The sequence below is a fragment of the Nelumbo lutea genome, chromosome 1 (assembly GCF_056320005.1).
Source record: "Nelumbo lutea isolate HS-2025 chromosome 1, American lotus-T2T, whole genome shotgun sequence".
In the NCBI taxonomy this organism is placed as follows: Eukaryota; Viridiplantae; Streptophyta; class Magnoliopsida; order Proteales; family Nelumbonaceae; genus Nelumbo; species Nelumbo lutea.
The window spans coordinates 175,913,210-175,985,096 of NC_142684.1; the positions used below are offsets into that span (position 1 = coordinate 175,913,210).

General features: G+C 38.8%; 3 protein-coding genes and 2 long non-coding RNA genes across 9 annotated transcripts; 2 read left to right on the forward strand and 3 right to left on the reverse strand.

Annotated features, from left to right (window-relative positions):
* Nucleotides 1-8,493: 8,493 nt before the first annotated feature.
* On the reverse strand, nucleotides 8,494-19,507 carry LOC148879378 (mediator of RNA polymerase II transcription subunit 33A-like). Its single transcript, XM_088960902.1, has 12 exons — nucleotides 18,790-19,507; nucleotides 18,117-18,227; nucleotides 16,527-16,874; nucleotides 15,969-16,285; nucleotides 15,757-15,848; nucleotides 14,844-15,204; nucleotides 14,176-14,386; nucleotides 13,244-13,358; nucleotides 12,934-13,095; nucleotides 11,432-12,095; nucleotides 10,591-10,797; nucleotides 8,494-9,780 (listed from the first exon to the last, which is right to left on the reverse strand). The coding sequence occupies exons 1-12, from the start codon at nucleotides 19,062-19,064 to the stop codon at nucleotides 8,663-8,665; spliced, it is 3,981 nt and encodes a 1,326-aa protein (XP_088817028.1). The 5' UTR covers nucleotides 19,065-19,507; the 3' UTR covers nucleotides 8,494-8,662.
* Nucleotides 19,508-20,460: 953 nt separating this feature from the next.
* On the reverse strand, nucleotides 20,461-21,956 carry LOC148879379 (uncharacterized). Of its 2 annotated transcripts, none has more exons than XR_016104207.1 (2): nucleotides 21,672-21,956; nucleotides 20,461-21,583 (listed from the first exon to the last, which is right to left on the reverse strand). It is a non-coding gene; the product is annotated as an uncharacterized LOC148879379 (long non-coding RNA). The 2 variants fall into 2 exon arrangements; XR_016104206.1 differs by having other exon boundaries at nucleotides 20,461-21,591; nucleotides 21,672-21,928.
* On the forward strand, nucleotides 20,549-21,358 carry LOC148879380 (uncharacterized). Its single transcript, XR_016104208.1, has 2 exons — nucleotides 20,549-20,779; nucleotides 20,859-21,358. It is a non-coding gene; the product is annotated as an uncharacterized LOC148879380 (long non-coding RNA).
* Nucleotides 21,957-29,707: 7,751 nt separating the features above from the next.
* LOC148879381 (BTB/POZ and MATH domain-containing protein 1-like) lies at nucleotides 29,708-35,999 on the forward strand. Its single transcript, XM_088960910.1, has 4 exons — nucleotides 29,708-30,481; nucleotides 31,341-31,689; nucleotides 34,397-34,673; nucleotides 35,535-35,999. Exons 1-4 carry the CDS (start codon nucleotides 30,069-30,071, stop codon nucleotides 35,711-35,713), a joined length of 1,218 nt encoding a protein of 405 aa, XP_088817036.1. The 5' UTR covers nucleotides 29,708-30,068; the 3' UTR covers nucleotides 35,714-35,999.
* A 203-nt stretch (nucleotides 36,000-36,202) lies between these two features.
* On the reverse strand, nucleotides 36,203-54,336 carry LOC148879382 (mitogen-activated protein kinase 16-like). Of its 4 annotated transcripts, none has more exons than XM_088960906.1 (11): nucleotides 53,482-54,304; nucleotides 51,832-52,240; nucleotides 51,544-51,671; nucleotides 51,352-51,411; nucleotides 51,083-51,145; nucleotides 41,066-41,215; nucleotides 40,786-40,941; nucleotides 40,489-40,700; nucleotides 38,940-39,041; nucleotides 38,692-38,852; nucleotides 36,203-37,429 (listed from the first exon to the last, which is right to left on the reverse strand). In XM_088960906.1, the coding sequence occupies exons 1-11, from the start codon at nucleotides 53,503-53,505 to the stop codon at nucleotides 37,146-37,148; spliced, it is 1,749 nt and encodes a 582-aa protein (XP_088817032.1). In that variant the 5' UTR covers nucleotides 53,506-54,304; the 3' UTR covers nucleotides 36,203-37,145. The 4 variants fall into 4 exon arrangements, with proteins under 4 accessions (XP_088817032.1, XP_088817033.1, XP_088817034.1 ...); XM_088960908.1 differs by having other exon boundaries at nucleotides 36,504-37,634; XM_088960907.1 differs by lacking the exon at nucleotides 51,083-51,145 and having other exon boundaries at nucleotides 53,482-54,336.
* Nucleotides 54,337-71,887: the final 17,551 nt, after the last annotated feature.

A 71,887-nucleotide genomic window follows, 5' to 3' on the forward strand; every position in this document is an offset into this window, starting at 1 on the left:
GAGAGATTGCTTTCTGAATTAAAGGACCTTCACTAATTACTAAACTCAACATATTTGCTTCACTTACAGTTTTAAGACTAAACTGGCAGAACAATTTGCTTCATCTACAATTATAAGACTAAACTGGCAGAACAATTGCTGTTAGTTGGATGGAGGGACTCATCCTGCAGAAAGTTGGTCTCATATAATTGTTTTTTTTTTTAATAATTACTTTTTATTTACAGGTAAGTAGAAGAAATGGAGTAAAACAATATGTACAAGAAAGTAATGCAAATTGCAAGAATGTTTATGCTGTCTGTTTCTGATTATTCCTCATGGAATCCCTGAAAGAAACAAGGTAAAAATACCATGGACAACCTGTTGATCTTATTAGAATGGATGGTCTGAATAAGTCACCTCTGGACACTGACCAATAATGTAAAGAATATTGAGATATGAATGGAGGATAGTTAGAGAAACACAGGACTTAAGGTCAGTAGTTGTTTGGTTTAAACATCTCAATACACCTCTAATTTCTGTATGTCTTAAATTTCTAGAAATGATCTCCGTTCTGAATACATTCAGAACAAAATTAAGAGGTTTAGACAACATTAACCTTCAACAATATTGCCATTCACCATAGAACTCCCACATAATCTCTTCATGCGATATAATATATTGTATATTATATTATCATAGAATTTTTTTTTTTAATATGAAAACATAATAAGTTATATTTACTATGATATAATTCTGCAAGTGTGTTTTTAATTGTATAAAATATGATTATAAATTTATAATATAGTTTACATTATATAATCGAGGGGCTCAACTGTAAAATAGACATTTTTTCATGGGTTCCAACATTTGAAATCAAATAACTTCACTACTTTCAGAAATGAGTCATTTCAGTTAAGCAAAGATGTTCCTGGAAGAATCCTGTGGACTATTTGATAATTCTTTTCCTCCTTCCTTGTTGAGAAATTTTTACTTTATTTTATTTCCCTTGCAATGGAGATTCTTAGGGATTATTTAGGCCAAAATCTGATCTGAAATCATTTAGACCATGGAAGAAAAATCACTCCAACTGCAAAACTACACTTGGGCACAGATGGGCAAAATGGTCCAATCAAATGCTGATTCTCTGCATAATGCAATTCCCTACACATTAATGGTGGGTCCCGATTCTCTTATTAGATTGCCATTGTTAACTGAGGTCTGTCTGTGACTCTGTGGTGTGACATAGAACGTCATTCATTGCTTAAATAGCACTACCAAAAAGATTGGCCAATTCAATTTCTTTCACAGCAGACATTGAATCGAAGTAACAAAAACCTTCACAGTTCCTACGTGGTGGCAAATTGGCAATTGGATGGGTTGGGTTGAACTTTAAAATCCATTCATCTATTCTTTAATAAATGCCAATCCAATGGTATTCATGGGCCAATTTACACCATACAAATTAAGCAAGTCCAGTTCCCCATGAAAGCTTAGGCTGTGGTTGGTTTGAAAGAAAAGGTTGGAAACCTGTACCTTTCTTTGGATGATTGCCATGTTGAACATGAAACATTCTACTCTACGTGAGACCACCTAAATTGACCGTTGCAACTTTTTCCACCATCCGATGTTGGGACGTTAATACTTAGGTTCCATCAATTCATTCATGGGTCTCTAAATCAATGTTTTCAATCTGTTGTTGATTTGGTGGCTGTTGGAACCATCACCTCCGGTTAGGATTTTGGGTCTAATTCAGTTAAGACCCGCCAAATATTCAAAAACCATTGATTTGGTCAATAATTGTTGGACCAGTCTAGTTTGACCATTGACCTGTTTGACCCGATGACCAGGTCGTGGGTTGTACACTTAATGCATGTAAACTTTTGGAGGTCATAATTTTACACTCCAATGTCCGATTTGACTGATTTTTTTTTTGGTAATTTTTCGAGATCTATACATCCCAAGGGGATGTAGGTGTGCCTTGCCCCATTATTTTCATGAAAAAAACCCTTTTTTGGCCTCAAGTTGTAATTTTTAATATTTTTATAAATAAAAAATTTAAAACTGAATTAAAAAACATAAATTAAATATAAAATAATACATAATATATATATATATACTGCATACATACACATATGTGGCACGGTCTGAATCGTTTAACCTAACCAGTCAAACCAATGACCTGCAACCCGAAAGCAAAAACGGTTCAAGTGCCCACTGGGGCATGGGGCTGGGGGAGAGAGCATTAGGATTTAGATCTGTCAGACCCAATGGGTGCCCATGAGCCAACCCAATCCAACCACCTTAACTTCATCTAGGGGTGCATTCAATTGGCCCGAGTTAACATTTTATACTGTTTCAAGTTCGAGTTTTGGATAAGGTCTATTCAATTTTTGACAAAAGCTGAATGCAAGCCCGCCCAAATTGTACCCCTAGCCCCAACTTCATTCAAATTCCAAATGGGTTGTTAATTATCTATATACGATGGGTGAATTTGGGTTTTTTTTTTTGGGCTTCTTGAAATGCTGTAAGTCCATACCATCCTCATCTGAGTTGAAACATCAAATATTAGAATTTTACTCTCCCGACATACTTGATTCGCTATCTATGCTATATTATATAGTGTTAAAGGCCACTTCAGCAGCCCTCCCTTGCATTCTCTTGGAATGGTTTCTCCTTCCGTTTTTCCCCACCTTTGCTCTCATTCATTCTTTCTCATTCCTCCTTTTTCCTTTATTCAGCCACGTGGCAAGTTTTCAAAAAGGGAAATTCCCCTTCCCCACGTCTCTTCATTATCGCACAATCAAAAACACCCATCATTTATCTCAACATCCCTTGTTAGACCTAGCAAAAAGTTGATCCAATTCAATCCGAAAAAACAGGGTTAGGGTTTTTAGTTATCCGAGAAAGTGACCCGACCCGACCCGAAAACTGAGTTGGGTTGAGTCATGAATCAACCTGCTGACCTGATTGTCAAGTCTGGTTGAAATTATTTTATGCATTATTAGAAGTTTCCACTCTTTAATTTTTTCTATTTAGTCTTTACTTTTTTACTTTTTATTGTTTACTCTTTAAATTGTTACATGTTAAAGTTTCTGGATGTTTCGACCCAGATCCAACCCAAATTCTCTATCTATTGTTTAATTCAATAAAACATTAAAACAATCAATAATATTCTACCCAAATCCGTTATCCTTTATCAATTATTTATGCGTTATACCTCATTTATTTAATAATTAAAAACATTCAATCAAACTAACAACAAAACAAGATTTAATAAATTTTTTGAAATTTACTTAAATAATAATCTAGTATTATGATTTAAATAAATGATTATTAAATAATCCATTATTTAGAAAAATTACTAAATAATTTTGGAAAATAATCTACCAAGAATTATTCAATAATTATTTTGAAAAATAATCTACCAAAAATTATTTAATAATTATTATCGAAATTATTTAATTACAAGGAAATTATTCCAGAAAAGCATTTAATAAATTATTGAAAATTTATTATTCGGTAAATTATTCAAATTATTGAAAATTGGTTGAAAATAATTGTTATTCAATAACAATAAAAATACTAAAATGGTCAATTATTGCAATTATTGTTCATCAATTTATTGGTTGTAAATTTTAACTTATTGTCACAAAATAAATTTTGTTTTATTGAAAATTGTGAATTTATTGGCTGAAAACTATTACATTTTCCAAAATTTTTATATTACATTTTCGAATAATTCTTGATTAATTTTTATTGGAAAATAGAAGATAAATTAGTGTAAATTTGGGGAATTTATTACATTTCTGTAATTTTGGAAAATTATTTTTGGCAAAAAATTAATTTTGAAAACTATAATTACACTAATTATGTAACTATGAGGAAATCATTTCCAGAAACTTTCCAAAAAATTATTCAATTAATTATTGAAAATATAATTTCAGTTGCTTTACAATTTCATATAATTAATAATTCTTGAAAATTCAACCATTAAATGAAAACGAATAATTATAAATAAAGATATACTGTGTTTAAGTTTCAACCACATGGTGAATTTAATAAATGTAATTTTAGTTACTTAAAATTTCAGATAATTAATAATTCTTGAAAATTTTTAACCATTAAATGAAAACAAATAATTAAAAATAATGTTATATTGTGTTAAAGTGTGAGCATGGGTCACCATCCACAACCATCTTATTGTGTTTAAAATGACCAAAAAGCTAAAAAAGTTTAAAAAAACTAATTCTTTTTAAAGCATATATGTACAATAAATATAAAAGATTGAATTTATCAATTATAAGATTTGTACTATATATAAATATAAAATAAATATAATGTATACATAATTTATACTATATATATACACATACGATAATAGTTTTTTTATTAAACTTAGGTTTTAATTGGATCAAATGGGATTAAATTTACATTATCTGATTATTAATTAAGTTCTAACATCCAGACCTTAATCGGGTTTAGAATCTAATTAGGTATCTAACTTTCAGAATCCATTGACAACCCTAACAAGCGGGGCCCAAGTTAAGCAACCCCTAAGCTTAACTTAGAAGTTAGATATAATATTTAGATAACAAATTTTATAGTAATATATAAGTATAAATTTTTATAATAAATTAAAATTAAATATTTTTAATTTATAAAAATCATAATTTTATAATTAACATGGGCAAACATATCCCTGTCCCAAGCTCAAACAAATATTGTTATGCTTGGGCTGTGGGCCAAGCTAGGCTAAGCAGCCCTGTTAATACTCTATTAAAATATGGCCCAAGATCTTTTGTTTTTTCTTTTTTTTTTTTTTTTTGGTTCGTTGGGCTATGTAAAAGAGGCAGTTCATCCTCTAAAAATAGTTAAAAACCCAAAAATAATGCAGAGTTGTACCTGATTTGGTCCAATTCAATTCCAAATGTCACATTGCTCTTAGCAATGCAGCTTAGGTGGGTTAGGTTGGGCTGAGGATCAATCCAAGCCCAATCTGAAGTCTTAAGCCTTGAGCTGGAGTTTAGATTATTTTAATTATGATTAAAAAATAGTCTATAGGTTAATTTAATTATGACTGCACTTAAGTACATATATTTACTAATATTTAAGTAATAATTACAAAAAACTGTAACAAATTATCATTAATAAAATAAAATAGATAAAATTGAACACTAAGGCTGTGTTTGCAAACGATGCAAATAAGTGTGGAAGCAAATTTGTAGAGTGTAAAATGGTTCATATAAATTGCAAAGTTGGGTTAGTTTTGCATTGACAAATTTACTTTCTTATCAAACAGACTTTTAGCTGTAACAGATGCAAACACAAATTCCAATAAAATATATGCTTTTTTTTTTTTATCAAAAGCCCAATTGAATGCAAATTTATTTCTTTTTTATTGATATATTTTTACATCTTATTATCAATGTAAATATGCATTGGTCTCTCATTTGTCAATTCATAAATGTAATGTTGCCAAACATAAGCAAAAGTGAAATAGAATACAAATTTACCCTAAACCAGGATTTACACTCCATTTGCATCACTTTCAAACGCAGCCTAATGGATAATATAAAAAAATAATTATTTTATTAAGTAATTAGTAATAACTTACTAAATTACTTTTATTATTAATATTACAAGTAGCAAAAAAAAAAAAATGATAGCTCAATGGCTTCTTGTACATGCGGGCGTTACTTGTGGAGTATTGAAGAGCGACACTTGTAGTAGTAATAGGCACGAGAGAAGACATTCTCCTCCAACAAGTAGCATTCCACCTGTCTGTTGTGCCCTCAATCTTCTCTACTATAAAGCCTGGAGTTCATGAGTGCCTCTCCTGATCAGGCCTCATCACAGTTGGTTCTACCCACTCGCATGTTTGAATTAACTCAGCCTCAACATGGATTCTACATATAAAGTTTCTCACTTTTCTTTTTAATTCATACCAATAACATTATAGTTGGTAGAACCATAGCGGACATGGCTCGATCCACTCGCTTTGCCGCGTTCATATTTGTTGTGGTGTTGCTTTGCTCCAACAGCTGGCAGCATCATCGTAGGCGGCGAGGAGGGTGAGCACCACGGACGAGTACAAGGACCAAGTCAGAAATGATAAGCACAAGACCATACTGGGCCAAAGACAAGATCTTTTTGTCTTTCAGGGTCTCGGTTTCAAGCACAAGGACTCCATGGCCAAATCTAAAGGTTGGTTGCTACGATTCAGCTAAAATTAAGGCTGGCGAATAATCACATTGGGGTAGTGTCAAGTTATTACTGAAACTTTCATACATGCCATTACAGTATCCAAACGTTCAAAAAGTATCAAGTTAGTCATTGTTGTTAACCGACCTCAGTTATCTGATTATGTTATGACATGTGCAAATTAAAATTTTTGAAAATATCAAAAATTATCCTTCAAAAGAAGACAGTGTTCATTGTCTTCTACCTTTAGATGGTAGGCCCAATTCTAACCAGAATGAGGAGGGAGGGAGAAATGATGACACCTCTTACCAGAATTACTTTATTGAGCAGAAATGTCAAAATTCTAATAATCATAAATAAATAACCGTCCGTAGGATGCCATATCGGCATTTCTGCTCAATAGAGTTGCAGGTACATGTTGATCATCGCAACTGCAATAACATAGAATGTGCTAAACCAATGCTACACACCTGTGACGAGTTCACAACTCGACACAAAACTGTAATAAACTCAAAGCATGCACAGACTTGCGATGAATACAAAGCCATCACGAGCCTGAGATGAGTTTACTGCCCTCGCAAATCAGTGACAAATGAAGAAACACAATGACTAGCTGATATCACTTGTGACAGAATGCCTAGTAGGATTAAGAGACACATAAGACTATAACATCATCCATGCCACGTTAGTTTAAGAAATTCGCAAAAGGAAATAGTACATATGTATTATGAGAATCATCAGACGAAAGGAAACCTTGTCCTAGAGAGATCTCATAAAACACATGGCAAAACATTAGCAGTGTCTCCCTGACAACTGACAACGAATCAAAAATCCCCTTTTCCAAGTGGGAATCACTCTTTTGACTCCCTCCTTTCGGACCTCAGGATCTCATCCTATAAAGGGAAACATAAATCACAACGAACAGAACATTTCTATCAATCGGAGAAAGCCTACATTTTGCCCTCTGCCTGCCTTCGTCTTTCAAGGAGACTGCGGCACATAGCCTTACCACACCACTGACAAGAGTTATTCGTCAAATAAATTAAAGCATCACAACCAACTTTTCTGGCGAACCACCATCACTCCTCCATCACCACTACTCCCACCTATGAGCATGAAGATGGCCTCTCTCTCTTTCAGTAACTGCCTCTGGCTCACGGTGATTTCGCTCTTTGGAATGATATATTGTTTGATCCGGCTTGATGCATCCCTTCTGCTGCCTTTCTACCGTCTCCAAGCAAAGCCAAGCAGTGACTTCCTCTCAGTTAAAGGATATGCTTGACATATCTCGACATCCACCTCTCGCAACTACGAGATCCAACTTGGCTGCTGGCAGCCGTGATGCGTATCCTCGGACATCCTCCGTCGACCTCAATGACAATAACAACTACAACTATGGCAATGGTGTTCGCGGCAACGATATGAACCACAACTGCGGGACTAACGATTTCGATCATTGTCGGATGATGCAGCGAGTTGTGCCTTCGATGAATGACCCGTCGTCGAGGTTGCCATGATGAATGAGGCCCAACTGTTGTTGGAGGATCACCAAGGAAGTTAAGATAAATGACATCATCGGAAATGGAATCTCCGGTATTCTGTACAAATGGGTGAATTACGGCAAAGGTTGGCGCCCCCGCTGGTTCGTGCTCCAGGATGGCGTTCTGTCATACTACAAGATCCATTGCCCCGATAAAATCAATGTCAATCATAAATGACAAAATTTTTACAGCATCTAACAGATATAAATCAATCTTTACATGCAATAAGAGTGGTTAGTGTACTCTGTAATGGAAAAAGAGAACGTCAACACCCTCAAAAACAGGCTCAAGGGAAGACAACCAGCACGGTTGACTAGATCCACGAACCGGAGGCGCTAATGCCCTTCTCAGAATCTCTCTGTCAGCACGTCGGCAACACCTTCTCATCTTCTCCCCAGCTACTGCCACCTGAACATGTGCACATGGGTCGCGGTTTTGGATTCGTCGGGCAATTATCTTGACGACCTGAACTTTTCTCGATCATATATCCAGAAACAGAGACCTCCATTTTTATCCTTTTACATAATACTTAACACCGGTTAACACGGTTTTGGACCAACTTGACACTATTTTGAAAGTTTGGGTATGCAGTGACAAACTATGGACACATTTGAATGTTTGGGTACTAACACTAACGTACACTATCCCCAAAGTTAAAGATAGTAAAGTGGAATTTTATATTGATTAACCTAAAACGTTACAAATAAAAACAACAATGGTACCAAACACAACCTTAGTCTTTGATCTCTCTCCAAACAACATCAAACAAGCGTTTGCAAACCGCATCAACTTTTTTTTGTTTTACTTTTTCTCATTGATCATTATGTAAACTTTACATAAATTTGATGAAAAATAAACTAGATAAAAAGATCGAACATTATTGTTATTATGAGATGCAAAACAACTCTCTCGTCTCCAAAAGTGTTAGTTGAGAAACAGACTCATATCTCGCTCTCGACGATTAGTTGGGCAGCTGCACCCATCGCCCCAGCTCCACCTCTACCCAGCAAAGCAAGAGCAAGTTCCTCCTCATTCCACTGCCTTAATCCTTTGCTCAATCTTTTCAAGACATCCACCTCCACCTCCAACACCCATGTTGGTGTACACCCAACCATAAGGCTCACAAATCCTGACACATAAGCCCGCCATGTGGCCCAATCACAACCTAGTGAAACCTTGCCATCAAGTACGCTTGCTAGGAATTCCATGTGAGCTCTAAGGATCTTTGCCCGCCGCTTTGAAGCTGAAGTCGTTGAGTCCACGCCCCAAGCAAATGTACCACAAATAACAGCGAAGTAAGCAAGTGCATAGCCTCTCAGCATCGCCACAATCCCCTCACACCCTCCTTCCTGTTCTGATCCATTCCCAGATATAAACCAAGAAGGAATAGTCTCCTTGATCAACGACTGAACGAGACCCAACCCTCCAGACAACCATACAAATGATGCCCCAAGCAAAGCTGCAAGCTTCACCCGTGTCATTGCTGCAGCAAGTGAAACTTGCCCATATCTCATCCCATTTTTTGTCTTCTTCACCTTCTCCATCCTTTCCCTCAACAACCCATCGCCCACTATTTCTCTCACAGAAAACATTAGAAGAGAGAGAATCTCTTCTGTCATGAACATGATGTCTCTGATTGATCGGTATACTCGCAAGTAAAGAATCCCAGGGGCGACGGGGGAGAATCCTCCATAGAAATGGGAGCCAAAACCATGTCCAAGAAGGGCTCCAACACCCCCATTACTAGAGAGGGGTGTGGCATTGAGGCCAAGTGTTGCTGTGAAGCAGCTCTTGAGGAGCTGAACTACAGCATCACTGTTATGGTGGAAGATGGTCCGAGATGCAGAAAAGATGAGGAAATCACTCCATCTCTTCACCTTCTGGGCCCATAGAGATGCTACAATAGGCATGCAAGGCCATGGACAACCTGCTGAAAGGGACTCCAAGGCTGGGCCAGCCAGGTTGAGGGAACGTTCTGAGGCTCTATCAAGTTTGAAGGTTATGGTGAAGCTTACAAAGGCAGCCAAGGGCAGTGGAAGTGTGGCTGGAGCGGCTCCTCCTGTCATAAGAGAAAATATAAAAAATAAGAATCACAACCACGATATGAAGACACTCGTGTTTCCAAATACAAAGGCACATTTTTGGCTGCTTATCAATTTATTTACATTTAGCAGTTTCTCCAACAGGAGAATGCTTTTTCCTCCTTTTTTTTTCCTTCTTTTACTCTCTCTCTCTCTGGGGGGGGGGATAAATAACAGAAGTACTGCTTGCAGGATGAGAGACCACTGCTTCCACACCCATAAAAGATCCTTGGAGATATCCCCCATGGATCCTTTACATACCCATTTCATACGCTCAAATGACCTTGGCACTTGCTCTATTTTTAATGCAGAGGCAGGAAGTGTACTCATTATGACCCCAAGAGCAGTCTGTTGGCATTGTCTCACGGCTGTCCTTCCAATGGTGCTTCATTGTCCTTAGTGGTTTCCAATCCTTCAACCAAGTTTCTTATAACAGGTAGAGGGTTTCTTTTAACTTCTTAACATTAAATCACCAACCCCCAATGTTGGTGAAGTGAAACTCAGAAGGGTACGGTGATATTCATAAGAGGATAGTAAAAACATTAACTTGGTTAAAACAAAACCACTATTTGAATCTTCTAAACAGCAAAAGATAGTCTTATAAAACGAGATATGGGTGGCTCTCTCTCTCTACCCTACCAATAATAGAAGGCATATTTGACGGTTTAAGATGTATGCTGCACATACAATCCATGGGTGACATGTGAGCATCGACACATTTTAGCAATACCTAATGATGCTAGCATGTGAATGCCACGTAACACAACAGGGCACAAACTACTACTCACCTGCAGCAAGGCTTGGGACGTCTACCCCTGTTGCAGCCAGAATCCTCTTGATCTGCTCCTCAACGTTGGACAAATTTGCAGCAGGGCTTGGCCAATCAGTTCCATTCATGAAGGCAGGTTTCCAAACACCACGTGTCACTTCAGCTGAGAAGTAGCTAACAATTGTTGCCAATGATGCAGGTAGAAAATCAGCTAGATCCTTTAGCCCTGAAATGCAAGTTCAAGATGTCCTAAAGTGACCCCATCCAAATTCCAAATAAAAGGTATGAACAGAGGCATATATTGGTACCCTAGTTACAACTTACTTACAATGAGCATACACAAAGACACGTATTACATCATCAGCATGTAGTTTACTCCATATTAGGGCCATTAACTAATGTGGTCATGGCTATCTGGTGTCCTCCTGTCTTGTGAGGGGTGGGCTTGATATGGACCTAATCTTGGCCGTTTCTGAACGTGCATATGCAAAATGCATTGATGAAATCTACATTGCTAATATTATGTATCATGATACATCTAGTTGCCAAAGGTGAAAACTAATAAGACTGAAATCATGGTAATGGATCACAATCACCTGGATTGCAAATAGAGTTCCTAATAAAATTTATTTCTAGAAGCTAACTCTACCTAAAATAACAGCCCTCATCCTCAAGGAAGAAAAAAAAAAAAGTCAAATAGTTAAAATCATCTCAGAAAATAAATCACTTTTTAGGTGCAAAGATTCTCTACTATCCTCATATGAACCAAATGCATAAGACCAAGCTCAATTGCCTACTAGACTAAGTTGTGTAATGCCTACAAGAACCATGTAAGCATGCTTATGCCAATCAATACTAACCTGTAGCCAGTTCTCGCGGAGACAGTCTTCCATGGGAACAAGCTGTAAGAGCAGCATCGATAACAAAGGGAACTGCCTCCAGGATATCCCATGCAGGTAATTTAGGTCTAAGAGTGGCATCATCATTTGCAGGACCTGAAGAAGTACTACTTCCAGAAGTTCCAGTGGTTAAAGATTGGCTTCCTTTATTCATCTTCCTGAACACCATGTTTAGCAGTCCATCAACAATTTGATGAACTGGTGTCCCATGTACAGGACCAGAGAGCCTTGAAGCTATACAAGCTTGATGTTGCCGGTACCAGAGTTTTAACTTTGGGAATGAGTCTACAAATATAGGTTGTACAGATGACAAATTTGTGGCTGTTGACTGTCTCCGGATTTTGTTTCGATCTTTGGAATTGATTCCAGAGGATGCCAGTTGGGAGTTATGCACCAGTAAGAGGTACTCAGGAGTTAGCTGATACCCAACTGGGGGTACATCTCCAACCACATGTTCAAGTGGTGGATGATTGAACCTCCACAGCCTCAACAGAAGAATAAATGCATTTGAGAAAACTGCATGTGCAGAAATTTCCTCCCCTGTTGTGAGAGTCCATGAGACATTGGGAACACATGACCCAAAAACCTCACAGATTGGCATCAATGCACCCGCAAGTTGTGGTACCTGACAGTAAAATCAGAAAACTGGAGAGTATTAGAGCATAGTCAACAACAAGGGATTGTGGAGTAACCACCCGTGGATACTCCCCTTTTTCTGAGGCTGCAATTTGGGTTAGGTTGGGTTGAGAACTTTTAAATTTTGAGTGGAGTCAAGCCTGATATAGTTGAAATTCTTCAAATTGGGCAACCCAATTTGCACCCCTAGCCTTTTCCTTTCAACTTTCTTTCTTCTTTCCCACTATATTTATTTCAATTGGCCAGTTGCATTTTGATTTGGGTACAGCAACCTGTCATAGCAATTGCATACACGCATCATAATCCTTCTTTTATTGGACTCAACCAACCTTCCTGTCCTTATTGTTTACCTAATTCCTTTAAGGCATCCAAGATGCAGTATGCACTGAATCAAAGATAGGGTAATTCTTTGCTGTACACAAAATATGTGGATGCATGCATTGGACCATTTCAGGTTAGTCAAATCTTAGGTTTCTTCCTCTTCATCTCTCCAAGACTCCAACTACATATGAACAAGTAGTGGTCTACTAATGTAGCAAAGTGATCCGTTCCTCAATTAGGTGAAGGAACACTTTTGAGCACAATTGATTGGTAAGCATGTGTTGCCAAAGGGGATGGAGAACAAATTAGTAGTAGAGTTGTCATTCTTTCAATCTATGTACCCAAATATAGCTGGCAAGGGATCTGACACAGAAACACTTAGACACTTTGAAGTGTCTGACAAATATAGAACTCGTGCATGTGTTTGGGTATTGCAGCTCTCAATAACTGAGAGGATTATTTCCCACATTTGTGTCTAAGGAAGGTATTATAGAAGCAGAACCTACCAAACCATGTAATGAGAAAATCTGGACACAGTCAACAGATGCTATTCCAACAAGAAGAGTGTTGAGCATCGGTGCATGGCCTATTAAATGACTGTCACTCCCAGAATAATCTGCTGGAACTGAAGGGGACAGCAATCTTATTACAAAATGAATGGTGTGTTCCTGCAAGTAACAGAAAATTTACATGAACCAACACAGAAGGATCAAGACAAAAATAAACTAATATAACATACACCATAGTATAAAGAAGCTATATATTCATGCAAATATCACTTCGCCAAACTCAAAGGAATGATTTATGGCTCATTACCTGTATGTTCCAACCTCTAATTAAAGATGCCCCGCAGAGAATGTTAGCAGCAGATATCTTCTCACCATCCGATCCATTGACTGCAATGTCAAATATTTTCTCGAGCTCTGCTAAGCTTCCATCAAATCCATGAGCTTAAATTCAGTGGCTTTATCCTTGAGTAAATTTAAAAGCAGCATCTGATATACCTGGCTTCAGGAAATAAATAGCGTATAACTGAAGACCAGGAAATCATTTGAGTCCGACAGTAAGTAAAAACAACTCAAAGCTGACCCCGAAGATCACCTTTATTTATTTATTTTATGTATTTATTTTTTTCATTTTTCTTTTTCCATAGCGATCCTTTGTGAAAAGCATAACAAGTGATAACTAACAGCTGAAAAACCAATGTGCATGGTTGGGAACATCTAAATAATGGATCCCAGAAACTTCTCTTAAAAAATTTGAACCTTTCAACCTAATTTCCAGACTAGGGGCCATTACTTGGTGTTATGGTAAAATACTTAAGGTCAGGACCATAGCCAGTTTACCCATCCCAGGACTCCAGATGGTTGGGGCCAACATTTTTCCAAAGTACAGAAAGGACTTTATAAATTAATAGTAGAAATAACTATATAAGATCAGCTTTTGGGCTAAGACATGTACTGATGGCTTCCATAGAATATTGGATGCTGGCCCTCTGCTCGTGGTTCCAAGTATAATATTAATACAGAATTTAACTACAAAAAGAGAAAACATACAAAGCACAATATAAATAGAGGAGAGGTAAATTTTATGGTCATTATAGTTATAATCACTCAGCTTCTGCTAGGTTAAAACAACAACGCCTAAAGGAACACTGGTTTAATATGGTAGCTAAAAGGATTCAACTATGAAAAAGAACAATAGATTAATGATTATCTGAACACCTAGAAGGAAAAGCACCAGCATACCTTGAAGCAGGAGAAGAAACCAAAGCATTTATCATTGATGAAGTTAGTGGGGCTCCCTTCATCAATGATGACCAGCCAGGCACTTGGGCAGGCATACTACGAGGAATTTGGTTGATGTGCCTATTTACATAGCCTGGCCAGAAATATGCTGATGTGTCCAGTAGATTTCTAGCAATGCAAGCTTCAACTATTAGATGCCGCAAATTTCCAGCTGCAAAAAAAGGAAAGTACAGCTATTAGAAGAAAAGAGAACAAAATATATAACAAAACAGAAGCAACAACGCATTGAAACCGTCAGGATAACCACTAGGAAGTACCCAAAAATGCTACCACAATATATATATATATATATATATATATATATATATATATATATATATATATATATATATCTCAGGTGATCCACGTTGCATCCTTATCACAGATATGGGAGTAAACCCATATGAAATGAAATGAAACCAACCAATGGATGGTGTCAATACTCAATCAGATCAACTTTTTTTTATGACTTTCCTCCTCATGTGCAACATGAAATGGTGGATCTCACTCTCATGCATGTAAGCAACATGCATAAAAAATACAATGCTGCAGCTAGCCCTCACTTTCCCACACTGAAGACCCCTATCCACAGAAATCAATTCTCTGATGTCAAAAAACAAGGAACTTACAACAATTCATCGGCATGTCATTCATGCTAATGCACTCAAAATACCCACTTCCAACTGGGACACCAGAAACAAACATCATGGCTTTCACAGCAGCTTGATTTGCTACAGATACAACAGATTGTGGTGGGGTCAGTAGTCCTTCATAATCACCCAATATCTGTAAGCTGGACACCAAATCCTTGCGATGCTTTCCTGCAACCTGTTTTTCTTTCCTTTGGTTGTTGGGGCTGCATTCAGTTTCATCAATAAGTGCAGCTTCCTCTTCCTCAATGATATCAGCAATTGCAAGAGTCGTGACGGAAAACAACATGCATAAGCGGGTATCAAGGCGAGGTACAGGACCCTCAATAGGATCCCTTTCCTGTGAAAGTAATAGTTAAAACACATAAGTGTATAACACTATAACTCATGACAGAGAATTATAGAATGCTCCACAAGAACCTAAATGATGCTTCCTTGACTTCATACAGTGTATCAAGCACTCTGATTAATCCAACAAATTAATTATGGGCTCCTTGGATGGGAATTTCCTTTTCTATCTTCTGTTAGTTTAGGAAGAAATTAGGATATGAAATGGCCAAAATCCAGAACACAAAGACATATTCAGCCAGAAAATGCACGGTCCCTTTCCATGAATACTGCCTTCTAAAATCTTGACTACCAAGCTTGATGCATAGCACCATCATATCAATTCCCAGTTTGTTCACATTCAAACATGCCTACGACATTGGGGAAAAATGAAAAAGGAACTTAAAGACTGGTAAGCAATAAGGACAATATGTGCATCGGCTTGGACATTCCTAGGGAGCATCATGCATTACCTTCTTGACTAACAAAGAAAATTCCAAGCTTTATTGTGGTATAAAAAGAAATGAAGGAAAAAATATTAAATTCTGTTCACACAAAAATCTACCCTTTGGACATGGCGAAGAGCTGCAATCCAAAGACCCAGGAACGCATCATGCCAGGTGGTACCATTAACTGCTTGAAGAGATTTCACCAAACCTGTATAAACTAAAAAAACGTTTACCTCTGATCCATAGAAAGCTGGCAGGGAAAGGAAAAAAAATAACAGTATCTGAGAAATTAATATTTAAAGTACTCAAGTAAAAAGACACCTCATACCAGTAAGAGTTTCAATCGCACTAGTTACTGCAACTTGGGAACCATCCATAGAATCTTCTAGAAACAAATCGAGAGGAAGCCAAAGTGAAGATTGACTAGCCCCAAAACACTTCCCTGCAGAAGAGGTCATAGACCTAGAAGCCATAACTGCATGGAACTCCTGCTGTGTACTCGTTTTGCATTCTCGAGACAATATCTTACGTGTATCTGATGAAAACTGCACCAGAGCCTCTGGAGATATTTTTGAACTCTTCAGTGCCATTGAATTTGTCCCAAGCAATTGCAACCGCTGAATGAAACTTCCCCAATGCAGAGGCCTAAGATAGTGGTAAACAGTAGCAAAATCAGATACTGTACAAAACCATCCAAACCCTAATGTAGCTGACACTAAGATTAATTAACCAAAGTTCTGTGTAAATGTGGGTGATTAGTTAAAGAACATGCGTAAACCATAGAAATACCAATGGCCTACACCAACTCGAGCAACAGAACTAACAATTGTTGCATGTGACGTGCAAAATGAACACAAACATAAATTAAAGACTAAGATGTTATTACATGTTTTGACGTGCCAAGTAAAGAAGCTTGGAAGTTATTTTATTTTGCAAGAATTGCCCAATTAACTCAACAGCCATAACAGTGTTTGCTTTCCGTAGTCTATCTTGATGTTCAGTTCTTTTTTCATCAAAACTATCATGACCATCTATTTCCATATCTTGTTGCCTAGTTGACCATTTGGACTCCTTTTCTGGGGTCATTTCCAGCAACCCTTCATCATCTAATGTTGCATCAAGCAACTGCCACACAATTGAGAAGACAAATTCAACCACAAGAACCCCTGGTTCACATGCTTGAAGACCAAATATTTGGGAAAGATGAAGAACATCATCTATAGACTTCATGGTCCTGCATAAGAAAAACAAGTTACATCTACCTATAGTTTTAATTGTAAAAGTAGTGCAAATTGGAAGAAAAGTCAATACATAAAAATAGAAATGAGATTTAATTAATGAGATTATGAGACTAGAAGTAGATAAAAGTGTAGATGTAGCTCTTATTGTTTCTAATATCCAACTGTCATAATATAACATTGACGCCCATAAGGACAACAGTGAAGGTGTAGCAGGACGAGATGCATGAAAAGCAATGCCTGAACTCTGATGCATTTTGGGCTTTTTATTGTTCTAAATTTAAGCACCTGTGGTTCAACAATTGATATGGCACTGAACAGAATGGAATGGCGAAACAGGATTCATGTAGCCAACCCCATATAGTGGGACGAGGCTTAGATAATGATGATGATTGTTCTAGATTTTAGTAATTCTCAGGCCCATGCCATTGATGTCAACCAAAAGAAGCAGATTTGCGATTTTTAGTTCAAAATCTTCCAAAAGCAGGATAGCTGCTGCTTTTGAGTTTATTTTCACATCACATTTGAATAGTTCCTAGGTTGATGGCCTAGCATGATTCCAATTTGTGAATGGTAATCAACAGTCTCGCAAGTCTTAATTCAACATTTAACATGTCAAGAGAAGATGAATGAACCAATTCCCATATCACATGGAAGGGAATAAAGACAGTGCCTACAGGAAAACCAATAGAAAATCTATAATTTCATGTGCTGCAGCTAACTTTTTTCTCTAATGGGTTGAAAGGAAAAAAATGCATAGCTGCACTTCCAATTTGTATAAATCCTATAATCCTTTACACCCACTTCTTGCTGACTGACAGCAATGCTCCTAATGTTAGGATGCAGAAGACCAATAGTGATTGTATTGCTGCCCCAGTATGTCAAGTATCTACAAGTTACAGGATGTAGTTTCTACAATAAATTGTAACATGAATAAAAACTGGTTACACCTTCTGGCCTTTGAACAAATTTGGGATTCTCTGCTGAGTGCAGAGCATCTTTATCCAAAGAAGAAATTGAAATTGTTTTTTGTTTCTTGTCCTGAGACTGGAACAATAGAGAACTATACAACTTTAAAACAATTATTCAAGAATGGCAAAATGACAGCTCTGTAGATTGCAAATGACAAACTACAGAATATTGACAAGGTCCATCAAGCAGACAGTTAATTGTTCTAATAAATGTCCTTTAAGAAGTGTTATGCTTTCCTTTAGGTACTAAACAAAATCAAACCTCACTTTTGCCAATTTGGTCCATTAATTTGAGATGCGAAGGAGAAAGCATGTCTTTTAAGGAGTTCCATGTAGAGCCTGTATGCTGTTGGCCGGGACCGCCTACTAGGAAGCGCCCTGTGCAGAAAAAGGAAAACAGAAAATATTGATGAACTGCAAATAAAAGAGAGTAACAACAAATAGGAACACCAATATCCTTGAGGATACTTAACAGATCAGACAACAATTTTAGTAGTATTTGAAGAGAAAATTAGGCAGGTTTGAGTAAGCTGCTTAATCAGCTGGATGACTTCCAATTACTACTTATAATTGAATAGCTGAAACCAATAGAGGTTGATAAAAAGGACAAAAAAGTTAACATTAAACAACCACAGAATCACCATTAGCTATAGACATAGTAGTACACGAAAGATCTTGTCTTGCCCAATCCGGAAAATCAATCGATTCAAAGAAATAGTCCAATTCAAATCAACAAAACGCCAGAGTATTAGAAGAAACACAAATGAAAAATCACGTATGAACAATAGACATCTGACAAGGAAGCACCTTCCTGTAACCAAATCAGTAGATCAAAAACGACCAAGCTCACAACTATCAAAATAGAACTAAGAGGTTTTGTTAACCATCATTGAAGCCTAGACACAAGGAAGAAGATACAACTAGAAGGTTAAGCACAAACCTGCAAGATAGAAGAGCAAGAACCAGCATAGGCGGTGCAATCTTCACGGCTAATGCCCTCTCGAGAAGTTTCCATGCGATTGGAACGTTATTCCCCCAACAAATGTGAGAAACCAGTATATGAGCCACCTCCGTGGAAGGCAGATAAACCCCGGCTGAATTCAAATTCGAAGAGAGCTGGATTGCCCACAGCAGAGGATCACTACCCTTATCCTGCGCACACTTAGTGAGCTCTACTACGCTGTCCCATAGCGTTGTCTGTACGGAAGCCGCCATTTTTAGAGCAGATCCAGAGCGTTTTCATGGATAGAAACAGAATCCAATAGCGCAGATTGGGATTAAACTCTCAAGACAGAGCAAGTAAAAACTAAGAACGGCGAGGAAGACCCTTTTCCCCTTCTTTGGAACCTCTTCCAGTTCCGGGTTCTAAAAGTGGAAGTCAGCTTCAGACCGGGAAGGGGGTTGCTTCTATACCCATTGACAATTAGGGTTTCAAGTTTTCTTCTGGAGTGATTTCTTAGAGTATTAAAATGCTCGATCTTGGGTTGGGTCCATTAGCGGTTTAGCACACAGTGCACAAACTCAGCAGCAGGTCTCAGGGTTTTGACCTGTAAAAATTTCCCATCATTTTAATGAATTTCACGTGTCCTTAGTAAAAAAGTAAGGGTACAAATGTCAATTGGAGCTAAATACAGACTCTCCATTATCCCTTCCCCAGTGGATGAACTGCTTGAATAAACGAATAAAAAAAAAAAGTTGAATCCATGGCAGAGAGCTCAATGATGCCAACTGTGAGCACATGTATGCCAACTTGGTGTCTAAATCCTGAATCCATGGCAGAGAGCTCATTGATGAAAGTTCGATCACAGAATCGCAAGCAGTGCAGCCACTGATTGAAGCTTGCAAAAGCCACAGGTGTATATTCACTATTACTTCCCCTTTCATCTTTGTTAACAAGTCGCTTTCCATATGGGCCACCTCTAGAGTTGATTTTTTCAGGGGTTAGGTGGAGAGATAACATATAGAAATATTCCCAGAAGATTTATCCACAGATATTAGAGTAGAGATGGGTATTGGTAATGGGGTAGGATTAGGAATAGGAAACAACTCTTTGCTTTATCTTTACTCCTCTCAATCCCCCATCTATTATCACATACATTTCTTTTTCTATTTGTTATTTCGGGTGGTTGCTCAGTTGCTCTGGTTTCGCCATGGTGATGAAATGGTGAGATCATCATCCAGCAACCCCACCGCCTTCCCCTTCTTTCATTTTCACCAAAGATGATACCGGTAGTTTGGCTTTATCTTCAACGATACACCATTTGTGGACATGACTCTTTCAAGTTTCAACATCCCTGATCTCTCCACTTACCATCTCCAGTTCTCATCCACCTCCACGTAATGATACCGGTAGTTTGGCTTTATCTTCAACGATACACCATTTGTGGACATGACTCTTTCAAGTTTCAACATCCCTGATCTCTCCACTTACCATCTCCAGTTCCCCTCCACCTCCACGTAATGGTCCTCACACTCTCACACCCACCTCCCAGCACTTGCAGCCGCCCAGACCTATTCGACTCGGAATCAGAACCCTTCAAAAGATAAATCCGGATTGGCCCACGGCAGACCTATGACCTGGGTCGTGAGCACATAATTTGTTTTTAGAAAATTTGAAAAAAAAGTTAAATTAATAAAACAAAGGGAAAATTCTCAATAATTACTCTATATTTTGGGCTTAGTGACAATTTAGTACGTGACAATATAGTATTCGAAATTTCAATTTGCCACAAATCAATATTTGGCATTAATTCACCGTCAGTCAACCATCTCGTAGTGTTCACAGGTGGTAAGCGTAGCCTTTCCTTCCGACCCCATGGTAATTTTCTGACCTGCTCTTGCTCGAGTAAGTGGTAAGCTTCAATCAACTCCGACAAAGGAGAGGAGAGGAGACTGTTCACGCGCAGGTTGAATGAACGACAAAGAAGGTGGTAAGCTTTAAACCCCTAACGTCTAATCAGTTTCACAAATTAGCTATCGTGCTAGAGTCGCTGAGTGGCTGCCTGCCAGGTCGTCCGTTATGAGAGAGTGCAAGGTCCAATTCTGAGCATTGATGAGGGCGAGGAGCCTGCCGACTTTTGGGATGCTCTACTAGTGCTCCGCTTCTTAGTGACGATCTTGACAAAGTGGCCGGCAAACTCGATTGTTCTACCGGTAAGGATCAGGTTGCAGTGGCAATTCGTCTTGGGGTTGGTGGGAAGAAGGTGGATGAATATGATTTGGACTATGAGATTTTCCAGAAGGCGCTTTCGGGTGGTGTGGTTATACAAAGAAAAAGAACCTAATTTTTCAGGTTGAAAAAGTCCCTTTCCCTAATTTTCTTCCTCTTCTTTTCATTTGATTTGTTTGGAGGGGCAAGGTGACTGTTTATGAAGTATATATGTAGGAGAAGAAAGGGATGTGCAGAAAGAAATGGATGGGGATTGGTACATTGTCTAGGAAGAAATGGATGTCCAACAATAAATGTCTCTGCTTTTCGTCAGATCAGTGCTGGCCATTCGTAACGGTCTCACCTGTGTCTCTTTAATTTGATCAGTTTGTTTACTCAGATTCATCTGGAGCTCTCTACAGAAGCTACAACCAACAAGTTGACAGAAACAGCTTGGCCAAACCCAGTAATTGCACAGCTAGACCTTGAACCCTCTAAGAAAAACCAAATTTTGTTGGAGGCATCAGAGATGGTGGGACCAAAAGGTTCAGTAGCAGTAGCTTCATATAGGCTGATTAGAAAATCCCTGAAAATCTTGCATTAAAATCAACCAGAAGTTAATGTAATATAAATACAGTAAAAAGCATAGAAAATAATAGAAAAAAGCAAAAAACCTGGTCGTCTCTTCCGGCATCGGCAACGATTGAGTTAGAAAAAGGGGTACCATTAGCAGATGTAATTTCTTCTGGCAATTTCTTCCACAATACACAGAGCAGATCTTCGTACGACGCTGTCTGGTTTGTCACTCGTCAATTTTAACTTTTCCGGCGTCGCATTCCGCTCGATGTTACTGGCGTGTGGAACTGGTTTCTTCAGAACTTTAGGTAATAGAGTGGGTGAACAGTGGTTCCCACTTTGCAGAGAAAGGATCATTTTTGTCATTTCAAAAAATAGTTCATATATTGGTCGAACTTGCAGATGGGTAATTATGTCTTTTTCCATTCTGACTGATGGTCATTACTGATTTGTCCCAAACTGAAAGTTCGAATATTAGAATGTCGCATTTTAAAGTTTGGGTACTAAATTGACTATAGGCTTAAATTACATGATACTTATGGGAATTTTTTCTAAAATAAATATAAAATTGAAAAAATATAATAAAATTAAAATAAAATAGTATAATAAAATTAAAAATAAAGTAAATTTCTTAAATTATTCAAATTTTTTATTTAACTATTATCTTAAATCACCTTTATTGTTTCTCACAATTAATTAGCTCTACCCTTACCCTTAGCATTCCTCAAATTCAAGTCCTTGGCGTAGTTCTTGGATTCGATTGTCACACCATTGTCATTGCTTCAATGGTTGGAGAATGATTCGTCTTTGGTGTTTCGAAGTTGCCCATCAAATGTGAGATACGACACCCATTTCTCAATTTCTGTCTCCTAAATCCCCTCTAATTCCCTCCAACTCTTTGCTAGTCTAAGCCACATGTTGAACAATCTGTCAAAATTCTCCTCATTTGGATAGGGGTTTCTGTTTAGTGTGAAGTCGAGATGGGGATTCCGACCGAGGTCATCTTAGGGGTTTCTGGTTACTTCTCGCCCCAGAGCGCTGGAAGATAGTCGATGAAGAGGTCGGGAAGCTCTTAGCGGCAGACTTCATCAGGGAGGTCCATTACCCGAGTTGGGTAGCCAACCCAATTCTGGTAAAAAATGCCAACGGTAAATGGCACATGTGCGTCGATTATACTGACCTGAATAGAGCCTACCCAAAAGATTGTTTCTCGCTGCCCAAGATCGACCGCCTAGTGGATGCGACCTCAAGGCATGAGTTGCTGAGCTTTCTGGATGCATACTCGGGTTACAACCAGATCAGGATGGACCCCGCCGATGAAGAAAAAATGGTCTTTATAACCAAGCATGAACTGTACTGCTATAAGGTTATGCCCTTCGGACTAAAAAATGTCAGGGCAACCTTTCAAAGACTTGTAAACATGATTTTTGAGCCGTTAATCAGCAATAAAGTTGAATGTTATGTAGATGATATGGTCATTAAGACCCAATTTTCAAATTTTTTATTAAATGATTTACAAAATGTTTTTGAAATTTTACGAAAGTACAACATGAAGTTAAATCCCAACAAATGCATCTTCGGGGTCACCTCGGGTAAATTCTTGGGGTACATAGTCAACCGACGTGGCATCGAAGCCAACTCGGAAAAGATAAAGACCTTCTTAGATTTGATACCACCTCGCAAATTAAAAGAGGTCCAAAGGCTAAATGACCACATAACCGCTCTGGGCCATTTTATGTCCAAGTAGGCAGATCGCCGCCTACCTTTCTTTAAGGCTATAAAGAAAAGTAAAGACTTCGAGTGGACCGTGGAGTGTCAACTCGCCTTCGACGACCTAAAAAGATACTTAGCTAGTATCCCGGTTTTAACCCGACCTGAGGAAGGGGATAAATTAAAGTTGTACCTCTCCGCGAGTTATAAGGTGGTCAGCTCGGTACTGATAAAAGAGGGAGATCGGGTCCAACAACCCATCTACTTTGTTAGCAAGGTTTTGTAGGATGCTGAAACAAGGTATCCGAAGATCGAGAAGTTGGCATACGCACTAGTCATAGCAGCTCGGAAGCTTCGTCCATACTTTCAAGCCCACACCATCGTCATCCTCACCAACAAGCCTCTGAGACAGATCCTGCTCAATCCCTAGGTGTCTGGCAGATTGACGAAATTGGGCCATCGAACTTAGCGAGTACGATATCCGGTACGAACCTCGAACAACAATTAAATCCCAAGCCTTAGATGATTTCGTGGCAAAATGTATGTTCAGCACCGCAATCCTCGAGCTGGACAAGCTCGATCACACCGAGGAGACTTCAACCAGTGCGGCACCAATCCCGGTTAGAGCAAGTTCGACCTGGGACGAGGAGCCCTGGATTCTCCATGTTGACGGCTCGTCCAACTAACAAGGAAGTGGTGCGGGAATAATTCTGTACGGTCCAAGCGGGGTGAAGCTGGAATTCACACTCCGGTTCAGGTTCGCAGCATCGAACACCACGCAGACCGTGTTCATAGAGGACTTACCTCGTTCCAGCATTCTCGGGGGGGGGGGAGTAGAGGTTGCTCCTGTAGCACAAGCAGAGCCGAGATGGATCGACCCGCTCGTGAGTTACCTGCTTCATGGGACAACTGTATAAGAGATCTTTCACGCTCCCTTACTTGCACTGCTTGCGACCCTCCAAGGCTGAGCTAGTCCTCCGCGATACCCATGAAGGCTTGTGCGGTGAACACTTGGGGGGCAGAGCTCTCGCCCAGAAGGCATTATGACAATGTTATTACTAGCTCATAATGAAGGCAGATGCATTCGAGCTCGTCAAGAAGTGCGACAAATGTCAAAGGCATGCCAACATCCACCACCGACCTACTGCCGACTTCAAATACCTCACCAGCCCATGGCCCTTCGCACAGTGGGGAATCAACATACTTGGCCTATTCCCGCCTGCGGCAGGACAAAGGAAATTCTAGTCGTAGCAGTGGACTATTTTACGAAGTGGGTGGAAGCGAAACCCTAGCAATGATCACGACCCACAACATACAAAACTTTTAGAGGAATATAGTATGTCGCTTCGGGCTACCTCGGGTACTCATCTCTGACAACGAAAAGTAATTCGAGGACATCAAGTTTTAGAATTGGTGTGTCAAGATGGAAATACAACAAAAACTTCACCTCGGTGGCACACCCCCAGGCAAACAGGCAAGCAGAAGTCACCAACAGAGTCATACTCTGTGGACTGAAAGCTCGCTTAACTCGAGCAAAAGGATTGTGGGTGGATGAATTGCCCAGTGTGCTATGGGCCTACCAAACTACTATCAAGACTGCCATGGGTGAGACTCCTTTCAATCTCACTTACAGCACAAAAGCGGTGATCCTAGCAGAGATCGAGGTGCCTACGCTACGCTTGGAGGCCTACGACGAGGAGACAAACAATGACGAGCTTCGTACTAACCTAGACCTGGTGGAAGAAGTACGAAACCTGGCATACATTCAGACTGCAGCTTACCAGTAGAAAGTAGCTCGGTACTATAATGCCCGGGTCAAGAAGTGATACTTTCGTGTCGGCGACCTAGTTATTCGGAAGGTTATGGCACCTGAGCTCGGTGTTGGTAAGCTTGGACCGAATTGGGAAGGTCCGTTCTGAGTAAGACGGGTATTCGGGGAAGGTACGTACGAACTCGAGACCTTAGAAGGGAAACAAATACCTCGAGCGTGGAACGTCGGCAACCTAAGAAGATACTATTTGTGATCACCGAACTGGAGAGAGGACTATTAGTCACTCCCAGAAGCCCAAGGGCCATAATGCCAAGCTGACATATGACCACGGCACTACGAACAAGTCCCAGTCACCTCTTCGGCATGGACAAACAAGTCCTAGTCGCCTCTTCGGCATAGGCAAATCAGCCCTCATGCATAAGGCATAGACAGTTTGGGTACAAACCCTACGACGTCTAGCCTAGTTCGGCATATAATAACAGGTTGGACCCACTAGCTCTATGGGACAACCGACATCTAAGCGAGTAGCCCGTGCACAGACAGGTCGGGTATATACCCTACAAGGTCCTCTCACTTCGGTATACATTATGCAAAGTTACCCCTACTCCTAGTCAGCTCGGCAGTTCGAGGTAACTTACACTTGGAAAAATTCTATTTCGGTTATCCCTACTTGTAGTCCAGCTCGGTAGCTCGACAGTTCAGGGTAACCTACACATTACTACTCCTACTTGGTTTAATTCGTCAGTTCGGGAATTATTTACACTTGGAACATTTTTTAACAAAGATAAGTCAAAATGTGTATTTCATTGATATAAAACTTCGAGTACAAGAGGAAAAAAGAAATTCACTATAGATCGAGCTTGGAGGCATGGGGTATACAATATAGGAGATAAAGAAGCCTCTGTTCATCTCAGTGTTCCTCGCCCTTGTCTGAGGCTTCAGCAAGAGGGTCCAAACACTCATCAGCACCGGTCTCCTCGATGTCACTGAGCAGCTTGCTGTCGCTTTCTGCTTCGGAGTCCAAATCTTCAGCAGCTTTGGCAGCCATTTCCTCTGTGACCCTTGAAGTAGTAATGGCGCTAAGGTCGAGCTGAGGGAATTCACGTCGGGTCAGGCACCTACTAAGCCTGAAGCCTTTGCAGTAGCTCTCTGTCCCCACCTCGATCATTTCCCTCCGGTACTCCTCCGAGGCCTTGTATTCCTCGATGGCCTTGACTTTGGCCTCCTCTACAGCTTGAAGGAGTAGCTCAATCCGCTCCTTTACATGGGCCTCGAGGTTCTCCACCTCCCTCTTTAGTGTCGCTTTCTGCCCCGTGAGCTTCTCCATCTCGGACATTAGCAATGTGATCAACTCCTTTTTATCCTACGCATCCTTCCTTAACTGGTTAACTTCATTGCGGGCCAATTTTAGCTCAGCATGAGCCTCACGAGAAGAAGACTCAGCTGCAAGAGCTCGCTTCAGGTGCACTTCGGACTGATAAGTTAGGGCATATATAGCAGAGTTCACCCGCCAAGAGAAGCGAACAAGAGTTAGTATAAGAGAAGTTAAAGTACAAAATTGAAGAAGTCAAGACAGAACTTACCACCATGCAATGGGTAGCCGCTTGTGCTCCAAGCTGAGCGACCGGCAGCTCGACCCAGCTAGAAACCTCCTCGGTGTATACTGTGCTTTGGCTCTTGAGAAGGCTATATTTCAGAGTCAGAATGCTTCGAGCTACTTCATCGCTACCTGAAGAAGCGACAATTGCATGGGCGGGCTTCGAAGATGTTGCCTCCTCGGGTGTGCGGGGCAGGGAGACCTTCCCAAATTCTTCCTTGACCAAATCGATTACGGGAGGTTGCTCGACGGATAAGGGCTACTCGGGCTCTAGAACGATAGCCTGCGGAGACTCAATACGAGCTCTTTTAGAAGCTCGCTTCTTCTTTCCTTTCTTCATGCTACCGAAGAGTTCGGTCGCATGGATCTTTATAGTTGCTACAACAAAAAGCAAACAATTAGAAACAGCACCAAAATAAAACAAAGACAACACAACAAGTGATGACCTACCAGGACTCAGACCAGTCTGCACGAGCTTGTCTTCGGCCACGTAGTCCATGAACTTCAGACCGAGCTCCGCCCAAGATCGGAGCGCTTCCCTTGTCTTCAGGTCTAGCTTGACACCGAGATCTTGGATGGCCACCCTCTAGTGAGTCGGGAAAGGCCACCCCTCAGTGTCACGGACCACGAAGTAATGCCTTTTCCAGGTCAGGTCCTTGTTTGGGAGCTCGTGCAAGAGTTTGTAGATCGAACGAGAGGATAGTAGTAAGTTCGCCTGTGTTCGGTCAGAACACAGGAGAAGTTCTTCTTTATTGAGAGAATGGAAGAAAAGATATCAAGGTCAAGAGGAAGGTTATAGTTGTGGAAGAGGGAGATGGTTCCTACTACATTACGAATGGAATTTGGGTGCAGCTGATCTATGATAATGTTTAAAAGTTTTATGACTTCGACAATCAAGGGGTGAAGTGGAAGACGAAGACCAGCTACGAGCTGCTCTTCGAAGATCATAATCTCGTCGTGATCGTGCTCCCAAGGAAAGTTACCTAGGGGAATACTATAGACTAAGTTGCTCGGAAGCCTATATCGAGCTACTAGAGACAGGAGCCTGTCCATCATCATTGTCGACGAGCCAAAGTTATCTGGATGCCGACCTCAATGCGAGGTGGACGCCAGATCACCTGAGGCCTCTTGCGCCTCCCGGGGTGATTCCACCTCAGGAGGATCGCGGACCGCATCTTAACCCGAAGTAGCTTCTTCGGTATGGCAATCTACGACTTGAGTTGAGGTACCTACCTCGGCCCTAACGGATCCACCACTCCCATTTAAAGACTGTCGAAACTAAAGCTAGATATGGAAAATACATGAAATCGAAAAGGAAATTTGGGGAAGACTCACCAAAGAGAGACCGAACTGAAAGAAGATGACCTCGGGAAGACACCAAACTGAAGAGACCGAGCTAAGGAAGTTGAATGCAACCTCAAATCGAAGGCTAGCAAATTTGTGGCGAAGCAAATGAGTCTCGGGCCCCCTATTTATAGCCACTGTGTCTGAGAATCAACGGTCGAGATTGAAGTGATCCAACGGCTCCTAGGAAAAGCGGTTGCACGACCCCCGAGGTTGAAATTGGTTTAGTGCGTGTTTTGACGTCCGTGAAGTTTATAGATCATGTGGCATCCACGTGTAGACTAGATGTGACGTGGGTAATTCCTAGTTGAAACGAGTGGCCGAACAGGTCTGACCAGTGATTCGCTCGACAAGCCACCTGGACCTCGAGCCAAATCCACCTGGACTCATCATGAACTCCCTGCACCGGGTCGAGACCCTTGGCTTGGGGAGTGGGGGGCAATTGATGAAGGGTGATTTGGCCCGACCTAGTAAAAAGGGGACACGTGGACATGACCTGACCAAGAGATGACAACTCAGCCTGACAAGTTTAGTTCACAACAATGGAGCTCGCGTATTCAGTCACCTCGGCACAAAGGCCACGGCTTAAGGATCACCTCAGAGCAAAGCCACCTCGATGCAAGTCTCACCTCGGCATCGAGGCACCTCAATATTCAAGCCAGTTCAGAACTAAAAGGCCGAAGTACCAGTTCAGAACCAACAACTCGAATCGACACATAACCGACTCCAGAAGCTTCTCCAACTACTCCCGAATCCCTCGAGATCACGATAAGTTAACAGACCCCGACCTTTCCGGGGATCACGATAAGCACTCATCCTCACTCTGCCGGAATCGGAGGAGGAACGAGATAAGCCCTACCTGTATGTTGTTCCTTCGGAAGTGGAGCAAGCTCCATCTCCACATCCCGGATATCCCAGAACTCTTTCGTGTGCCCCACAAATACTCAACTATATAAAGGCTCCAACCTCGATGGCATGAGGTACGCGTGATTTCTCTGCTCTCTAGCTCTCTAGCTCTCTACATTCTCAAAGCTATTTCAGCTCGCAACAGCTTACTAACTTAAGCATCAGAGTGACCTCACTGGGCTAGCCACCCCGGGTTCTCTGATCTTATTTTGCATATTTACTTAGCTCGCCATTCGACTGGAAGCCGGATCATCCTCCAGCAGGGAGCAGTCAGATCATGCAACATCACCAAACATGGCCCATGTCCACTCAAATCAAAGTCACGATCCCAACCAACCAGCCATTGCCCTTTGCCAATCTTACCTAACAATGGAGTCCAAAAATCCTGGTTCGTTTAGTAACACTAACTTAAAAGAATGAATAAGGGCCCATTTGGTGTGCCTTTCTGTATGGTCTTTCGATTGTTTACAAGTTGGGAAGATCGATTTTCGGTCTATTTCCATTTGGTTCACGAAAGATTTAGCCATTAAAAGATGGTGCGTTGAAAAAATGCGAAAAACCCATTTCGGGCTGATTTCAGAAAACCTCAAATAAAAATGGAACTTCCCACGTCTTTCGTATTTTAATCTCGCAAAGAAAGAGTTGGGCAGATACATGTATGCCACATAGTCTTCGCACTGTCTAAATCTTAAATCAAAAGCTCGTCTTTTGACGATTAGAGCTAAAACATCAACACGCGCCAAACGAGCCCTAATTTTAGATTGGTTTCCACAAAACTAAAACAAAGGCTTAAAACCCACACCCGTGCGTTGAACTGAGAAACGACAACAACCGTCAGCGCTGCATCCAAGAAGATTCCAATTTCCATGCCTCGGACAACAACCGTCAGCGCTGCATCCTAGAAGCCCATTTTTGGATCTCGCGGAGCGGAAGAAATCGTCGCCAATAAATGCCCCAAGCATCGCGAAGCGGAATAAATTTAGCAACCCAACCCTAATTCGTAGTCCCAACCAGTCCAATTCATCAGTTTAATTCTTGCCCAGAACCCCTGCAAATTGTTGATCGGAACCACCCTCCAATTTGAAATCCTGCGGGGAAAAGAAAACCCTAAGAACCTAATTCATTTATAAGAATTCCAATTCTGAGGGATTCCATCTCCCTTGTTGGATGAGCATGGGTAGGATCTGCAGAGGAGCCTCCATAGACTCTTCTTCCTCTTCTCCTTCCCTCACCACATCCACCTCTACCACAGAGACAATTAACGGTTCTCACCAATTCAAGATCACCGGTTACTCTCTTTCGAAAGGTCTAGGGATTGGCAAGTACATCGCGTCCGACATCTTCTGGGTTGGTGGGTATGCATGGGCGATCTATTTCTATCCAGACGGCAAGAGCATCGAGGACAACGCTGCGTATGTGTCTCTGTTCATTGCGCTTGCAAGCGAGGGAACGGATGTCAGAGCCCTTTTCGAAATGACGCTTTTGGACCAGAGTGGCAAGGAAAGGCATAAGGTGCACAGCCATTTTGGGAGGACATTGGAGAGCGGACCGTATACTCTGAAGTACAGAGGAAGCATGTGGTAAGTTCGGGAAATTTTGGACCTGCTGTTGGTTTTTTGGGTCTTCAATGCCAATTGATCGTCGCTAGGGTTTCAGATTCTTCTTTCCTCCTTATTTTAGATTCTAGAGATATGGAAATGTCTGCAACATTGTAGACTTCACTTTTGATCCTTCTGGTCAAATATTTGTAGTTTTCTTCTTGCATTACCCCACGACTTTATAAGTTTCTGGAAGGAATTGTCAACAAAATGTTTTAATTTTGGATTTCCGACATTCATTTTTTTTCATTTTCTTGTGTTTCATTTATTCCTAATTTTCTTCGTTGTTTATTTTGGATTTTTGAGCACCAAAGTTTGTAGGCGGTGCATGATCTGCTATTCTGAGTTTGAGCACTTAAGGTTGAAACCATATGAAGGATGACAATGATAGATCACTCATCTCACTGAAAATGGGTTGCTTAATTGTTTGGTCTGCAGATAAATCCATGTTAAGACAAAAGGCAGAGAACCAACAATTGTCCTGCTCCAGAACCTTAATTTTCTAGAAATCATGCGACTTAAAAGTCGGACAGAAACTCTGTCAATTCTATACTGCAGTCTGCAGCAGTTTCACATGGAAATTTAATTTTCTTAACCTATGGTGCAATACAAATCTTATCATTCCTTCCCCCCTTTCTCCTAATTCTAGCGTGGAGGATAACATTCATGAAATGATTTAAGATAACATATTAACGCGCAAACTTTTGTTATATATATTTTTTACCTATAACATAGATGACCATGCTACTTAATATTTGGGGTATAGTCTTGCACTCCAAGTTCATTCCCAAAAGAACAGCTCTAGAGACATATTTACAGGTGTAATTATTTGACTTTGCAGGGGATATAAACGGTTCTTCAAAAGAACAGCTCTAGAGACATCCGACTACCTTAAAGATGATTGTCTCTCTGTTCATTGTAGCGTTGGTGTTGTTGGGTCACACACAGAGGGACCAAAATTTTACTCGATTACAGTGCCAACCTCCAATATAGGGCAGCACTTTGGGCAACTCTTGGAAAGTGGAAAGGGAACTGATGTGAACTTTGAAGTTGATGGGGAGATTTTTGCTGCTCACAAATTGGTGCTTGCAGCCCGCTCACCTGTCTTTAGGGCACAACTTTTTGGCCCAATGAAGGATCGAAATACTGAATGTATAAAGGTTCAAGACATGGAGGCACCAGTTTTTAAGGTTGTTCATTTACTTTTTTTTTTCCTACTACAAGTTTATTTACTTCTTATTGTGCAACTTTGTGACATCTTAAGTACATTTGCTTAATTTGTCTGGATGTAAATTTCTTGGCTGCTAATTAAGAAAACACAGAAGTTGCAGAGTAGGTCACCTTTAGAAAAAAAAACAAGCATATTACATTTGTGCACTTTTGTTATTTTTTATGTGTTAGGGTTCAATCAACACATATGTTGGTGTATGTTGTCCTGAACCCTCAAAGACTTTAAAATTTCAACCGATAAGTAAGGAAGAAACTAAAGTTTTGTCCAGTTAACACATTCTTCTTCCACCTTTTTTCTTTTCTTTTCTTAGGACCAAAACAAGGGCTGAGCCCCTATATTTTTTGAATTCTCTTCTTTCTTCTTTTTCTTCTTATGAACATGTTGATTTTCAACGTTTTGATATGATATTTTTACATTTTTATCAAGGTTAGAGAAAATTACTAGTAAAAGATGGTTGGTTGTTTCTATGGAGCCTAGGGAGTTACCCTAGGATTCAAGGTTTTATTTAAAGAAGTCCGTCCACCTAGGTGCTGCTTAGGCAACTAGGTTACAAGGTGCTCCCCTGTTTCCTAGCCTCACCTTGGCACCTTGAAAACTATGGCTGCACCCCTATTTTCTCCCCTTCCTGTTATCTCCGATGCATGTATTGGAGAATTTTCTCTCATGATTGTTATAATGCTTAGAGTTCATTTCACAATATCACCCTTTTTTTCGTCTTCCACAATATTAGCCTTTGTGAGAGAAATATTAATGTTAGCGACATTTCAATTGTTTGGTTTCCATATACAGAATTGCAAAACTGTTCTATTTTATCACATTCATGCCAGGGGACAGAGGCCTGGAGCTGGGAATCTGGGACCAGAGAACCCATAAATGATTTGGGTCCCTGTAACTTAATGTTCGTTGAGGGTAAGAAACCACCATAAATGGCTCTTGAGTGGACAAAATATCAGTTTTTTACTGGATACATTTGGGTGGTGCAATATGAATTATAGAAAGCTTTGAAATACAATTCACAATTCAGTTGGTTAAAAAGCTCCTCTTATGCTGATTATTTATTTGCTTTTGTTTGTAGACTTTATGAAGAATTGGTGAGATACCTTTAAGAGGAGCTAAAACAGGAATAAGAAAAGAACAATAAAATATACACCATTATGATACATTCTACTGTTAGCAGGTTATGTGCCAATATAATACAAAATTCATCTTTCAGCAGTATTCTTTTTACAAGCTAGGTGACCTCTAGCACCGTGCCTTTTATCTAATTTATTTTCTCTCTGAAAAACAAAAATGGACATTTAATCACTTAGAAATCTCTCTATTTTCTGCTTCATGTTAGGGCATTCTTGTTTCAACATTTGATCACTTTGTTCATCTTGACAAAGTAACTAGTTTTGCATTTTTCACATTACCCATATATCATGTACAGAGATTTTTTTCCTGAAATATCCAGTTGTCCTTTTTGATGTGGTAGAGTACAAAATTCATATTGTTGAAGAATTAAAAAGGAAAAAAAAATCACGTGATTGTTTCCAAGTTAATATTCTTCACCTTCAATTATCTCAGCAGTGCAGAATGTTACTTTATTTTTCACCTCATTTTCTTGTGATGTAGGCATTTCTATTGGAAATCATTGTTTTATCTGTTGAGGAATGTTGCTTATCATATTGTAGAGGCCTATAGGGAAGTTGGCTGAGTTGGTTATTTTTTTTAGGTGAGTAATTGTGGTGCCATAGAGGATCGTTACATATCCACCAGTCTATAGCTGAATTCTTCTCCTAAGGTGCCGCTCTCGCTCACAGATCTTACACCAGTGGTGCCTATCCTCTTGCTTCTGCCATCAGTTGCGAGCTACCATGGTTGTATCAAGTCTATCAAGTTTAGCCTCAACTTGGTCAAGTTTGTACTATTGTTGGTTAACATCATATTCTATATCTATATCATTTGTTTTTCCATATAGTCTTATAGTGACCATATAAATTCAGTCCTTTGCTTACTTGGGGGGATGAAGCCCATAATGGAAAAGGCAATACTTGACTCCTGATTCATGGAGCAACTCAAGACTGGAATCACAGAGTTGTTGAGGTTATTGTTGGTATAGATGCAGATATATACCCAGCTCAAACCAATTACTTGAATTCTTCCAAAGCCACTATATGTTACCCTAATATCCAAAACTCTTCCTATTCCCTCTTATCTGACCAAACTTAATGTGGTTGGCTCTAGAATAGTGTCAAACTTAAAGTTGGATCTACCGATCTAGAACAGTGTTAAATGAGTTATTATTTGAACTTCATCTGATGACAAGGAGGAACCAATGGTCTTGATTTCCTTCCTTGTGTAACTTGTGAAGGTAAACTACTCCAGAGAAAGAAAAGAACGAAACGATTGAAAGCAAATCTAGGAAAAACTTCCTTCTAGCCCTTTCTTCTACTAGGTTCTTATTTAGATAACTGAAAATGTTACAGGTATGATAATTATTGTTAATATCATCTAGTTTTGATTCTTCTTTCAGGGCTAGTAATTATGTCTATTTTTTCAGGAGTGGGTGGTTAGATGGTAGGGATGCGTAGTGTTGGAAGTCTGGTTGGTTCCTTAGTTTATTTGAAAGCCAGTCATGGCAAGTGTTTGACTTATTCTCTTTTTCGTGGATGTGCATTTTACAGGCCTTACTCCATTTCATATATTGGGATGACCTACCAGACATGCAAGAACTCACTGGTTTGAACTCGAAAGGGGCTTCCACACTGATGGGGCAGCATATGCTTGCAGCAGCAGACCGATATGGACTTGAGAGGCTCAGATTGCTCTGTGAGGCTAAGCTTTGTGAGGATGTTGCCATCAATACTGTGGCAACTACATTAGCCTTGGCAGAGCAGCACCACTGCTTCCAACTTAAAGCTGTGTGTCTCAAATTTGTTGCTCTGCCTGAAAACCTAAAAGGTAAACATGATTTATTCACTTTTATACTATTTAACTTCAAAATTTCCCAAGTGCGCTATATGTAATGGCAGAGGTAATTTACAACTGTAATGATGTTTTGAGTTTATTACATGAAGATTTGAATGTGCATGCTAAATTGGTTAGCCAGGTGCTAGGTTTACCCTCCAGGAATAGAAAGGACATGGTTAGTACTTAATGACTATTATTACCAACAGATTTTGAGATGGTCCTCCATTTAAATTGTCTGATTAATGTAATTCTAGCAGTGCTGAACAAAATGGCTGTTTGGGTGACATGGAAGGTACAAAAAAGGTTCTTGTCCCATTTGCAGTCTAGTGCTGTGAAGATCGGGCTCCTGTATGTATCCACATGGACACTTGTAAAAAGGTGCTCTATATTTCAATTTTGGGCACTTTCCCCATGTTGTCTTTGTCATGCATGTGACATGCGCTATAGGGCTGGTTGTGTATTGTTACTAAAACTGAAAACCCTGTTCTGCTGTGAAAGAAATCGAAATATAGTTGAATTTCAGTGGTTTTATTTCCTTTTACGGAAAAGGACAGAACCTAAAAGAAATAGTTATGAATTATCAAAAAAAAAAAAAAGAAATAGTTATATTAATGCACGTGTGTCCTAGTTGGTTGCAGTGTCCTATCGATATTTTCTTTTGAGGCAAAAACTACAAGCTCTAGCAGTATCATGCGAGCGTAATTGTAAAAACTTTGAATCAAATAGGTGTTACTGAAATTCTCAGTGATTTTGTGTTAAGTTTCAATAAAGATGTAATTGCCTTAGGTTTTCCTAATTTTTTTTCTTGTGATACGATACTGAGATGAAGAGGTTTTGCATTGTCTATTGCAGCTGTGATGCAAACAGATGGGTTTGAATATTTGAAGGAAAGCTGCCCCCCTGTCCTGACCGAGCTCCTAGAGTATGTAGCTAGAGTTGGTGAGCACTCTGTTATTGTCTGCAGGCACGGGAATGAAGCCGTTCTTGATGGCAGTGATGTCAACGGGAGGCGGGTGAAACAGAGAATATAAGTATCGGCTTAAGCATTCTCCATAAGCAGCAGGGAAGAGATCGAAATGAACTAGAAGAGCTTTCGAGAAGGATTACAAAAGGCATTCTTCAATTCTTCTCACCTTTTCCATTTTGTAAGAAAATGTAAAATTAATGTATGTCTTGTAATGTGAAGGGTGGTTTCCTTGGGGAAAAGTTTGCTTGATTGACGTGGTTGTGTAAAGACTCCTCGCACGCGCATGAATAATGGGTTCGAATCTCAGTTAGTAGCTACTACGTGAATGAATTGATTCTTGTACATGTAAATGGCGCGCGTTAAATACCGTGTTATAGCCTTATTTGCATTTTGTGGAAACGCGACACTGATAAAGACGATTTGATTTTCGTAGTTTCAATTGAATATTTTTAGAGTGAAAGCTATCGGAAGCGTTACGAGAGTCGAGAGATGTTTAAACTTTTTGAACACTGTTGCATGATATAAGTTTGAAGGCAGATGCAATATAAATCAGTTTAAGACTAGACATTCTGACGCTTGTTCCATTCTCTTGCTAGCATAATCATTCCTCCATCTGACATCATTTCTTTAAAGCAAAATTAACAACACCTACAGGTGGCTTGTTGCTACCTTGCTTTCTTTACATAAAAAGTTGGTAGCCCAATACGGAGTTTTCTGGGGCCCCAAATGCGAGATAGACCTCCGGATCTTTTCTTACAAGGTAATAAAACACCATCTAGCCCTTCCCCCCTGAATTGTAATGATATTGTAGCATATATGGTGTGTACTCTCATCTATAACCTCCAAAACCATCGTTTTCCAAACTTGTTTTTCACTGAAGCTCTTGGAACCTTGTCCAAGCACATTTTTACATATGCAGACATACAAACAATGATATCGAGAAGAGAATCATGTATGATACTGGAATGACATGATACTAGAAAAACCTATAACCAGTATCATGAAAGAGGTAACCAATCAGGTGCTATTCATCAAAATTCACGATAAGGGTGAGGTGGGGTGGTTGATTGGTCTAAGTTATTCCAGTATCATACCTTTCCAGCGTCATAGATTTATCCTATAACAATAGATCTTCTCCCTTCCTTTATCCTCCGTTATGAACTTTAAATCTATCCTTTGCCTTTCACATTAGCAAGGCCGTGGCCTATCCACCCATACCTCTTATCTACTTCACATTAGAAATGTAACCCGACTAAACTAACAACCCCCATTTCTACTACCAACGGTCAGGGAGGATAGTCAACACCATTCAAGCTCTGCTGCTGAGATATGACCAATTGAATTCATGGAAAACTCCATTCCATCTCTAGGAAGTTCAAATTGACAACGGTAACTGATGGCCAAGGAATATGCATGGTGGTTATCTGATTTACTCTCAATGTTGAGTAATAACCGTATTTTTTATAACCACTGAAGAGTGAAGACCCTTCGTGGTATCAGTACCAGTGACCCCCAGGTCCACCCTGAGCTGCAGCAACTTTTCTTGCAATGAACTGAGGTTTTGGCTGCACGGAGTTTGATCCTTCAAGCCCCTCACCTTCTCCACTCTCGTTTTTACAGCTGGGGTTCCTTCTTGGATATGAACATCCAGGAGCATACTGACTTGAGACAGCAGGGTTTCTGACCATCCTTCGCTGTTGAAGAGCTTCTGTTGCTGCTGTTCCACAGTTATTATAATGCAATACTGAGCCCACAACCTTCCCAGGCTTTGCAGTTGTACCTGTAACAAAACACTGGTTACAAATATGTTTATCATATTTGTGCTACCATTATCAGATCAGTTGGAGGCAACAAAGATCCAACTTGGTTTATTCATTTATAATGCTCTTTTTATCAGTAATTCTGTTTTCCAGATTTGTAGTCCACCGATATGGTTTGGACAACGCTTTGTTGAGTTTGAGTTGAATACCTGGCCCAGGATTTGTCTAGGAAAAGAGAGAAGAATTCAGGAGTCAGAGCCTAAAGAAGAAAGTAGAGGCCAAAAAGGCCACAAGGCAGAAATACAGAAGGGTGAAAAAAACAAACACCAAGGTAAGTTACTATGATAACATGGTATCCTATAAAATACATTCAAACCTTAAAAGATGCATCATTATAATCTTTCTTTTAGTGAGGATATCTTTGTCAGGCCTAGGATAAGTTGGATAACATGTTCCAGCTGGCAACCAAGGCACCGGTGAACTTGGTATCTATTAGCGGAGTGTTGGAGCCATCACGTTTCTAGTTGCTTTCCTACCCTTTAAAAGGGCAGAATTGTCAGAGATTTTGTTGACTCAGACAAACAACTAAGCAGGGAACTCATCCACCCACCTGAATGAGCACACCACAGAATAGAAGAAAAAAGCAATTCCTCTGATGCCATATTTTGTGCTTTTTTCCAATTTTATACACCATCATCAAAACATGTTCTATCACAAATATTTAAAGCAACAACATGAAAACAACAAAATGCAAACATATATTTCAAATAACTAGAGATGCAAGCAAATAAATAAAGCTTTAAAATGATTTTTTGGTTGACTAGGTTGATTGATCATTAGTTGAGTAGTCAACCTAGTCCAGGATTGGTTCATCATGATTATTGACTGAATAGTAAGTGATGCAGGTGGTCTGGCCCTCAAAACTAGTCACCGACCAGTCGGCGCTTTGATAACAATCATAACATTAGTTCAGCTAAAGGTCAACCTACATCAAATTTAAAAATCAAAATGTTGTGCTTTCTATTTTGTGGACACAATTTACAAAACCACGAAAAGCAATAAATACATAATTACATTGTTATTTTGTCATAAATATAATAACAAGAAGACTGCAGAGACTATGGCAACCAACCACCTAATCATTACCTGGAAAATATCAAGCCAAACCTCCAGAAAAGATGAACATGGAAAGGGAAAAGGGTAAAATAGAACACGAAGAAAGAATTGGTTCTAGTCCAGTAAGACTACTTGTGGCCAAGAGAAGTGAAAGAATTAAACTCACCTTGGAGTCTCTGAGGTACTTGGAGGGGAACCTTAGTTGTAGGAATACCAAAACCCCTGTCTGGTTGTGGCTTCTCAATCTCCTTAATGCAACATTTGGAGAGATCATCAGTGACTTCTGATGAACTGTGTGCTGTGTTGTTTGAGTACAATACACATGGTCTGCATCCATAAAAGTTCCATCAGTACTATGTATGATACCCTAACAAACAGATGGAGAGGAGAATGACATGATCCAAGTTAGAGTACCTGGGTAATGATGCATGTTGCCTCTCAGGGGGAGCAACTGCTGCACCATTTCCATAATGCTCCTCAAGGTATGCAAACTGCTTCTTAAATTGTTCAACAGCACTGTAAATAATAGTAACAAGAAGAGTAACAGAGTCGAGTCATATGGGAATGGAGATTAAGCTAAGCTCTAAAAATTTCAACAGTAAAATGATTTATTGCAGTCCTATAATTGCATCTTCGATCTGTTCAGAAAGGCTCAAAATTAATGGTTGAACAGAAACATAAATTTTCCTGCTTCAATTGTGTAATTCAAGCTTTTTATTGTTTGAGTATATGCACAGGAAATTTAAATTTGAATGCCACAAGTCTCAGCTTAGTGTTATATGAAACAACCCCAGATTCAATTTTGATTTTTGAGAACAAGATGGATTCCTAAGGACCTTTGATAGCTGATAGTCTCGCTAGGTCAAAGGTTAGTTGGGAAGTCTGCATAATGAGTTGGTGTTACCAATAGGAGCTTCTTTTTTATGTTATTAGCTTGCACAGTGTAAGGGAATGCTTTTTTTCCCCCATTCTATTCATCATCTTTTTTCTATTCCTACATCCCCTCCCCCCTCTCTTTAACGAAACTTCACACTTTACCTTGAAAAATTAACTCAAGAATTTGGCTTGTATAATTAGTTTTAATGAATTATTAAATGAAAATTACATTATTTGAGCTGGTGTGCAATGGTAAAATTTCGAGTTCAGAAGTTTGAGAACATGGGTTTGAGTCGAAGAGTGGTTAATTTTTTCAGAGAGAGAGAAGAGAAGAAAAGAGGAGAGAGAGAGAGAGAGAGAGCGCTTTGGTCCATATCCAGTCCACCCCTCCCAAGGCCCCAGATGGCTGGAACCAACAATGGCCTTTTATACTATCATTTGGTTTGAGGGTTTAAGGCTTCATGATTAAGGGAATTTGTCATTCTCATTAATATTTATATCGTCAATGATTAGAGCCTCATCATGCATGAGTACAGGTGGAGAAAGGCCATGGTTCCCAAAGGATATCAGAGCATAGCCCACATTAGGCTGGCCTTGAGCTTGATATATTCACTAAAATGAAGTTGACATCTGGTCCATGGTCTGACTTCATTAATTGAATTTTGTCCAATACTTGTGCAACCCTTTGCAATAGAGATCTAGATTTTCTTCTTTTATCTGTTAAGATTTTATTTAAAGAAGCTTCAGATTTTTTAGATTCATGTTATTACTGAGAATCTAGGTTAGGTCATTATTCAGTCTACCCCTCCCAAGACCCCAGATAGCTGGAACCAACATTGGGTAATGGCCTTTTTTTTTATTTTTCTGAGAAATAGGGAAACAGACAGATATCAAACTCAGGAAACTAATTATCCAAAAGAATCCACCTCAGAAAAAAATATTCAAGCAAAAGTATATGTACACATTCATCAAAAAAAATGTAGAAAATATGGGAATATGTTAATGGCATGAATTTCATTGGACTGGCTTAGCATGTCTGGATCTCTAACGTCCAATGTCTAGGTTTAGAGTTTTGTGTTATCGATACCTTGGATACATAAAGCCAGTTGATTCTGTTCCCTCCAAAAACTCTTTCAACATCTTTGGATGGTATTCAAGAATCTCCCTGTAAATGAGCTCACGTACATCCTCCTTTGTTATCCTCCTCCTCTCAAACTCAAACTCCATCTTAGTTACTGGTTGAGCAGAAGGTTCCCTCTCGACCTTGGCCAAGCCCCTAAAATAGGGATCTGCCAAAGCCTGACATCTTGTGGAACAACTTTCCTCTGTTAGAAAGAGCATAAGTTACACATTTGAAACAGACAAAAGAAGTTTTCTACAGTACCTCCTCAGCGGTAGGTCGGTCCTTTGGTTCAAATGCTAACATCCTTTCCAATAAACGAAGAGCAAGGGGATCTGCATTTGGTAATTTTTGGGAGAAAGGTATAGGCTTTTTCTTGCGCATGCTACTTAAATATCTGCGGGCCTTCTCATTACGTACCTATACATGCAAAAGGCAAGACCAATGGTTGCATAAATCGGGATAAGATGGTATGTTAACACTAAATAAATTAAAAATTACATCTGCATCCTTACTAGGACAAGTTATATGACAGGAAACTGACCCTTGCAATAGCTTCAGCAGAAGGTGTTCCTAATAGATCAGTCATCAAGTCCAACTGGTGAACCACATTCTTTCCAGGAAAGAGAGGCTTTCCTGTTAAAATTTCAGAGAAGATGCATCCAATGCTCCAAATATCTATTGCTGGTGTATACTGCAACATTCGCAGAGAAGAAATAAGAACCTTCTATAATATATGGGGAAAGTAAAAACAATGAGTTGCTTCATGTACCATGGGACTCAAAATGCGAACTTGTGAATAAAAATCTAGACAACAATTTAGCAATTCCTATAAATGGTAAACATTACAGACTAGTGTTTTTTTTTCTAGAAAATAGTGATCTCTAATAAGTTATTGAGATTGGTAGGCAAAGCCAGATATATTTCAGGAGGCATTGTATCTTAGGTGGCAACAGGAGATTGCTGTTTTTTTTTATCAGCACCAAACAAATTTTATTAAAACTAATTAAGAAAAAGCTCACAACCAGGAGCTTTTAAATCTGATACATCAAAAGAACCTCACCATCCCATTACAACTGAACCCAATACAAGTGATTTCTATGCACTCCTTGGATTGCTGTTGAAATGTTATCGTCAAAGAAACCTTTCTGAGCTTAAAAGTTAGAGCCTTCAATAAGAACAGTCTTATTGAATGTTGCTGTTCAAAGCGAACTCCAGCAAATCATATGTATCTTGTTTTAACTTTTTTAATGGTGATTTTTTTTATCAGCAAGAAAAAAATACTAATTGTATTAATATGTGAAAACAAAGTTACAGTAGAGTGGGTGTCCAGTCACCAAAAGAAACAGAAGACAAGAAGAACAATGCCCAAGATCAGAAAAGTTACAATAGTGCCCAAAACAGCTGCTGCCTATAGACCCCCCCTGCTTCGCTAAAATGTCGGCCAACCCATTTGCGGTCCTTCTTACCCAGGTAAAAGTAGTGTTCAGGTCACTTGACAGGCTTTCTATTTCCCTAAAAGCATGCCTATAAATCCAAGGCACATTGCACCTAGTAGTGGTCCAGGATACAACCAACTTGGAGTCCCCTTCAACTTCCAAGTTTTTGAAGTTTGATAGCTTAGCAAATCTTAGGCCTTGTAACAAAGCCATCAGTTCAGCATTCAGTGAATCTCCAACCCCTATAAATCCCAAATACATAGCCATCACCTTGCCAAAAGTTTGATAGCTTAGCAAGTTTTTGAAGTTTTTGAAGTTTGCTAAGTTTGATAGCTTAGCAAATCCCAAGTTTCTCCGGTGTGCAACTTTTATTTTTATGGTCTCAACTTTTAACGGTGAGGTTGATGCAACATATTGTGATAGTTGGAACAAGGCTTAGATGAGGAGGAGGAGGAATTGTAATAGTGATGTTTTAGTTGTATCCTTGGTAATAATAGGGGATGGAAAGTCTCTAAGGAACAAAAGTTGGTAGAGTGGAATAGGGATCACTTTGGTAGAGTGGAGGAACAAAAGTTGAATATTATCACTCAAGTTGAGGCCTTAGATGAAAAGGAGTCCCAAGGGATTATGATTGAACAGGATAGAGAGAAGAGAAGACAGTTTAAGGACTTAGAAGATGTGCTGCTTAGGGAAGAGATTTGTTGGCAACAAAAATCAAGTTCAAGGCATCAATGGATTAAGGAGATGGAAATACTAGATTCTTCCATGATTTGGCAAGTGGACATCGGAGGAGAAATTTTATAGCCAAATTAGAAGTAGAAGGGGAGGTAATTGCAAACCAAGAGGATATGGCTAGAACCTTTGTCAATCACTTCAAAAATCTATATGAAAGACCTTTGGTGGAGAGGCTACCACTGGAAAGGATTGGATTGGCCAAGTCTGGGCAATGAAAAAAGCTTGCTGGTTGGAAAGAAGTTTTGAAGAAGATGAGATTAGAATGGGATAATTTCTGCCCTGTTCTCAGGCCCAATTGGAGTGGGTGACTCCCTTAGAGCTGAGATCTTGGTAGTTATTGGAAGGAGTCGAGAAAGCTAAGGAGATGAATATCAGAAAACTCACAATTGAAGGTGACTCGGAGGTGGTGATAGTGTGGCTGAATAAAGACAACAGTGGTTTATGGAACTACAGCAATGGGAGGAGGAAATTCAAGTGGCTGGTGCGGGAGATGGAAGTCAAGATGTGTTGGGTTAAAAGATCAGCTAATTCTGTAGCTGATGGATTAGCTAAACAAGGGTTAGAAAGGGAATCAATGTTTTGGGCCAAGTTGTAATTTAACTGTTCCTTCCTTTCCTTTTTTGTGCTTTTCTTGAGGGCTTACATTATATTTGGAAGATAAGAGTGTTTGTCTTCCTTGTTGTAATTATTCTTATGTTGTTTCAATGAATTTAATGAATTTGTTATTGATAAAAATAAAAAAAAGAGAAGATGAGATTAAAAGGGCAATGTTTTTTATGGATAGGTCTAAGGTGCCAAGCCTAGATGGTTTTACAATGTCCTTCTATCAAGATTGCTGGGAGATCTTGAAAGAAGATCTTTGTGAGGTGTTTAGAGAGTTCGCAAACAATCATATAGTAAGTCCAAGAGTCAATGCTACTTTCTAGGCCTTAGTCCCTAAGAAGATTGATGCTATTCCCAAAGGATTTTAGACCAATAAACTTGGTGACTAGTATCTACAGGGGTTGTCATTGAGGATTTAAGAGGTTCTTCCTTCCCTAATAAGCAAATATCAAGGGGCATTTGTACAAGGGAAGCAAATTACAAACCAAATCTTAGTAGCTAATGAATGCCCGGGAGAAATGAGAAGATCCAAAAAGAAGGGATTCGTTTGCAAGCTTGATTTGAAAAAGGCCTATGATTTGGTCAATTGGCAATTCCTTTTACAAGTTTCAAGGAAGTGTGGTTTTGGAGAAAGGTGGTGTTAGTGGATTTTTGGCTGTGTGAGCTCCGATCACTTCTCTATCTTGATTAATGGAGTGGTAAAAGATTTTTTCCAACATGTAGAGGACTAAGGCAAGGAGACCCTCTCTCGCCCTTCCTTTTCACCTTGTTAGTTGATGTGCTAAGTAGAATGATCTCAAAGGCTGATAGGGAGAATTTATAAAATGGTTGGAAAGTAGGCAGGTCTGGAGTGTCAGTTACCCATCTTCAATTTGCAGATGATATCTTAGTCTTTGGTGAAGGAGGGGACCTGAAGAAGTTAGAAATCTAAAGTTTTTGGTGCAAAGGTTTGGAAGTATGTATAATTTGAGAGTCAACCTTGAAAAGAGCAGTGTGGCAGGGATAAATTTGGATAATAGAGAGGTGGAGGCAATTATAAGGTGCTTGGAGTGTTCTATAGCCACCTTGCCCATGACCTACCTAGGCCTTCCTTTAGGGGAAAACCCTAGGGAGAGTAGCTTTTGGAGCCCAGTTTTGGAGAATTTTAAGAAGAGATTGGCTTCTTGGAAAAAGAATTATATCTCTTTGGGGGGTACGTTACCCTAATTAGGTCACTTTGTCTAACCTACTAACTTATTTCTTGTTAGTCTTTAGGATTCCCTCTAGAGAAGCTAAGAAGATAGAAAAGTTGATGAGGGACTTCCTTTGGGAACCGAGGGAAAGTAAGAAGGATTATCTGGTGAAGTGGGAGGTGGTATGTAGGAATAAAGAAGAGGGAGGTCTAGGAATAGGGAATCTGATGCAAAAGAATACGGCTTTGTTGGGAAAATGGCTATGGAGATGGCCATTAGAGAGAGAAAGATTGTGGGTTGAAGTGATATAGTATTCATGGTCACTCGGAGAGCAGATGGGATGATGGGGTCTCTCGGCCGGCAACTTTGGCAACACCTTGGAAGGCAAGTCACCTCCCTCAACTCAACAATTTTCTTAGGTATGATGTGTGTATTGGTAATTCAATTCTCTTTTGGGCAGATATTTGGGTTGAAGAGGCTCCTTCGAAGGACCTCTTTCCACCTTTATACACTATCTCCCGGTATAAGAAAGAGCCTATTTCTTCTATTTGCTCCCCTTTTGATTCTCCATTGACTCTAGTTTGGGACTTTGGGTTCCGACGAGGTCTAAGGGATGAGGAGATTGTGAGTCTTACTTGCATTTTGAGAACCCTTGAAAAAGTTTGTTTTGACACGACGGAATCAGATAAAAGGTTTTGGACTCTTGTGCCCTCGAGTAGTTTTTCTTGTGCTTCCTTCCTCAAAGCCCTTTGTCGTCCAGTGTTTGCTCCTCCTTTCCCTTTTAAGGAGGTTTTGTGCAAACCTGTCCCCCCTAAGGTCTTGGCTTTCTGTTGGAAAGTGTTTTATGGGAAAGTAAACACCTTGGATAATCCACAAAGGAGAAGACATTTCACCCAATTGGTGTATCCTTTGCAGATTCCATGGTGAGGACTGCAACCATTTGCTAATTTCCTGTACTGCTACAGCAAATCTGTGGGATTGACTCTTCTTGATTTTTGGATGCAGGTGGAATAGGCCAGCAGATGTAAGCTTACTTTTTGACCCTTCTACCTTTGCTCCGTGCCATCGAAGAGAAAGAATAATGTGGAGTGCATGAGCAGCACTGCTTTGGACAGTGTGGGAAGAAAAGAATGCCAGAATATTCCAAGAGAAGGTGTGAAGCCAACAAGATTTGAGGATCGTATCCTGTATAGGGCTATAGTGTGGCTAAAATCTTCAGAGTTATTTCAGCAGTTTTCTTTTAATGATCTGTAGAGGCATTGAGCAGAAGTGGCAAGCAGTTACTCTTTGAAGACAAAGATGCACATGAGCTGGGTACCCCCACCTAAAGGCTTCCAGGAGTAGCCTGGCCAACGCAGGCCCTTCTGGGATGGGAGGGGTTATAAGGAATGAAAGTGGTTCTGTGGCTCTTCTCTTTTCAGGTCCTTTAGGTGAGGGGGACTCCACGAGGGCAGAACTTTTAGCTAAACTACAAGGGGTACAGTTTTCTGTACAGATAGGAGTGGAGAAGCTACTAATAGAAGGTGATTCTGAGGTGGTCATGGGGTGGTTACAGAATCCAGAGACTGTAGTTGGTGCTTCAGAAATGAACTTAAAAGATTCAAATGCTTGGTGAGAAACTTGTATGTCAGAATACAATGGGTAGGGAGATCTTCTAATGCTATGGCTGACTGTTTAGCCAAGCAAGGGGCAACGAGGGAACATTCGTATTGGGCTCAGCTGTAACCTTTATATTCTTTTAAAGTGTTTGAAGGGTTGAAGAGGTTGCAGCTCGTGCCTCTCCAAGTGTCTCCTGTAAAAGTTGCTTCTAATTTCTTTCTCTAATAAATTCTTCATTTATCAAAAAAAATCAGACCACTAATGAATATGAAGAAAGAAGAGATGATGGGAGACTCAGCTAGTGACAGGATGGAAAGATGGATGCTCTCACCTTCAGATGGATCTCAGCCATCAAGTCACTTTATAAGGGAGTCTAGATTACTAGCGTTCAGGATAAGAAGCTTGTTCAAATGGATCTAAGATCAACTAACTCCTTGCTGATTTCCTAGCCAGAATGAAAAGAAACTCATTGCATTAGGGGATGACTATTCTGGGTTAGCTAATAACTCCCCTCTTCTATATTTTTGGGTAATTGATATTAATATTCTATTACTTTTTGTTTTGTATTTCCATTGGTTTGAAGTGGTCAATTAAAGGAGTTGTTTTGGCTAGGGGTTAGGGGTGCATGTACTTTGTACTTGCCATTAAATCATTATTGTTCATTAATAAATTACTGATCTTGTCACTAATCAGAAAAGATAACTCACTGTTGCTTTATACTATTCAAAAGGTTATTTGACTATCTACAATTTCAAGGACACCAATTAACACATGGCTTGATAGAAATATAGGCAAAATACAGAAAGATTATGGGTTTCCATTATTTTGGTTATTTGATCTGTCTAAAGGCTATAAATTCTAAATAATAGTTTCTCTCGTGCTGCTTAAGTTTTTTTAGACTAGCTTCTACTTTTCTTTGTCACTTAAAAATCCTTTAGACAATCTCTTTTGAATAGAGAGCCCTTTGATGACACAACAGGAATTATAAAGTTGATTATACTTAGTTTAAGTCAAAGTACCACCCCAGGCTTTCTATTTTGTTTCTGAAGAGTTGTTTACTGATATCTATTTCAGTTTATAAATTTTAAGTCCTTATTGAATATAGGCTCAGTTTGGAAGGAGTACAAATACAAAATATGTACAGTGCAAAACCCTGTATTTTGTATTATTTTATATGTATTCGCACTGTACATATTTGTATTTGTACTATTTCCAAATCGAGCCTAAAGAATAGGTTTCAGTTTTCAGTATAATTTAAGTTGAAATACAGAACAAGTACATCAAAATTTTCTAAACAGCCAAAATGTCACCATCAAAATGCCCATAAAATGTATTGATGAGTACTGAAAAAGGAAGTGTCTTTGAAGAAGCCTGTTACATGTAGATGATATAGTTAGCTGAGCACGTTTCAGGTTCCTTCAATTAGAGAAGTAAGTTTATTTAAGGTTCATAATGTAGTGGTAGAAAGGAACTGTGCCTTTTGGAATAAAGATTTTCCCTTACCTTTTCTCATAAATATACTCGTATGTTACAGAAACTTTTAGTTGCATTGCTTCTCTCCACCATGGTTTAAAGTATTGATACACCTGATACGCACTAACAGGCATATCAGGTGTTTTGCTACTTTAAACTTTGTTATTTTAAGTTTATTTTTCAAAATTGCATCAGGGGGTCGGTTTTAAGCATGTCTACACCCTGAAAATAGTCAAAGTCCAAAACATCCCTTATTTGAGGTTTCAGACAGCTCCTGATACGATAAGATGCACCCGATACAGGGCATATTGTATCGAAATTTTGAACCATGCTCTCCACAGCTCCAATTGGAACCTGACCACTACATGAAACCATTACTCTAAAGGGTAACTACCCCAAATAAACTTCTTACTTGTATTTCATTGTAGTTTCTTTTTCTCTTCATTTTACTTCCTTAAATTTTGATCCCTGAGTTCTTGGATTGCAGTTGCACCCTTGTGCATCTTATTTTCTTAATTTATTTGTGCATATTCTTTTGCACATCACAATTTCCCTGTCATTACCTAAATACAAAGTTTGTCTCCTTCAGTACACAATTCTGATTCTTAGGGACTATTACAGGACACTCCTTATTCAATCCTACATCACTCCAACTTTTGTCATTCTGACTGCCATGAGGTTAGCAAAAAACTTTAGCTCCTCAACCCACATCTCTACAAAGAAAAACCTTAATAATAGACCCTTGGCAAGATACTGCTCCATACAACTTGTGCACTTTAAGATACCACTAGGTTAGTTTGGACCAGTTACATATTCATCCTAACATCTGCTATACTAACTATCCCACCCCCATTTCCCTACTCAATTCTGTGGGCTTTTTAGAATTTAGACCCAATGCTTTTTTTGTTAATAAATAAAAAAGAAATGCATTAAAATCAAAATAACAGCTTACATCGTCAGGTGATGAGAAATCACCCAAAACAGAAAAGAAACAAGGCAAAACATTACAAACCAAAATCCCCACCATCCAATAATAAAATCATCCCTCAAAACCAGACTCACGATGCAATTTTGGTATACGCTAAAACCCAATTCACATGCCCCAAAACCAATATCAAAATCAAAAGAAAACAGCCCTCACTGAAACCTTCCTTAAAACATTAAAATGAAGAATTAACCTTCCCAATCCCAAAACTTGTTTTTTATTTTGCTAAGTATCCCAAAACTTTTTTTGATAGTAAAAGAAATTTTTTATTTAAAAATAAAAAAGGAAAACTGATTACAACCACTTAACAGGTGCTAAGATAACACCTCTCAAACAAGCTAAAAGCAATTCTTCCAGCCAAAAACTAAAAGCTAACTACAAAACAAACTAATCAAGATCCCTTCTGTCAAGCACTGAACATCATCCCCCATTAACTCCTCCTAAAGAACAAATTTAGTCCTCCCCATCAAAAATGTTCTCACATCAAGATCCCTTCTTTCAAGCACCGAACACCATCCCCCATTAAACCCTATTTGCTAATGTTGTTCATTCATTCATTCCAATAAAATATCTTCTTAAAAGGCAATTAAGTTATAAAATCATTATTTTTTATGTAAGAAATAAGAACTTAAGACCCTAACATGGACTTGTTCGGGCTTGCCTTGAGGGGCGTGGTACAAAGGCAACTCGTAAGATCAAGAGTGCAATATGTTTTACATCACATTAGCTATTTGAAGTAATACAATTGAGGGAAAAAAAAGAGATTGTGGGTTTTATATGCTTGAAAATACTTTATATGTTTGCTTTTATTTTTAAATTTTCATTTGAATACGCTTTACATGTTATGTTTATGTATTTTAACCTTAGATAATAGGTTTTTCAAAACATTTATTTTAAATTTTAAGTTTATATTTTATTAATATTATGTTTAATACTTTTTTAATTTTCAGTATTTTTTGAATTATCTGACATTTTTTTATTTTTAGCATTTTTTGTATTTTTGCGCCTTGCTTCGAAAAGGTGAGCACCTCGCCTTGTGCCTCAAGCACAAATTGGCCCTTGTGCTTTTAAAACACTGGCTTCAACTGGCAACACTCTAAGACCTAATTTGCTTGAGATCAAGACAAATTGTTTTTCTAGGTGTTACATAGATAACCCACCTTTGAAGGGGAAACATGAATCAAAATCAAATGTATGTCCATAAGTCGATTTGTATCTGAGTCAGACTCGGCTACAGTGCAACTTGAACTTAGGTAGATTTACCAATTTTCTCACTGCACCAAATCTCCAAAGTTATGAATCCACACTTTAAAATACCTCTATGTAACAGCAGTCCAACCATTTTAAACTATCTAATAGGACCCTAGCATTTGTATTTTTATATACATAACCCATTATCCATTGTTTAATGGATATTTTCCAATTACTATTGAAATGGGGAAAGGATGAAAAACAACTAGTGTAGTTGCGTGGTAAATAGGCAGAGACTGCGAGTTTAACTTGTCAATTGTAAATTGAAGTTTAAATTGTCATATTTACATGGTTATATGAATTTTAAGAATAATATTAAAAATCATAATGCTTAATAAAAAAAGGTCATTTATTAGAACATTTCCTACAGTTTCACATATTTACTTAAACCTACCCTATAGTCTGCATTTTACTAAAACACCCCTTATAGTTTGCAATCTATTTATTTAATCGACCTTTCATTAAGAACTATTTGTTTTGCCATATGAAAATAGTAACATGATCACCTAAACTAAGTAGAAAATGTTTAAGGGCATGGACCCATGGCTGTTTATTCCAAAAGCACCACTAAACTGAGTGGAAAATGTTCAAGGGTATGGATCCATGGTTGTTTATTCCAAAAGTACCACTAATCTTTGATTAAATTTATTTGAATGGATGTTAGTGTTAAAATTGTCATTTTCCACTTTCATCTAATGGAAGGTCAATTAAGTAAATTGATTACAAACTATAGGGCATGTTTTAGTAAAACACAAACTATAGGGCTATAGGGTAGGTTTTAGTAAATTCATGAAACTATAGGGAGTATTGTAGTAAATGATCCATAAAAAAAGGGCAGCCCAGTGCATGAGGCTCCAGCCAATGCGGGTCTGGGGAGGAACAGGTGTACACGGCCTTACCCCTGCACATACAAGGAAGCTGTTTCGAAGAATTGAACCCTGGTCACCATGAATCCTAGAGTTGAACTCCTGGAAATTAAATTCTGTTTCTCATGTCCACATCAATGCAACTGTATTAGGTCCATTCACAAAATATTACTGTGTCTGTGTGTTGTTTCTTTTTAAGTATATAAACAAGTGATGCTGAGGAAGAAAATAAAAAGGAAGGGGATAATACAAGAGCAAATGAATGAAAAGAAAAAAAGAAGGGGCAGGGGTTATACACGACGCCGTATGTTTTGCCCCTAAACCAAACTTAGCTAAGATGAGACACCAACCTTTTCCTCATAGGTACAACACTGACAGTTTTCAGGAGACTATATACTCAGAGGGAAAAAAACAAGAAGGATGGATGTAGTGAGATACCACAGAATAATGAAGTGATATGAGCATGAAGGCTTTACATGTTAAGCACATCAAGGGCATATGCTGACAAAACCAAAGGTAGCAGGTGTTAAAAATGAAAAATATATGGTGCATGAAGCCCTTCAAAATTCCCCCATAAATAAAAATAATAGACAAAACTAATGATGTGAAGACATTAATAAATCATAATGGCAGTTCAACCAAAATAAGTATCATGACAATAAGATGAGCATAACCAAAATAAGTATCATGACAGTAAGTTCATGCACCTTTGAGAAAAATGATCCACACAATTCTGGAGCCCTATACCATCTTGTTGCAACATAGTCCTGTAAGCACATGGATTTATGGCCATTAAAATTTATGTCACAACACTAGCAACTTTAGCACAGCAGCAATAAGTTGAGCACCAAGAAGAAAACTATATGATGCAAATTACATTTTATTAGCAAGGAACTTACTGTCCAAAATATGGCAGTGGGAGTATCATTGAAGGCAACTCTTGCAAGACCAAAATCACAAATCTTAAGTTTGCAGTCAGCATTTGCCAAGATGTTTTTAGGTTTTAAATCTCGGTGAAAAACATTTGCTGCAAAATAATTGAAGCAAAATATAAGAAAAATGTAAAACAAGTTAAAATTCACTTAATTAAAAAAGGGGAAAAAATGAAGTTATCATGCCATTTTCAAAAGGGATAAGCTTAGTTCAAAATAACTGAGCTGATGAACAAATTGATGGCTCTAAATAACCTGTGTGTATGTATTTCAAGCCTCGAAGAAGCTGATAAAGAAAGAACTGATAATGTTCTGGTGTCAAATCATCATTTGCTTTAATAACCTGGTGCAGATCAGATTCCATCAGCTCAAAAACAACATATATGTCCTTGAACTCTCTTCTTGAAGGAGGCAACAGGATGTGCTTGATTTCCACAATATCGGGATGACGTAGGAGTCTAAGAAGCTTAATCTCACGAAGTATGCGTGTAGCATCAGAGACATGCTCAAAGATATCATTGATTTTCTTAATTGCAACTTTCTCCCCAGTATATGTATCATATGCAGAGCAAACAACACCATAGCTCCCTTTACCTATTACTTCTTCTATTCTGTATCTGCTCCCCTCACCATACTCTGTAAAAAAATCTACTTCAACAGATGCCTGCACCACCAAATTACAAGACACTGGCCATGCATCAGTATCATCCTAATTTGATGACATACAAAATAACATAAGAAAATGAATCACCACCATAGGCCTGTGAAACTAACACGGTTATATACCAACGAAATTATTTCAAATCCTAAACTGGAAGCAATAAAGAACATCACAAAAAAATAGTTCTGTGAATACCATGTAAACGTTAAGATAAAATTATCAAATGAAATTTAAATATTCATTTCATCTCAAAAGAAAATGAATTATTGTAATTCAGTTGATGCAAAAGTGATATATCCTGATGATATTATTATCTAAATCAGTTGTCAACATGGAACTTCACACTTCAAATAGTTGGCAGATTTGGCTTATGTCATCATCATTATCATTGTTGCTGTCGTCTAAGCCTTGTCCCAATTATATGACTATATGAGAACAACTACACGAATCATGTTCTGTCATTCAGTTCTATTCATTGATATACCCATACTATGGGCCCTCAAATCAATTCTTACTACTTCAACCCATGTCCTTTTTGGCTGCCTCTGGCTCTTCTAATCCCTTCAACTTGTAATAGATCGCTTCTCCTTACGGGCGCTACATGAGAAAAATTTTCACTTATAGCTGAGATTGATTTTCACATAGAAAAGTAAACCTCATGTGAAGTCAATGTTGATCATTTCCAATGATGTCATCCAAGAATTGTTTCGTCCAATTAAATAACAGAAAAAATTGCAGGCTTAACAGAAATTAATAACAAATAAGTAAGAAAATGACCCTAAGATTTCACCCCGGGGCCTCTGACGTTCCTCTATGAGTAGAGGTAACCCTTCAACAGGCAAAATCTCCCTAGCCGAGGTGATACCCTCTCACTCTCAGCAAGGTGACATTCCAGAGGTCTTCAGCAAATTTCCAATTCACCCTTGTTGCAAATTTTGGCAGCAACACAAAACAGTTTATGGGACATCCTCTATCCATTAAAAGAGAAAAAAAAAAAAGGATGCCACAAAGAAATGCAGAAAATTACTGAATCGACAAACCTTAAAACACACAATAGGAAAAGAAGAGAAGGGTTAAGAAGCATAGAGGAAGTGAGGAAAAAACAATACTATCCAATCAGTATTTGGAGGAGAACTGAAGTTCAATTAAAACAATGTAATTCCATCTCTAATGTATGTATACAAAGAAACAAATAGAAGGCAGGGAAGAACAATAGTTAAATAAACAAATAAAAATATCCTTACCTTCTTTCGCTGATCAGGCTGCATCTTAGCAAGCAAAGCTCAAAGTCCTCAAAATATTGCAAAGTCGGAAATAAAATAATACATATTACAAATTCAAGGAATCGAGATTGAATAAGAACCGGTAAGAAGCTAGAATCTTCAGATCGTTCGTAATTAAGAACAAAAAGTAGACAAGAGAAATCCCGACTTTGCAACAGATTAAGTTAAAAACAGAGATACTGAGATTGATAGAAATGTGTATCAGCGGAAAGTCACTGAGTCTGAGATCTAAAGAAAACAGAAGACCTAATCTTGCAGGTACAGTAATCGAAGATCATATGTTGCGAGAAAGAGATGGCGCAACTAATTGCCCAGCTGAAACTAGATGCTTCCAAATCGGAAATGGAGAAGGAAAAACCCTAATTATCCCACTACAAGGAGACAATAACAAGAAAATTAAGAATTAAAGAGAAGTAGGTGGGAGTGGCAAAATTTGCCGCTAAATGTAGCTAGAAACAGAGGGTTCCAGATCGAAGTGGGGTGCAAACCCCTAAATTCTTCAGATATAACTAGCGGGAAAACCGAGCTTCAGACGATGAAAAGAGTCGATGATCTCAAACCAGCAGCCAGCATCTCAATGTAGCTTGTATAAGTTTTTTTTTCAAAAGAGAAATCCCTGAATTTATATAAATTAATTGGATCAAGATAAGCGAAGAACAACGGAGAAGACGGTGAAAAAGCAGCTTTGATTCAGACTTCCGATAAAAAGGAAATCCATCAACAAGGAAGAGCGTCGAGACACAGCTGGGGAGAAGCGAAGCGAACAACAAACTCGAAGTGAGCTGAGATACAAGAGGTCGTAGATTTTAGTTTTATAGCTTTATTATTAATAAAAAAAATTAATATAAGAATAATAATAATAATAAACACTTTCGCAAGATAAATCACAAAATTACAGTCAGCTCCCTGGGGTTGACGATGGTTTTATGTTGAATATAAATCAATTAAGGGGATTGATTTGGGCGCGTCCATTTTTTGATAAATGACGTACAACCGCTTGTGAGTTTTTAATTTTTATTTCTAACACATATTAATAGGAGTAGAAAACAAAAATTAAAATAAAATCCAATAATTTAGAAATAAATGAAAGAATTTTCAAGGAAGGTAAAGTCTATAAGAAAGAAACGAGAAAGAAAATTTGTCTAATAACACATGTGAATTAATTTTTTTTTAATTTTATTTTTTCATTGCCCATAAAAATGCTTGTTTTGATGCAAGCTAGAAATGTTGTTTAACATAAAAACATCGTTTATCGTTAAAAAATAACAAATGCTGAGCATGTAAATTTATTCGTTTTGTATGGCTTACCATTGGGACCTTAGACCATACATCTAGAATATTGTGTCTTCTCAAGTGGGTCCCATGACAGTCAATATAGATGGCTCTCATCCATCTACACTATAAGGAGATGCTTTGCCTTAATTTTGCTGCAGGAATTAAAATTAAAATTAAAATCTGAATAATCAAAATTAAAATCTGAATAAAAATCAGAATCAGAATTGAAATTCTTCATAATCTAAATTCTTATAACAAAAATTAGAATAGAAATTGAAATCAGTTGAAATGAGATTTTATTTTCAAATAGGAAAAAGAAATGAGAGAATATTATTCCTTCAAGAATGAAAATGGGATTTCCATTCCGCCCAACACAACTGATGAAATCATAATGGTCCATGATGAAGGGTGATTTGGCCCGACCCACTAAAGAGGTGACACGTGGACACGACCTGATCAAGAGATGACAACTTAGCTTATCATGATCAGTCCGTAGCAGATTGAGCTCGGGTACCCAACCACCTCGGGCTAAAGTGATTTTGGGACAAGGCCACCTTGGGATGAGATCGCCTCGGTACCGAATCGCAACAAGAACACTTCGATGCCAAGGCACTTTGGCACTCAACCCAGTTCAAGACTTAAAGACATCAGCTCAGGGATACAGACATGCCACTACGTGATGATCCCGAAAACCCCTCCAACAGATCCCGAGACTCATGGGATCACGCCACGTAACAGCTAGCATTATCTCCCCGATCGATTCGGGCGGAAGTGATGAACCTTATCGGTTGGTAGCGTTATCTTTCAACTAACGCGGAAACGGATCCTATCGTGACGAAGATCCCGGAACTGATCCGCAAAACCCGCAAAGAATCTCCCCGATCGATTCTGCTCTCCAGCTCTCTACACTATAAAGCTTTCTAGCTCGCAACAATCTACTAACTTAAGCATCGGAATGACCTCGTCGGGCTAGCAACCCCGGGTTCTCTGATCCTTCTCTTACAAATCAACTTAGTCCGCCGCTCGCCTCGAAGTTAGATCACCTCCAGCAGGGAGCGCGAGTAGCTAGATCGCGCTCCCTACTGGACGCATACTCGAGATATAACCAGATTAAGATGGACCCTGCTGATGAAGAAAAAACGGCCTTCATAACTGAGCTCGACCTATATTGTTATAAGGTTATGCCCTTTGGACTAAAAAACGCCAGGGCGACCTTTCAAAGACTTGTAAATAGAATTTTTGAGCCGTTAATCAGCAACAAGGTTGAATGTTATGTAGATGATATGGTCATAAAGACCCAGTTTTCAAAATTTTTATTGAATGATTTGCAAAGTGTTTTTGAAATCTTGCGTAAGTATAATATGAAACTGAATCCCAACAAGTGCGTCTTCGGTGTCACATTGGGTAAATTATTGGGCTACATAGTCAACCAACATGGCATCGAAACCAATCCTGAGAAAATAAGGGTCATCTTAGATATGAGACCACCTCACAAAATAAAGGAGGTTCAGAGATTGAAAGGCAGGATAGCCGCTTCATGTCCAAGTCGGCGGATTGTTTCCTACCTTTCTTTAAAGCCATAAAGAAAAGCAAGGACTTCGAATGGACCGCAGAATGTCAGCTCGCATTCAACGAGCTAAAAAAATACCTAATTAGCATCCCAATTCTGACCCGACCCGAGGAGGGAGATGTTTTAAAGCTGTACATAGTAGATCGGGTTCAACGACCCATCTACTATGTCAGCAAGGTTTTGCAAGATGCTGAAACAAGGTATCCGAAGATCGAGAAGCTGGCATACGCGCTAGTCACAGCAGCTCAGAAGCTTTGTCCCTACTTCCAAGCCCACACCATCGTCGTCTTCACCAACAAGCCTCTGAGGCAAATCCTACTCAAGCCCGAGGTGTCTGGCAGACTGACGAAATGGTCCATCGAACTCAGCGAGTGCGACATTTGGTACGAACCTCGGATGGTGATTAAGGCCCAAGCCTTATCCGATTTCGTTGCAGAATGCACGTTCAACACCGCGACCCCCGACCTAGCCGAGCTCGGGCACGTGGAGAAAGCTTCAAACAGCGCGGCACCAATCCCAGTTCGAGCAAGTCTGACCTAGGATGAGGAGCCTTGGATTCTCCACGTCGACGGCTCATCCAATCAACAAGGAAGCGGAGCGGGCATAATTCTGTACGGACCAAGCAGGGTGAAACTGGAATACGCGCTCCGGTTCGGATTTGCAGCGTCCAACAACGAAGCAGAGTACGAGGCGTTAATAGCCGGGCTTGCCTTAGGAAAGAAGTAAAGGCCAAACATCTCATCATCTGCAGCGACTCCCAGCTCGTGGTCAACCAGATCAACAGCGAGTACGAAGCCCGCGACCCCACCATGGCTGCTTATTTGGCTAAGGTCAGAGAAGTTCTACACAACTTCCTATCTTACTTAATCAGGAAGATCCCAAGATCCGAAAATGCTGAGGCCAACGCCTTGTCCCGGTTAACTAGCACAAACAATAACACAATGAGGACCGTGTACATAGAGGACCTGCCTTGGCCTAGCATTCTCGGGAGGAGCAGGAGAGGTCGCTCCTGTAGTATAAGCAGAGCCGAACTGGATTGACCCACTCGTGAGCTATCTGCTTCATGAGACCCTCCCTGCAGATCGCAATGCGGCCTGAAGGGTAGAGTGCCAGTCAACGAAGTACGTCATTATAGATGGATAGTTGTACCAAAGATCTTTCACGCTCCCCTACTTGCGTTGCTTGCGACCCTCAGAGGCCGAGCTCGTTCTCCGTGACACTCATGAAGGCTTGTGTGGCAGACACCTGTGGGGAAGGGCTCTCGCTTAGAAGGCACTGCAACAAGGATACTATTGGCCCACAATGAAGGCATACGCACTCGAGCTCATCAAGAAGTGCGATAAGTGTCAAAGGCATGCCAACATCCACCACCGACCTGCTACCGACCTCAAATATCTCACCAGCCCATGGCCCTTCGCATAGTGGGGAATCGACATTCTTGGCCCATTCTCGCCAACAACAGGACAAAGGAGATTCCTGGTGGTAGCAGTGGATTACTTCACGAAGTGGGTGGAGGCAGAATCCCAACAACGATCACAGCCCACAACATACAAAATTTCTTTTGGAGGAATATAGTATGTCGCTTCGGGCTACCTCGGGTACTTATCTCCGACAAAGGAAAACAGCTCGAGGACATCAAGTTCTATAGTTGGTGTGTTGAGATGGGGATACAATAGAACTTCACCTCGGTGGCACACCCTCAGGCAAACGGGCAAGTAGAGGTCACGAATAGAGCCATACTCTGTGGACTGAAGGCTCGCTTAGCCCGAGCTAAAGGACTGTGGGTAGACGAGCTGCCCAGTGTGTTATGGGCCTACTGAACTACCGTTAAGACCGCCACGGGTGAGACCCCCTTCAACCTCACCTACGGCACGGAAGTCATGATCCCAACAGAGATCGAGGTGCCAACACTATGCTTGGAGGCTTAAACGAGGAAACGAACGACGATGAGCTCCGTACCAACCTTGACCTAGTAGAAGAAGTACGGGACCTTGCGTACATTCAGATTGTAAACTACCAGCAAAGGGTGGCTCGGTACTATAACGCCCAGGTCAAGAAATGACACTTTCGTGTCAGCGAGTCCTTAGGAAAGTTATGGTACCTGAGCTCGGTGTCAGTAAGCTCGGACCGAAATGGGAAGGTCTGTACTGAGTAAGACGGGTACTCGGGGAAGGCACGTACGAGCTCGAGACCTTGGAAGGGAAACAAGTACCTCGAGCGTGGAACATCGGCAACCTGAGACGATACTACCTGTGATCGTCGAACTGGAGAGAGGATTGCGAGTCACTCCCAAAAGTCCAAGGACTAAAGTGTCGAGCTGATAAAAGACCTCAGCACTAGTATAAGTCCCAGTCGCCTCCTCGACATGGGCATATAAGTCCTAATTGCCTCATCGACATGGGAATATAAGTCCCAGCTGCTTCCTCGGCATGGGCAAACAAGAACTAATCGCCTCTTCGGCATATAATGAAAAAGTTGAACCCTAGCTAAGGGACAACTAATATTACTAAGTAGCCCGTGCGCAGACAGGTTGGGTATATGCCCTACAATGTTTGCACACCTCGGCGTACATCATGCGAAGTTACCCCTACATGTAGTCCGGCTCGGTAGCTCGACGGTTCGGGGTAACCTATACCTATTTGGTTAGTTCGCCAGTTAGGAAGCTATTTGCACTTGGAACATTTTTGACAAAAAGACAAGTGTATTTCATTAATATGAGGAATTCGCTACAAAAAAAAAAGAGAGGAGATTTTCTACTATAGATCGAGCTCGCAAGCCCAGGATATACAATATGGAAGATCTACTCGTCTGGGTGCTCTTCACCCTTACCCAAGGCTTTAGCAGTAGGGTCAACCCTTTCGTCAGCACCGGCCTCTTCAATGTCGCCAAGCAGCTCGCCGTCACTCTCCACCTCAGAGTCCGAGTCCTCGGCAACTTTGACAGCCATTTCATCTGTAACTCTTGAGGTGGTGATGGCACTTAGATCGAACTGCGGAAATTCACGTCGAGTCAGCCATTTGCTAAGCTTGAAGCCCTTACGGTAGCCTTTCGTCCTCGCCTCGATCAGCTCTCCGTGGAACTCCTCCGAGGTCTTATACTCCTCGACGGCCTTAGTCTTGGCCTCCTCCACTGCCTGAAGGAGTATCTCAGTCCGCTCCTTGACGAGGGCCTCGAGATTCTCTACCTCCCATTGTAACGCAGCTTTCGGCCTCGCGAGCTCCTCCTTTTCAGTCATCAACAGTGTGATCAGTTCTTTCTGAGCCCGCACATCCTTCTTCAGCTGGTTATTCTCGCTGCTGGCCAGGTTTAACTCGGTGTGAGCCTTGCTAGATGAGGACTCAGCTGCAATAGCTCGCTTCAGGTGCAGTTTGGACTGGTACGTCAGAGCGTGCATAGCAGAGTTCACCTACCAAGAGAAGAATAGCTGTTAGTACAAGAAAAGTTCTCAAGTACAGAATTGGAGAAGTAAAGACAACTTACCACCATACAATGAGTAGTCGCTCGAGCTCCTAGCTGAGCGACCGACAGCTCGGCCCAGTTGGTGACCTCCTTGGCATATACCGCACTCTTGCTCTTGAGGAGGCTGTACTTTGGAGTCAGGATGCTCCGAATTGTCTCCTCGCTGCTCAAAGTGACAGCCGCAGAGGCGGGCTCTGAAGATGTTGCCTCCTCGGGCGCGCGAGGTAGGGAGACCCTTCCTGGTTCCTCCTCGACCAGAGCAATCATTGGAGGTTGCGCAGTGGAGGGCTGCTCGGGCTCAGGGACGGCAACCTGTGGAGACTCAATGCGAGGTCTTTTGATAGCTCGCTTCTTCTTCCCCTTCATCTTTCCAAGGAGCTCGTTCGTAGGAAGTTTCATGGTTGTTGTGACAAAAGCAAAACGTCAGAAACAATATCAAAATAAAACAAAGGCAACACAAAAGTGATGACCTACCAGGACTCAGACCGGCCTGCACGAGCTTGTCTTTGGTCACGTAGTCCGCGAACTTGAGACTGAGCTCCACCCAGGACTAGAGCGCTTCCCTTGTCTTAAAGTCTAGCCTGACACTGGGATCTTGGATGGCCGCCCTCCAGTGGATCGGGAAAGGCTACCCCTCAATGTTATGGACAAAAAAATAGCCCCTTTTCCAGGTCGGGATCCTGTTTGGGAGTTCGTGTAAGAGCTTGTAGCTTGGACGTGGGGACAAGTAGTAAGTTCGCCTGTGCTCGGGTAGAACACAGGAGGAGTTCTTTATTGAAAGGATAGAAGAAAAAATGTCAAGATCAAGAGGCAGGTTATAGTCGTGGAAGAGTGAGATGGTTCCTACTATGTTGCTGATGGAGTTCGGGTGCAACTGATCTATGGTAATGTTGAAGAGTTTAATGACCTTGATGATTAGGGGTGAAGTGGAAGATGAAGACCAACTGCGAGCTGCTCCTTGAAGATCATGATCTCGTCGTGACTGTGCTCTCAGGGAAATTTACCTATCGAAAGACTATAGATAAGGCCACTTGGAAGCCTATACCGAGCTACTAAGGCCTGGAGCCTGTCCGCTGTCATTGTCGATGGGCCAAAGTTATCTGGCTGTCGACATCGGTGCGAGGTGGACACTAGACCACCGGAGGCCTCTCTCACCTCCCGGGGTGATTCCACCTCTAGAGGATTGTGGACCACTTCTTGACCCGAAGTAGCTTCTTCGGTGAGGCAATCTACGACTTGGGCCGATGTACCCACCTCGGCCCCAGCGGATTCACCACTCTCATCTAAAAGACTATCAAAGCTAAAACTAGATAGCGAAGAAAAGACAATCAGAAAAGGAGAGCTAGGAAAGACTCACCAAAGAAAGGCCGAACTGAAAGAAGACACCGGACTGGAGAAACCGAGCTAAGAAGCTTGAATGCGACCTCAAAACGAAGATTTGCAAATTTGTTGCGAAGCAAATGAGTCTCGGGCCCCCTATTTATAGCTGATATGTCCGAAAATCAATGATCGAGATCAAAGCAATCCAACGGCTCCTAGGAAAGCCGGTTGCACGACCCCTAAGTTTGAAATCGGTTTAGCACGTTTTTTGACATCTGCGGAGTTTGTAGATCGCATAACGTCCGCGTGTAAACCATACGCGACCTAGGTTATTCCTGGTTGAGCCGGATAGTCGAATAGGTCCGACCAGCGATTCGTCCGACAAGTCACCCGGACCTCGGGCCAAATCCACTTGTCTCGTCATAAACTCCCTGCACTGGGTCGGGACCCCTGGCTCGGGGAGTGGGGGGCAATTGATGAAGGGTGATTTGGCCCCACCTAGTAAAGAGGGGACACGTGGATACGACTTGACCAAGAGATGACAACTTAGCTTATCATGACTAGTCCGCAGCAGATTGAGCTCGGGTACCCAATCACCTTGGGCTAAAGTGACTTCGGGACTAGGCCACATTGGGACGAGATCGCCTCGGTACCAGATCGCAACAAGAACACCTCGATGCCAAGGCACTTCGGCACTCAACCCAGTTTGGGACTTAAAGACATCAGCTTGGGGATACCGAAATGCCACTTCGTGGTGATCCCGAAAACCCCTCCAACTGATCCCAGGCCTCACGGGATCACGCCGCGTAGCAGCTAGCATTATCTCCCCGACCGATTCGGGTGGAAGTGATGAACCTTATCGGTTGGCAGCGTTATCTTCCAACTAACGCAGAAACGGATCCTATCGTGACGAAGGTCCCGGAACTGATCCGCAAAACCTGCGAGGACTCGACTATATAAAGGCTCCACCTCTGGAGGTTCAAGGTACGGATGATTATTCTACTCTCTAGCTCTCTACACTCTAAAGCTTACTAGCTTGCAAGAGTCTACTAACTTAAGCAATGGAGCGACCTTGTCGGGCTAGCAACCCCAGGTTCTTTAATCCTTATCTTGCAGATCAACTTGTCTGTCATCCACCTAAAAACCAGATCACCTCCAGCAGGGAACAACTAGACCACGCTACATCAGTCCATTCCCATTCCAGTTCCACACCCTTATTCTCATGAATCAAATGAGACATTGATTAATACACGATAATCCCTATATAAGATATTAAGGTGGGAGTTGATGTGTATTTTTCAAAATTAAAGAAAGAAGGGAATAACAGCCTGTGTTGAGTGAAAGTGAAGGGAGAAAAAGACTAGTGGAATGTGAGAAATCGGTGTGGAAAACCTCAAAATGATATAAGAAACCAAGGTTGAAATTCTAGTAAGAGAGGTCGATGACCAGCCTGTACCCAGATCGAACCATCCAATTAGTGGGACCACCGACCACATCTTAGGATTCATGATCATTCGCGGTCCACATATTAGTTTCTAGACTATATATAATACTGTCTTCGTCTTCCTTTCATTTTCGTTTCAAAGCAATACGCTTACGTCATTGTTTTCAACCACAAATTCTACTAATTTATTCTCAGGTCGGGTCAGTGACCTTGTGGTTACGGAGAGCGCTACAAGAAACAGGGGCCCCACATATCTTCACACGTAAGACTTTCTACAATCTTCTGGTTCAGATTTAGTAATAGCTTAGATTTTGTGATTTAGGCTCGTGGTAAGTTGTAGATGACTCAGTAGTTGAGTTGAGAAGGTCACTTGGCATCACTCTAGATAAAAGAGCCCAAATTGTGTGTTTTCGCCTTTTCGGTAAGTTGCAGATGACGTAGTAGTTGTTAGCATCACTCTGACAAAGAAGACGTTAGAATTGTATGTTATTTGTTTATCAGCTCAAAAAAAATAACTTTAAGCTCTTCATCGTATGATTTGTGGTTTTCATGTGCATTTGCAAGATTTCGGTGGGTTTGATTGCACTTTTGAAATGTCTGAATTTGAAAGCATTATTTTTCATGCCTTTTTATTATAAATCTAAAATTGGACTTAGATCTTAGTTTTAAGAGATGGAGATGCTGCTTAATGCGCTCAAATATAATTTAGAGGTACATAAAAGACATAAATGCCCTTAAAGAAATTTTAATATTATATGTTTCTGTCCTTTATGTAATTTGAATCAAACCCTCACTATAACTAAGCTCCACTACTACCACCACCACCGCTGCACACATAATTTCTCTCTCTCTCTCTCTCCCTCCCTCCCTCCTATCTTTTCGCCACCACCACTGCAAGTTGCAACAGTGATTCGGTGAGTAGTAATAATATTATTTTTATTAAACAATACTAATTATTAATTATTTTTATTAACTAGTAATTTTTAATTATGTTCATTAATTTTTTAAAATAATTTTAAATTTTTTATGTAAATTATTAATTATTAATTGTTTTAATATTTTTATAGTCATTAATTATTTTTTAACTTTAATCGTTTCATTTATTAATTTATTATTTTTTATTTATATTGTTCCAATGTTATTTTGATGTTGAAAATTATTTTTTATGAGATAATGCAAATTGAACTCAACATTTCCAAATAGTATGTTCTAGGGGTAAAATAATAAAATCATTAAATTTCATATAGTAAAAGGTTGATCCAATAAAAACAAATTTATGGATTCAGAGCCTCTAAAAAGTAAAAAAGCACCTATGCTTATTTTCAGATTTCAGACAAAAAATACCTTTTTATTTTTTCAGATCTGAAATTTCAGATTTGTTAAACGCCACCTTCATCCCCCCATTAGGCCATACCTATAAGAGTTCAGACATTCTAATCACGGGGCTTGACCCACAAGCATATCTCATTGTGAATTGGAAATATTTTTTGTACTTATCATGTGGAGATGTTTTTGCATACATGTGGGTTGTACCTTATGGAGAGCTCATCTGAAATCTACCTATAAGGCCCATAAGATAGCAAGATTTGATCTCAAAGCTCCACTACTACTAAGCTACCATCAATAGAACATTTAGGTTGCAATTGGTTGTAGTGTAATTTTATTTCAACGTACAAATGCATGGAAGTACAAATGAAAAAATAAATGCAAATTATGGTTTAACTTTGCTTTAGGTTTTACTTTATTCTGATTCAGGTCTTTATTTACTTCATTTGTACTGCAGTTAGACAAAATAAGCTAAAATTTGAAACAAGAATAGGTCAGAATTTACACTCAAATCATTTGCACTGCCATAGTTTTGCACCAGCACAAGTTTGTTTGCATTGCAACCAAATACAGCCTTAGAAACACAAAATCTTTACAGAAAAATTTTCCAACTATAGTTAGAATTAATGATGACAAGCGACCCCTATAGTTTCATGAATTTACTAAAGCAGACCCTTTTACTAAAACACCACCTATATATAGTTTGCAATTGATTTACTTAATTTACGTTGCATTTGATGATAGTGGAAAATGACAGTTTTGACCCTAATGTCTATTTGAATAAATTTAATAAAAAAATAATAAAATGAAAATATCATTTTTGCCCTTAGTAAAATACAAACAACCACTATATTTGGTTCTATTTGGTCAATTTTGCTTTTTATACGAAAAATTGTTAGGTGTAATTTTGGAATAAACAATCATGGCCCATGTCCTTGAACATTTTACATTCAATTTAGATGATCATGTTACTATTTTCAAATGGCAAAACAAGCACTTCTTAGTGAAAGATCGATTAAGTAAAGAGGTTGCAAACTATAGAGGTGTTTCAGTAAAATGAAAACTATATGATAGATTTAAGTAAATCTGTGAAACTAAGGGGTGTTCTACTAAATGACCCCTTTATTATATGAAAAATTGTTGAAAAATGTGTTAATATGCCCCATTAAACAATTTTTTAGTTCCTGCTAAGTCTCTTAATAAAACAAGGATCAGTTTTTTTTTTTTTTTTTAATTGAGAAAGAAATTACAACCAGGAAAAGAAACACAGCCACAAAAAGAAAAAAACACTCCGACGCACAAACATAGAACGAAGGCCCCAAGCATCAAAATAACAAATTAAATCTAACTTAACATCAGAAAAAGGAAAATTAGAGACAGCAACCCTATGACCAATATTAACAAGACAATTCACTTCCCTCAGAACATGCACGTAGGTTAGGGACTAGGATCAGTTCGGACCATGTGTTTATGTCTTGGTAGGTTAGAGATGATGCCATAAATGGAGCTATACTAATAATGGCGAATTGGCAATGGTTCAATAGAATAGGGGAATCCTCGTCTGAGGGGGTTGTTATTGTGCACTGAATTGACAATGCCAATTGCCAAGAAAATGTGAGATAGCCATATGGTCGGTTCCATGCATTCTGATCTTATGCTCCTTACTCCTTACACAAGGTAACCAGCTTGTCGGATCAAAATTCCTTTTCAAAAGATCGACCAATCAGAATAAAACTTTTCTCTTCTTTTGGGCATCTTGTGAGCACAATAGATCTCGATGGGACCCACATGGCAAATGTTGACCCCACCCACATCGGCACATCCTGCTTGAAGCTAGAGTTTCTTCACCCTTTTCTATCTTTGGTCTCCCACTGTTATCAAATTAAATCCAATCGCCATGAAGATAAGTTCAATAATACATGGTGATTTGTACGATGCAAAAAGGGATATTCCCTCATAGGAATTGTTTCAAGTATTAAACTTTGAACATGGTCAGCTTATGATATTAAGCATTGAACATGGCCATATGTCCTAGTTCTTAGTACTGAATACTTTTTCAAGTAAAAAGAAATTGATAAATATCATATAATATAGTACGATATATGTCGATACTTTGAACTTTGGATAAAAAGAGGACAATCATGTGATGCCTGATGTGCTATCTATCTTAGGCCATTCCATAGTTGGGTGGGGGACTGTCCTTCAGAAATCTCTAATCTGAGTAGTAGTAGGGAATTTGTAAGGTTGCCTTTCCCTACCTTTTCTTTTAAACCATATGCACCCTTATTTTCTATTATAAAAAACAGCTTAATTGTGAGACCTAGTAAATTTGTCTCTTTTTATACCAATTTCTCCAAAACAATGAGCATTTACAACTGCTTCTTTTATTGTTATTGCAAAAAAAAAATAGGACTTTAAGAGGACGGATACATAAATGGTGTAAAATATAGAAATCGTTTTACTAATTCAAAGGGTTCAATTATATGTTAACACCAAAACCAGCAAGGTAATTGCATATATCTTTTTATATAAGGATTGTATCCTTCGGTGATGATTTTTGTTTTGGATGGTTCAAGGCATCCAATATAAAACTTTTTTTCCATATTTTGGTTGGAAGAGGTTTTCCATTAGTTACCTCAATTACTATATATATATATATATATAGTAAAATTAAGTCTGTATGATGTACGAGCTTAATTTGTTAAGCAAAAGTTAAACAATAAAAACACATAAGAGTATATGGGAAAATCTAGATGCAAGAAAAACATGGTATCAAAATAATTTTGACCAATCAAAACCCGCCCATGAATTTTGATAAATAATACTTGATTGGCTACTACATTTATGATTCCAATTAACTAGTTAGAAGTTTTTCAAATATCATATCTTTTCAATATCATTGTCGAACACAAAGTATACAATTGTTTTATATTTTAACTTTTTAAATAATTAATAATTATTTATATTTTATATACTACTTTTAGTACTTTTTTATAATGCAAAAATAACAATAATTAATTTCAACTATGATTGTTCATCAAACCGACCAACCCAACCCAACTCGACTAGAGTTGGTCGATGTTCTAGTATTTTCAATCTGCTTTGGTTCAACAATTTCCTAAGCGAACCAAGTTGGATCAATTTCGGTTTAGCCATTTGTAAACCGACCAAAACCGAATTGACCTGACCATATATATATATATATATATATATATATATATATATATATAGATAGATAGATAGATAGATAGATAGATATATGTATATTAAGTATAATTTTTGATAGGAAAGTGGAAAAGTCCCATGTTTCTTAGTCTAAAACATTTTATATCATAAATTTAAATTTTCAATTTATTTTTTAAGATTAAATCCTTTGACCGACCTGACCAAACAAAAAATTGATCAAACCAATACAATCCAAGTTGGCCAGTTTCCACTAATGGTTAGTCAGTTTCGGGTGACCAACTCCCCAACTTGACCATGTTGATTTGGTTATCTAGAGAGACTGCAACCAAACTGAACCAACCCATGAACACTCATAATTTTAGCTAAATTAGTAGTCTAATCTCTAACAAACAATAGATTAATCTCCAATAATTATTTAAAATTTATAGCAAAAATACACAATTATTGAAAATAAATTTAAAATAAAAATATAAAAAATAAAATAATTACAAAATATAATAAATACTAAAAATATATTAAACTATCCAATAAATAGTGTAATCTCAAATAATAGTTAATTTCAAATGAATATTAATCAATAAATTGTAATAAAAATATAAAATTACCAAAAATAAATTCATACAATAAGAACAATAAGTACAATAAATTAAATTTAAAAAGTTAAATAACAATAGTTTAATCTCCAATGATCATTGCAAATTTCTATTAAATAACAAAACAAGAAAACATTTATACATAATTATTGGAAATATATTTATTACAAAAAAATAACTACTGAAATTACAATATATATTACTTTTAGTACATATATATATATATAATAAATAAATATTAAGATTTTAAAATTATTATTAATAAATACTAAATTTTTGAAATTAGTTTATAGAATTATTAATTGATATAAGTGAAATCAGTTATTTACAATATTATTTAGTTATTTAAATGATATCATTCTTCAATTTTTTTTTAAATATTAATTATTTTTTTAATTTAACAATTCGTAAGATTATAATTTATATTATTATTACATAATTTCGCAATTAATTTTGTAAGATGTTAAATTATTATTAATTTGAATGTTATGAAATCTATTATAATTAACTTTCTACTTTTAAGAAAATTTTAAATTTATTACATAATTTCATTATTTTAACTAATTAAAATGTATTTATATTAAATATTTCATCATTTAAAATATTTAGTTATTTGAATATGTAAAATATTTAAAAAAATTTCTTATTTGAATTTATTTATTTTAAATTTATTTTGTAGTATTAAATATTTTGTTATATAATTATTTAGATATTTTTATGTTTTGTTATTATGATATTTATTTGTTGAAATATTTAAATAATATTTTATTTTTAATGTTAAATTTTTATTAATAATATGAATATTATTAAATCTGATATAATTATTTTTTGTGTTTTTAATAAATATTTTAAAGTTAATATATAATTTCGTTATAATATTTAAATAATTCTTATTTTTTTTTAATTCAAACTTTCTTTAGATAGATATAGATAAAAAGTTAAGGAGGGGAAAAATAGGAATTAGAGAGAACTTAAAGAGAGAAATTCCCTACTTATTTATAGATAATTTATGAGATAAATAGGAAATAGAGGTAATTCAAGAGATAAATAGGAATTAGAGATAATTTAAGAGGAAGTGGAGGATAGTGGTGCCACTTAGCTAGACATTAGCAAAACAAACCCCTCTTTCTTTATCTATTGGTTGTCAGGGATAATTTAGTTTATGTTGTTTTCTTATTGGTTTAATGGGCAATTATATGGAACTAAAAAAATAAAAAATAAAAACAGAAAATTAGGAAGGAGGTTTGGAGAAAGGAGAGGCATAGTGATATGGACAACCTTACTTTATATATACAAAATAGATTTGTATAAATCAAAACTTATATTTTATACATATATTACATGTTATATACAATATATGTATTGCAACCAATATGATTAGGGTTTAAATCTTGGAAACAGTATTTATGTATATGCAGGGGTAAGGCTGCATACATGACCCACATTGGCGGGAGCCTTGTGCACCGAGCTCCCTTTAAGAGGGTGGGCCTTGATGTAACAGTTGGATTGCTCCATTACGACTTGGGTGACCAGGTTCATATCTTGAAAATAGCCTCTCTATATGTGCAAGGGTAAATTTACCAAACCATGCATTAATGGGAGTCTTGAGCGTTGGGCTACCCTTTTTTTACATGTTATATGATTCCTTGTAAAATATTATATATTAAATATAATATATTTAACGACATTGAACCAAAACTCATCGTGGGCCCGATGGCCCAGACTATAGTTCTTTTCATAGGCACTAAGCCCGATCCCGCTCATGATCACCCCTAGTTAGTAGAACTTCTTTATGATCCAACTTTTCAATTACTTTGCCAATTTCCCCTTTCTCTCACTTAAGCCAACCAAGCACTAACCCCACAAGAAAGGTCCCAATATGAATCCTCAAATAAGAAAAGAGGATAAATATTAAATAAATGAATTTTCTATGTACTAATTGAGGCATGGATAAGAAAACTAAGCGTGTAGATGGTCTGAAACATCCATGTTAGCCCCACAAGCTGCAGGTTTTGAACTTTGAAGTTCCCCACAATATAGCAGAAAGGGCTTTCAATTTCTAACATTATTTTAGAAGAAAGTAAAAAAAAAAGTAATGTGAACAGCCATGAAATCATTTGATTGCAATGTGAACTGCCATCCTCCTCCATGGGGCCTGCACTCTTCTTTCTTAAAAAAAGTAATCCAGAAAGCCCAATTGCAAGTTTAAAGGAAAATGGTTCCATAAAAGGAGCTTTTAGAGGGATCTTTCACATGCCCTCATGAAATCACAACCCTTTTCAGCATTGATGGGTAGCTATTTTTGCTTCCTATGACTGGTTTGAATATGGTCCAAACTCTTCTTTTGATGATGGGAGAATCGTTATAGGTAGGACCCGCCAACCTTTACCTTTTTCAAATGCGCCACATGTTGTAGACAATCATTTGTGCATGGAATTCAGAGACTACAAAAATGAAGCCCTCTTTCAAATCCTACGAATGGTCGGCATGGAGGCTTTTCCACCTCGGGCCGCCACGGCCCAACACAACATGGGTCGTGCTAGGTATGGCTCGCTCACCATGGTAATCGGGTTGGGCCAGGTTCGGTTCATACCCTATGCCGTGTCGGGCTTAGGTTTTGAGGCCGGTAGGCCGATAGGCATGCATGACACGAAAGAGTGGGCCATGTTGGCATAATCCATGGCCCATATGTCAGCCCGGCTTGACACGAATCTGGCATGTGCCAGCCCGTTTGAATAATATAGCTGTACGGGACCCCTAACAACAACTAATTTTTACTTCTTTGGAGAGTTTTTTACATAAATATCCCCTAATGGCTATAAATAGCTAGTTTGGGGGTATTTGTGTATTTTTGGCTTTGGATGGAGGAACATTAACTTCATTGCCCCCTCAATTGCTATATAACAGTTAATATGGGGGCATCTTGGTAAAGTGATAAATACCATTTTGAAATACCAAAATACCCTTTTCAACAACTATAAAATAGCTAATTTTAAGGGTATTTGGCCAATTAAATTAATTCCAACTCCTATAAATACTCTTCCCCTCCCTTATTCTCATTACACTATCCTCACACTCTCATATACTCACATACTCACATACTCTCTTAGCCTCTTACTTCTTAGTCCCTAATTCTCAGTTTTGTTCAAGTTCCAACAAGAGAAGGCTTGCTCAAGTGTTACTACTAGGGGTGGTAAGAGAAAGACCAACGGAGTGCAAAATTGTTTAATATAAAAAATATTGAGGAAAAAGGAAAATGAGTTATTTAAGTAAAATGTAAAAGGTGGTACTAGCCATTTGGCTAGACACATCACCAGCCATTTGAGAAAGAATAATGAAAAACAATCATAACTTAGGTTTAAACTTTTTGGTAGTTTTGAATATTTACAAAGAAAATGAAGCAAGAATTAGCAAAATATATTGTACAACTTGAACAACCCTTTATATTAGCTAAATACCCTAGGCTGGAAAGATTATTATCATGGGGCATTTTATTTATGAATCATGGCTTTTACCAAACAAAAAAGAATTTTAAGTTTTACAAGACTTGAATAGCCACATATTAGTGCAACAACCGATGCTAGTATTTTAAATACTTTACATATGATATTGAAAATAAGGTTCCCTATATTAGTTTTGATAATGCTAGTAGTTATTCAGCCTAAATATTTTAAAATCTCAATTAAAACTAATTTTAAATGGAAAAAAATATTCCATATTAGATGTACATGTCACATTTTAAATCTATGTGTACAAGAAATTTCATCTCATATTTCTAAAGTTAGAAGTTGTATTATGTAATATGTATATTAAAGTTTGTAAAATATAAAAATGATTTAAAATTTAAAAGTATTATTGATGCAATGGAAATTAAATTTAAAAAAATATTAGAAAAATATTTCTCCTTTATATTGGTTAGCTACAATATTAGATCCTAAGATTAAACAAGATGGTATACATGTTTTACTTGAATCTTATTATAGTAATACAAGAATTGATATTGAAACAACAGAAAATGAAATTAAAAAGTAAAAACTATATTGCACTCCACCTCAGAATTCTAAATTCCACTGTAAACCTACAACAATTCAAAGTTTCAAATACCTCCACCTATAACACCAATACCTGCCGTTTATTGGCATCAATTCCTATCTGCCACTTACCCCAACTGTAAGGTGGAGCTAAGATTTGTTG

What these genes read in the sequence shown, in the direction of transcription:
- LOC148879378 (XM_088960902.1), bottom strand. Translation starts at nt 19,064, where the DNA reads ATGGCGGCTTCCGTACAGACAACGCTATGGGACAGCGTAGTAGAGCTC. An exon ending in CTTGCTCTTCTATCTTGCAG is followed by an intron (nt 18,228 to 18,789) that starts GTTTGTGCTTAA and finishes TTTTCTGCACAG; the next exon opens with GGCGCTTCCTAGTAGGCGGT. An exon ending in TACTTGGCACGTCAAAACAT is followed by an intron (nt 16,286 to 16,526) that starts GTAATAACATCT and finishes CCACTATCTTAG; the next exon opens with GCCTCTGCATTGGGGAAGTT.
- LOC148879381 (XM_088960910.1), top strand. Translation starts at nt 30,069, where the DNA reads ATGAGCATGGGTAGGATCTGCAGAGGAGCCTCCATAGACTCTTCTTCC. An exon ending in AAGTACAGAGGAAGCATGTG is followed by an intron (nt 30,482 to 31,340) that starts GTAAGTTCGGGA and finishes TTGACTTTGCAG; the next exon opens with GGGATATAAACGGTTCTTCA. An exon ending in TGGAGGCACCAGTTTTTAAG is followed by an intron (nt 31,690 to 34,396) that starts GTTGTTCATTTA and finishes TGCATTTTACAG; the next exon opens with GCCTTACTCCATTTCATATA.
- LOC148879382 (XM_088960906.1), bottom strand. Translation starts at nt 53,505, where the DNA reads ATGCAGCCTGATCAGCGAAAGAAG. An exon ending in CTTGAAATACATACACACAG is followed by an intron (nt 51,672 to 51,831) that starts GTTATTTAGAGC and finishes ATTATTTTGCAG; the next exon opens with CAAATGTTTTTCACCGAGAT. An exon ending in CAACATGCATCATTACCCAG is followed by an intron (nt 38,853 to 38,939) that starts GTACTCTAACTT and finishes TTATGGATGCAG; the next exon opens with ACCATGTGTATTGTACTCAA.